The 72,089-nt window shown below is 47.7% G+C and overlaps 1 protein-coding gene across 1 annotated transcript; it reads left to right on the top strand.

The window, feature by feature from the left end:
- Positions 1-15,310: 15,310 nt before the first annotated feature.
- On the top strand, positions 15,311-60,960 carry LOC135913890 (uncharacterized). The gene is made up of 3 exons (XM_065446570.1): positions 15,311-15,440; positions 47,041-47,118; positions 60,580-60,960. Exons 2-3 carry the CDS (start codon positions 47,073-47,075, stop codon positions 60,852-60,854), a joined length of 321 nt encoding a protein of 106 aa, XP_065302642.1. The 5' UTR covers positions 15,311-15,440; positions 47,041-47,072; the 3' UTR covers positions 60,855-60,960.
- The last annotated feature ends 11,129 nt before the right edge of the window (positions 60,961-72,089 follow it).

Raw genomic sequence — 72,089 nt, 5'->3', positions numbered from 1 at the left:
AGGCATGAACTTATTTTCATGTATGAGGTGCACAATGGAGTTAATTTTTGACAGACCCGACTACTGCTGCAGTTTGAAATCTAGCATTTTAGAGTCTTGAAGGCATGTAAAAGTTGCAGTTAAACCGCAGTTATCAGTTAATTACACCAACCTATTCTGTGTACGACAGTCTGGTAACACGGAATTAAAGCAACATTTTGTTTTGATATTTTATTTCTCTACTAAAAATATACAAGCGATAAACACATTTTGATCTGCCATGCAATAGCAAAATGCACACATTACGCTTGTAACCCCCAAAGGAAGGCTGATTTAGCTGTTCATATCACATAACTCTGACACGCCAACTCATATGAGCAAATGCACAGGCATGTCCAAAACAATAAGCGTATGCAAAGCGCCCTTGCAATTGTAATTCCACACAGCAGCCGTTATATTCGATGCCGATGCATAACTAGCTGCTGGACAATTCACCGAGTTCGTAGACATAAGCATCCTTTCAGTTTCGCACCGTGCACGAAAACCGCAACAGGAGACAAAGCCAGACCTACCTATAATCACACCATTTCAATACATGAGCAAAAACAGTTCGGTCTTAGGGATAAACACTGTGAGAGCGATTTAGTGCGCGACGGCGACGAGCGACGGCTTCGAGCGACAAAACGGTCTGTCGCTTGAACAGATGGCTCGGTTCTGGAAATCTAGAAATCGTCGCTCGTCGCCCGAAAGTGCTATGAGCGACTAGCCAATAGCGCGAAGCCGGAACTGGATGTACATCGCTCAAGTACTACCGATTGTAGCGCGGAACGAGCAAATGATTCAATTTTCACACGTGCAAGGATAACAACCTACGGCAAGACCTTAGGAAATATTTTATGCCACTTTTTTAGTAAAATACATCAACGTAAATTACTAAAGCACGCGTCACGCGTGATCGCAGCCCTCATGCCGGCAACACCGGGGAGGCGTCGCTCAATATCGTCGCTCGCACGGAGTACGACTTGTAGGCGACGAGCGAACGCGACAGCCATCTCCATCGCGTCGCTTGTAGCTGCCGCGCGCATGATCGCTTATGTGGGGTTTTTAGCATAAAACATGGATTCCTCATGAGTTTTCAGTAAGTTCAAGATAACGCGCCCAACTGACCTCTTGCAGCATGCAGCTGAATGCCTGCGGCAAAGTTTCTAACTAGCACTGGTGCTGCACGTAACTTCAGTGGTCGCAGATTCCCCCTGCGCGAGACACCGTCAAGCGCACGGTTTATTTACAAAAAAAGCATGCTGCCAGCAAAATGACGCCTTCTGTTATGTGATTCCTTAGTTCAACAGCGTTCCGTACACAGTAGACTGCCAAACTGAATAGATTCAAACACACAAAACGCACGTTAATCATGCTCCGCATAGGCTCGGAATCACGGGCTGGTGAACGAACCGTCTTAAGCGTCCTCTCGCCTGGCGTCTTATTGAACATACCATAGTTCTGGCAGCGTTTGCGATCTTTAAAGCTCTTACGGACACCGGCAAAGTGATAAAATCGCATGCAGTTATCGCGACGACTGGCGTTTTCGATTGACATCAAGAGACACAGCGCGTATGCCTAGTCCTTTGTCAATCGCGTCGGCTAAGCGCAGCGACGACTTCCTGGCGATAGCAGCACATATACGAAGAATGTGCACCTAAGTTAGAATTCACTTACCGTGGAGGATTTGCTGTCATATCCAAGGCATGACGAACGACTGTCGTGTTTTCGTGGCGACGCGAGATGGCTGACATACGATCTCCCTTGGCTGGCCTTCACGGCTGCTGTGCTGCTCGCTGTACGGATCACCTTTCTCCGGTGCTGTGTTGTTCCGCGATCTTGAGCGCGTGCGCGCGTTGGAGCAACTCGAGTGAAAAAGTAGAGCTCTCGCTACGCGTTCCTTTGAACTGCGGCTGCCTGTTCTCTTACAAGCAAAACGATGTGTTATTTGCTCAGCGTGCATGAATGATACATTGCCATGTTCGGGGCCAGCCACCTACAGTTGAAGCAGAAGATAACGCTACGTTTTGTTCTCTATTGCCGCAAGAGTAGAACGGGCATTCTACTCTCTCTCTGAAGGGGAGAGTGAAAAGCACATTTCACTATCTCGTTCGTGACAGAGTGAACAATGCATTTCACTCTCCTCGACATTTTGCGAGAGTAAAACGACGCTTTGAAGAGTGAACCGGCCGCTTCACTCCTGCGATACCCTTCCTAGTTTTTAGAGTGTGGCGGAAGAAGCCGCGAAGAGCCAAGACCTCTTTGCTTGCTTCTAATCGCGGAGGTCCTGGCCCCCGTCACCAAGGCCTGTGTGCCGGGCACGGGAAGTAGGGGCCTCCTAATCCAGCGGTACAATAAAGTTGCTATCATCATCATCATAGACCAGTTGAGCGGATGATACGGAACACAGTATGAGGGGCTTGCGCGCCACGTGTTGCGTGAGGGTAGATGGCATCGCCGCGACGCCACGTCACCCTTGGAAGCCTGGGTTGACCGCGCGTCCCTGGGCCACGCAAGCTCCCTCTTGCGCTCTAATTTCGCCTCGGTAGTCGCTATAAGAAAAATGTTTAAAAAGTACCGATTAAATTCGGATGCAGAAACGTTGGCGCTTGTGAGTTTCGAGTGTACGACCCGGCGCTCAGAAGCCAAGTGTCGCATGCACTGGGCTAAACCACGGCATCTAGATAGCAGGCCTGTGCAATGTTCTTGATGACATCATGCTACTTGGACCGAAATTTCAACTGCGGAGCCAGGCGTGACGAAAGTGGTAAGATTAAAATCAGCACGGCTTACTCGGGAGCATCGCCATTAGATTTGATAGTAGTCGGGCAAGATAGCATGACGTCACTGATCCAAGTGCACCGGGTTCGAGCTATGTAGGATACGTTAGCCAAGCGTCTCAACGCGCTGGCTTGCCCGCGAGGAGTTCATTACTCGAAGGACCACTCAGCAGCGTTCAGTTGGGCATTAACGACTCATCAGTGCTTTGCTGTCAATTTTTCAGGAAATTATAACCAGATAGGCACATACAACGGCAGGAGTTTCCAAAAACAAAGCGAATATAAACACGATATGGAATTACGAGAGGGTTATTAAAAAAGTTCTTGTTAGGTTCAAACAGAAGAATTAGATACACAATCACAAATTCAAGATGTGGGGACGACTTACCGTTTGCTAGCTAGAATTTGATGCTGTAAAATTTAAAAGAAGCCAAATCAAGATAAACATCATCAGCGTATGTGATAAACAAAATGCATAACAAATATGATAAACAGAATGCAATCATGCAAGTGATGTTTTATAAAAAAACTTCATTGTCAGTAGAAAAGCACCTGTACAAAGAATGAGTATACTACTTAATTATTAGAACATCCAGAGAAAAATTATTAGGCAGCCAATAAAGCATACAATATTATAGAAAATTACGTTACGGTGTTAAGGAGTGGCGATACTAAAACCGTTGATTGCACAGGGCAAAGCTAAAAAGAAAAAAAGGAGCTGACTAACAAAGCAGAGAATTAAAGCAAATCAGAGCTGCAAGGTGAGTAGATTTATTTTTATAGAACCAGCAGTAATGAGCAGCTGCTTCCAATGAACTCGCTCACGTTGTTTCACCCTCCTCTTAAAGCAAAGAATGAACATTTAAAGCGGTCGGTATGAAACCGGTATTCTTTGAGCGCTTCGTTGTGTTTACGGCGCGTCAGCCTAGTTTCAGTTGTGAAGCTGTATCTGGAGAAAGCAATGTTAATCTGGTTGTGTAGACATTGGTGAAAATCTTATAACAGGCTAGTATATTGCTCGCTTTCGTTCTGTTGTAATTGCGGTTTTGTTAGGTAGTTCGGTGGGCTAGACGTTTTGTTCTGCTGATTGTATATATACCTGATCGCTTTCTTTTGTACACCATCTACTATGTTCCTTAATCGACAAGTGTACGGAAATCAAGCAACATTCACGTACTCAAGGACTGACTTGGCAAAAGTGTTGTTAGCTAGAATCTTTTGTATCGGGTAGTGCTAGTAGGAGATGTCTCCGAAAAAAGAAAAGGCACTTCATCGCAGTGGGTCTTACGTTAGTAATATGGGAGTTCCGTCTTAATGCATGCGTTAATCTTAATCTGAAGGACATGTGTTCTTGACCTCAATTGCTAAACATACGATATTCTGGACAAAGTGGTAGTTCTTGCAGGTCTAATTTCAGAACTGGGGTGGGCAATGGAAAATTTCTTGTTATATGGTTTACCAGCCTTAATAAGTAATTTTCCCGAAGTAACATTTCATTACAATTAGGTAGACAAAGCCAATAGCATGTTTATGGCTAAGGGCGAGTTCATAACAAATAGGCTATCAAAACATATCAAAAGGCCTCATTCATATAACGCGGCATTTAGAGTACCACTTCATTTATCGCGCGAAACCAAAACCCAGAGCGTCAAAAGCCTGTGGCAGGAGCAAAACAACAGCCTGGCTATTATTTATCGGTGATATTAGGATGGTACAGTATGTACCGGTGTTACGAAACCATTGAACCACCTCCATATATTCAGCCGAAGCAATTACATAGGCCGTATACAATAGCTTACTTAGAAAAATCTAATTCTGGAGGTTTTTGTGCAGGAAGCACGATATCAATGATAAGGCCTGATGTATATTGGGGATCTTGGGAATGATTCTGACCACCTACCATCCTCGAACGCGCAACTAAATATACGTGCACGAATGTTTTTGTATTTCGCCCCTATGAGCCCCCACGGCCGGGGTCCAACCAGTGACCTCGAACTCAGAAGTGCAAGGTCTCACCCGCTCGGATACCAGGGCACAAAACTTGGCGCGCTTTGGGTATGGCTTAAACTAAGAGACTTGGAGAGCTGACAGAGCCACTAACAGCTACCTTAGAAAAAGAAAACGTAACGTACCAGCATGCAAAGCATACGCTAGGTTCCAATTCACATGAAATAACAAAATGAGCAAATTGCTTGTCGGCTTCATTGCTCGCCAGGAAAATGATATCAAGGGGAGATATGCGCCTTAGCCCATCCTTAGCGCGCAGTGAAAGAAGAAAAAAACGCTACATCTGTTCACAATGCTCTGCTTGACAAAATCTCATCGCGGGCGCCTTCAGCTTCGCGACATTTCCCGCAGCGGTGACCGTTTGCTGCCTGACTCACCGTCATCGGCCCAGTGTGCCAAGCAGGCAAAACATCATAGCCACCTTCAGATGATACGAGTGTGACACCGTCACTCAAACGTTTGATTCAACCGCTTTCACTTGTACCACAGAAACATCTCTAATTTTATTTAAGTGGTTCGAGAGAAAAACAACAAACGAAACAGACCCTTCACATAGGCGGTACCAACCAAAAACTGCTAAGTGCAGGCCGAAATGATGATTCCGCATGAGGCACTGAGTTGTATGGAGATGACGTACAGACGTCATCGCTCGGAGTGGCTATTGCTACCGCAACCAGGCGCTTTCAACACTCCTCTTCCTTTCGCCCTGGAATCGCAACCACCATATCGAGAAGTCGTGCCTTTTTACGTTGAATAAAGGATTTGCACATCATCATGGTCGCCATCGTCTAACCAAGCCAGAGTTGGACGGGCTATGTTCACTGCTTTTTATTTCGCACAATGAAACAGCACCCCCGACTTTTTTAGAGATCACTAACTACCACCTTCTATGAATCAACATTTAAAACAAAAAATCAGCGACGAGTGCGATACTCCTTACTGTAAAATTTGAGCGCAGCTCTATACGTCTTTTCATCTCTCCTTTCACTATTGTCGTTTTCTGCTTATATAGCTACACTGTTTATGCTAGGAAGCGAAAGCTGTGATAGCGTAGCTGGCGCGGACAATCTCTCTCTTTCTTTAATTTTGGGATTTTACGTGCCAAAGCCATTTTCTGATTATGAGGCAAGCCATAGAGGCGGATTCCGTAAATTTGGACCACCTGGCGCTCTTTAACGTGCACCTAAATCTAAGCCCACGGGGGTTTTCGCATTTCGACCCCTAAGAAATGGGGACGCCATGACCGGGATTAAATCCCGCGACCTCGTGCTCAGCAGCCCAACACCATAGCCACTACGCAATCACGTCGGGTCCAATCTGGCTCACGCGACACATTGAAAACGCAGCGAAGTGTGGCGCGACTACCTCGTTAATCGGTGCTAATCGGGAGATCGCAAGAGGCAGCTCGTGGGTAACGCGTGGATGAAGCGTGAGTGCCATTCACAGCAGCCGCCGCAGACAGACCTCCGCTCATGCAGAGCTTTGATTCCATACAGATGACGCGCGCTACTTCGCACCATATCGTAGCCATCGTCTCCTCACCGTCCATCTTGCGCGGAACTAAGCTTTTCTTCGGACTCTTTCGTTCCACCAGCGACGACAGCGGGCCCTTCGTCGCGAGGAAAGCGTAGCGTGCCACCAGTGTCAGCGGCGGCAACACCCAAGAGAGCGCCACATGGAGCCTTACTCGTAGCCGCTCATCTCGCCCCTTTCAGGGGGCCTCTTCGATTTTGCACTTTTGGCTACCCGAGGGCTGCCCGAGCCAGCCAGAGCGTCTTCGTTTTTCTCGGGTTGCTATGCCCACCGCGCCACGTACTTCCTCCGGGTGTTCGTTTTGCTCGGGCTGGATGGTTCTGGCTACCCGCAGGCTGCCAGAACCAGCCAGGACGATTTTGGCCTGGCTGCTCTCAGGAAGTTCTCTTGCTAGCAGACGACCAAAAGAGGCGATCGGCGCCAGCCGCCATCTTTGTGGAGCCTAGACAGATTGCAACGCGGGCGCTTGAGGACTTAAATTTACATCGCTCATCCAACTGTCTACGGTCCATCTTCAGATTTCCTTACTTCTACCGTCGTCTTAGGTGCTAACGCACCATTCCGCATTTCAAGGCGGTGCGATAAGAGTGGCGCTGAACCAAGGTCGATCCAAATAGGTCGCGAAGCTTCGGGCGAAAAGAGGTTCGAACAGATTGTCACCGGCATCAGCAAGGGGGGTTATGGGAGCAGCGATTGAAGCGTGACTATGTTTGGAGGGAACAAACATTGGGAAAGAAAAAGCATTTTTTAATTCAAGCGAGACACAGTTAGATTCAGTCAACAAAAATAAAATTCCTGGTCAATTTTATATATTCGTGACGAATTAAGAAAATACAAGTTTATTCTATTTTATTATTATTAATAAATGCATTTATTTTCGGCGCCCATCGTTACAGGGGGCCTTGACGCCATTATCACTTGCAATGCAATGCACGTCTTGAAAAGTGCAGAAAGGCGCACTCGTAAAGTTCACCTGTTGAAATACACCCCCCTCACAGTTTGTGCTTTCTTGCTTGTCGAAGTTTGTCTTAATTTGGTGACGCGGGTAGCTTAATCGCTTCTTAATCCGTTCAGTCAAAAGTAGTGAGTTACGACCGCCAGATAATTGTGTAGTTGTTTTCGTGCGACTGCGCCGGCCGATTAGCTTGGCTTCCGACGATAGGATCAGCACTCTACACCTAAAGCTTTCGTCGGCCTCCAAAGAAAGTATGTTCTGTGGAGGGGTGCGATTTCGACAACCGTATGGCCGGCCTTTTCCTGCATCGCTTTCCGCGCTGAAAGCTCGAAACGCCCATCAAGTCAAATGGCGGGGCATTTGAGTATATAGCTCCAAAAGCAGGCCAACAAAACAAATTTCGCACCTTCGAAAACAAAATGATGTCACTTCTGCTTTCAACGGACATGTCGCCACATTATTTGTTCTTCCGCCGGAAGTGTTCCCACCACATACAGATGGCGCTAAGCCCCATGAACCAAAGCGGTGCGATTTATAATAGGGCGCTATTCTGGGGCCGAATCTTATAACGGTTCGGTTGGGGAACCGTTCCTTTGGCCTCACCTGATTGGCCAAAATTTCGATTACGTCACAGGTCATCAGAGGCAGCGGGGCGGTATCGCAATTTTCGAATACGTCACGCATCTGTCAATCATCTTCAAAGCGGACCGGTTGTAGGAACCGGCGACGGGGTAGTCCGCTTTGGGTTCCGTTGCTGTGGCTTGGCTGTTGGCTTGTGACCCTGGCCGCGCGCGCCGGTCGCGCGTCCCCGGAGACACGCGGGCGTCGTGCGCGCGTGCGTTGGTTGCTTTGGAGGCTATTACTTGCCTTCGTCGTCTGCTTGGCGTTGCTCTTTCGGTGTCGACCACGGCTGGAAATGCGATACGCTTTCGAAGAAGTGACGGATAATGAGTTGCACCGCCCTTGCTGGCTTTCTATGTAGACCTGTTGCAGGCTACGCGATCAAATGGAGCGGAATCGGGTGCAAGCGTACCAGTGGTAATTCCACGCAGAGGAAGGAATATTGCGCGCTGCAGTTCATCGCCACCGGCCTGCAGCTCCCAGAGCTCAGTCGGATGCGAAGCATTCATCGGAATTGCCCAGATCTCTGCTGCCGGCATTGTCCACAAAGTTGCTCTCGCAATTACTGTGTTGGCCGGTTGAAGGGCTGGGTCAGCTTTGCCGTGACCGCAGTTTCAAAGTCAATGCTAAGGAGATATTTGCATGGTGAGATCGAATTCCCAGTGCTATCGCCAGTGTGTATAGCTCACAGATCGCCGTTCAGCAATCAGAAGGGTTCAACCTAGGCTGGTTCAGCGGTTCCTTCGTTCGGCTGATAAAACAATACAGTCAGGACGGGAAGGTATTGTGGAGCTCTCTTATTTGGCTGCCCTTTTTTCTCTAGTTCGGTAGTGCCATACTTTGTCTCTCAATTTCACGGCACAGCGCGCACCGTCAGCACCACACTCTTTGATTTGACTTCGCGCAGGCAATGCAGGGCCCGTATGTTCGATTTAAGTTCCACTGCTTCTGTCACGGGACGCGCCGTGGGGCAGATCGCAGGGATAGCGGCAGCGCGGCGGCGAGCGAGTCATGTCCGAGCCGATGACGAAGGGCGAAAAAAGAAGGAAAATTGATATAGTCGGCTAGTAAAGGTGTCCCTAAGAACCAGTTAACGGTTTTGTCGCGCTAGCTACTTGAGAAGTGCTGGCAGTGCGTTCCTGTTGCATGCATCGTGCGAGCTCCTGGTAGCAGACGACATAGCGCTGCGCTCTGCCAACTCCGTGGCCAACTCATCTACGCTTACGATACCGCCTGTGGGCTGAGAATGAAAAAGAATGACATTAATAAATTACTTCTGCATTGCGTAAACGCCCGGCACCACAAGTTTATACTTCAATACTTGGCGTATAATATTTAATTTATATTTTACATTTGTTTAGCAAGCAGAAACATTCTGCAATTCCTCGATTAGCTCGTCATTATAGTGACGTATACTTCAGAGGTGGCACCCTCTCATCTATTGGTCGCGTCCTCCCCTTCTTGCACCGCCGGCTTGGGAGGGGCACATGAAGTGACGTAAGTGGCGAAGCGAACGGTTCGTATTCCGAACCGCTATAAGATTCGGCCCCTGGACATTCCGCCATTTTCTTCGATGCGTGACGTAGGCGCGACGCAAACAAAATGGCGCTGGTGGCCCCGTTTTGCTTACGTAACGTGACGCCAACTTGATGTTTCGCCTAAGAAATTGAAATGAAGGCACTGAATGTAGCGTTATCGGTAAAGCAAAACAGTTTTCCTCCGCAGTAAAAATAAAGCAGCTATCTCAAAGCGTATGATTATTCCGTCGAAAACGCTTCTCGCTTCCGTCGTCTGCTGCGTACAAGCCATCGTCTGCTTCAATAGCTAGGATGCGTGTCCCCGGAAAATGGAATGAGCCATCACATGTTCGCGCCAACGCGCTTGTTTTCTTGCTTGAGACAACATACGCGACCAACCAGTGGTGATGCGCGCACGTTCTAGGCCACGTTATCGCTATCTCGTGAAACGCAAGTGACTCAGTCCGACTCGGCTGGCAGAGAAACGGCCGAATATCACCGATAGCGTTGCGCGCACCAGAGATATCCACTAGAGCGACGCAAGCGCCGGCGCTGCCATCTCTTGTTCATTTCGCTGGTTACTCGCACCGAGGGAGGAAACTTAATTCAAGGCGCCGCCTTGCGTACATTTCTTTTTATAAACTAGAAAGAGGCCGTTGTCATAACGTTTCATTGTGCGAAAAGGCATTAATCTTGATTACAATACAAATGCAGCAGTGAAAAGTGGACAACATTGCCGAAAGTTTGCTATGTGCAACCAATATTATTTCGTATAAACGCGTTCTTTTAAAAAATGATGGCCCCAACCACAAATGCCAACACCACCCGAGAGCGATGCAACTACTATGAGCACGCGTTATGAACAAAAGATTTTCGTGGTGCCAAACGACGGGGAAAATGTGGCGATACGCATTCATCTCGGCAGCCATTGCATATGGCTGCTCATTAGCATAATTCGCGCGGCTCGTCGCAGCAAAAATTGTGGCGGAAAATCTCAGCAATAGCGGCCCAGCGCAACGTCACGCATCGTCAAAATGACGTTTACGAAACAGCCCTTCCTGTGACGCTCCTCACGAGATATTCCTTCAGCCAATCAGCAAGCTGGCATGGCGCATATCTTGGATCACCACCACATATTCGCGCAATTGCAGATGCATTGCACTGGCTTCTGCGCGCTACCGCTCACATTCTTTTTTGAAGCGCTAACATCACAATATATCTGCCAAGGACCAAAAAAAATATGTATTAGTCCATAACATTTGCAGCTCCACGTCACGTTTCGTCATCGTGATGAAAACGCAAAATGACATTTCGCAAAACTTCCGTTTCCCTGCACACATTTCAAGGCACGTGAGCTCTCCACAACCAATCAGAGAATCAACATGGCGGATAATGGCGGCCGTGCAGCCGCCATGCGTGTCGAGAATAGCACCCATATTCAAGGTAGCTGGATGGATGGATGGATGTTATGAGCGTCCCCTTTGGAACGGGGCGGTGGGTTACGCCACCACGCTCTTGATACTATACTACCTAATATTCTACCTAGGTTGAAAAATTCTATTCTACCTACAATGAAAAAAGAGACCAAAAAACACTATGAACTACCACGCCCAAATTTTCTGATCCCCTATTGCGAACTTTGCTTTTGTACGCCTCCGTCTTTTGTCGTTTCCCTACTTTTCTTCCACCAATCCTCCAGTCGCTTCTTAGTAATGTCTATTGCGACATCTGCCGCGCGCGCCACCTAAGAAGTTCCTGTAGCAGACGGCGCCCACGCTAATCTGCGGCGCCGCGGCATTCCTGAGGTGAAAAAAATATCTGCATACGCGCGGAAATAAAACCTACTGGTGCCTGACTGTGGTGAAAAACTAAAGAAGGGCCCGAACAGCTTAATCTAGTCCTTTAATTTCGAATGAGCGCTGAAAGAAAAACGCTCAAGAGAGCGGAATGAGGGCTTGATCGCCTCGATTCCGCATGTTTACATTTCGATCGTTTGCGTTCAATCACCGCGTGAGCCTTGGTGATTGCTTGCGCTTAATCCCATTTGCTCTGTCAATTATTTTGCTTGTAAGTGTGCTGCGTACACGTAGCGGTTACATTGAACGAAGAATTCGTGTAACAAAGAAGGCTGACAGTCGCTTGGACCGAAAAACTTTCGACATAACGTCGCTGAAACGTGCGACCCTCACGGTTACTAAACATCTTGTGCATGTGTGTGTGTGTGGAAACGAGTGCGCCAACAGTATTCTTGACGCTGAGTGTGTGTGTCCTGTAGCGATTACACGACGGCTGTTGTGTCTTGCAGTTCAATGCTACCAGGCAGTGCAACTGTCGTGAAATTCTGAAGTGGTGATATCGGGTCACCGAGTCTCCTCTATCGTGTTCGGGCTGCCAGAGCGATCTAATCTCGCGGCACACCAACATCGAGCGTAGTGTGTGCGCGTGTGTGAATGTGGTTGACTGTTCTCGTGGATCGTGCGACGTCGCCACGTAAACTTGAATCATGACGCGCATTGTTGTGTTTATGCCTTTTCGCCTCCGTGCACCGCTAAAGCTCCGTAAGAGTGAGAGGGCCCTTATGCGAAACTCACACGGATTAGCCTAGCTATTACTCCACTGTGTTTTGCTGGCAATCCGTGTATCGGTTCTGGCGTTTTTCTTATGTTAATTTGCAACTGTGTGTTTTTCATCAGTAGAATGGCTTCGCTGATTATTGAAACATCTTCGAGTGTAAGGGAAACTTGGAAGGAACGAGCTCGCAGCTGTATGTAATCTACTTTGATATATTGTATTACACTTTATTATTTGATGCCCGCTAGCAGTGGCTATGCAGAATTTGTTTTCAAAAGCAGAGTAATGCAGGCACTTAAGAATATATTTATTCACATATGCAATGCACCAAATACGATTAGGATATGTAGAGTTGGATGACTTTTTGGACATAATGTGAAGCGCAGTTAATAACGCGCGCACAAACACAGGAAAATATAAAAATAGAATTCGCTGGAATTGCGCACGTAACGCAATGCGGATATATGTCAGCGAGTTAATGCGCTTTTGTCACACTATTTACTTGCATGCTAGGTCATGCTGCACTTGCTAAGTCAACGGGCTAATAATGCACTAAAATCAATAATCTCCACAAACTTCGGCCGTCAACATTCATGCGCGCGAATGAAATACTATCGCAGCTCTGCACACACACGTGTATAGTTTCTCTCGCACCTTCGTATCGCTCTACATTACTTTCATAGCATAATCGTGCATTGACCGACAGTTCAGTGTTTCCGTCCAATTCTATGCGACCACATTTATCTTCTGGTTAGGTTTTGTTTGCCGCGCGGGATGCAAAATAACTTCTTGCCGTCCTCCATCTGATCTCGGCACCCATCCGCACAGCAACAAGGCATTTCGCTCCTTCGCATCCTTGTTCATAGTGAGCTATTCAGCAGGCTCATAACGTTCTAAAGTGAATATTCACCACAAACTTCGGCCATCCACATTCATGCACGCGAGTGAAATACTATCACAGCTCGACACACGCACGTGTATACTTTCTATCGCACCTTCGTATCGATCTACGTTACTTGCCTCGCATAGTCGTGCAGTTAGCGATGGTTTAAAGTCCTTCCGTTAAATTATCTGCAACCATACTTTTCTTCTGGTTAGGTTCTGGTTGCCGCGCGGGATGCAAAATAACTTCTTGCCATCTTCGTCCGGTTTCGGCACCCAACCGCACAGCAACAAGGCATTACGGCCCTCCTGGAACGAAATTATCGCAGCGATGTGCATAGCACAACAGGCGAAACCAGCGCACTTCGCCTGGCGTGCAGGAACTTTCATGGCGGCAAAGGGGCGGAACAAGGTCACATGTCACCGTTCAGCCTATCACTGGCGTCGTCGGCTGGATCGAAGCCTGTCGATACTTTGAAATTATTGAGGGATTTTAGGTGCGATGAGAGTGGAGCTGAACCGTTTGAAGCTTTTGTGTGTGCATGTGTGCCTGTCCCATGAAGGCTTCATCCCGGCGGTGATCAGCGCGCCGCGCTCTCATGCAAGCATGTTATCTGCATCGTGTTCCGCGCAAGTTGTAGACGCTCATTCACACACATTGCAGTACATTATCGGTTCGTCTTTCTCTGGTGGTGTTCCTTTTCCCATATCTAGCGTATGTATGCAGCGATATCTCTTTTTCTTGCAGTCAGCGAATGCGTTGCAGCTAGCCCGTGTTCACTCCGTCTCTCCGTCGTATGCTTGGGTGGCTGCTTGAAACCGATACGTATTCTAACTGCAGGCTGTTGACGCTAAGAATGCACTGGTTGAGTAATAGGCGCATGTACATTAGCTGATTGCTCCTATGATGGCGACCAATACTGTTTTTCGTGTGAAAGTTTTTCCTGGTCACAGGCGGATGGCATTTTCATGCATCAGCCGCACCTACGGCTCCTTAGGGTCAAAATCAGAAGCACCATCAGCCGAAAAAACTTTCTGAAATCGAAGCCTAAGCAGGTCACCGCGAAAGTTTATGCGCATAAGACGTGCCCGATATCCTGCTTTTTCCTGTCTTGTCAAATGATGCACCAGGCCAGCTCATCAATGTCTCCGGTGGGCGACATGATCGCTGCGAACTGAGATCCTTGAGCGATCGCTTTCGGGGATACACTCACGCGCGATTTCGCGTCTTGGCATCGGACGCGTCGGAGACCGTCTGTTACGCTGTGCAAGCTGAGGTTGGCCCAGTGCGTGTCCTGTGCCGAGTCACGTGAAATCTCGCGAAAGTGATCGTATCCCTCAATGCAACTATATATCTTTTCAAGCTGGCAACGCCTAAATGGGCCGACTACGCCTATATAGCGCGCGCCAGCCTCGCCGGGCGCTCCAATGCTGGTAGCATGTTTACATTTGGCGAGCTGTCCGAGCGTTCGATTTTGCAAACTTCGGGTAGCCTCGGGTTGTCTTGGAATCACAGCCCACGTCACTTCCTATGAGGACCTGAACTAGCTAGCTGCCATGTGGCTGCCAGAACTTTAAGAATCGCAGAGGCCCAAAAAGAGTTATTCCCGTCAGACACGCTGGCACTGCGGGCTTACCTCGAAAGCTGACGCTGCGGACGAGCGTAGCTCGCCCCACCTCACGCCAGCATGTCACCCCCCCTCCTTTGGACGCGCAGATGAGATTGCCCACGCGGCTGCGGTAGCCGTGGCCGCTAGGAACTCACCGCATGCGCAGGCCATTTTCCGCCTCCGCTTTCCGCCTAATGCTTTCATTTTAGCCTCCCCTCTACTTTCCTCCTCACGCTCCCATCTTTCATCTCCCGCGTTCGCTTTCATCTTTCACATTGCTCGATCGCTCGGGTATAAGGTAGGACTCAGAGGCACGCCGACGCTCAACCTAGGAGCAGGCGCCTAAGAGCTGCGCTTTAATATCGCCGCGAGTCTATTGCCTCTCCACTGCTAAAGCTGGGGCAGACGTGTACATCCCGCTCTAAGTTTAGCTAACCCAAAATATTATCTACAGATCGCTCACATCGCTTCACGTTGCGGACCAAAATTTGAGAAAGTAATGATGACAACGTAACACATTCACATTGATAACAAAGCACGCGCCAAACCGAAACGCCCGCAAACTCTGGGAGACCTACTTCAGTGCCAGGATTCGTCCTTTGCTGGTGCGTGTATCTTGCTATTCAACCAAATAAAGAAGAATAGCCAGCTAGTTCATGTGTGTTGTTCATTATCTCAGGAATATCGCATATGAGCAGTGGAGTAGTCTGTTACATTGTTTATATACTCGCAAAAAAAAAAAATCTCGCCGCGCATTGAGAGCACTTCCGGCCACCCAAGTTTCCAGCTCCGCATGCTGTAGACGAAACGACGAAGAAGAGCAAGATCTCCGGGTTGCAGGCGACTCGGCAACAACACTCGGTCGTGATTCACGTTTGGACGCACGTCGTGGCTGCAACCACCCGGGACGAGGCATCTTCACGAAAGGAAGGCACTCACGGTTCTGGTAGGGCAGTTGGCGTGAGTAGCGCTGCCTTTATAGCTTGCCCGAAACGCCAGTGATGACAATAAGCTATGTATTTCTGGTATAAATCTGTAATCGATAGTATTTATCGACACATTCGGGGGCTACTTTATGTAGAAATATTGGCGCCATCTACACCAGATATTATCTTGAGTAACTTGTCTGTTTTAATTAAGCGCACTAGAGCCTTTCCGTCGAATACCCCAAGTGATTCGAAACAATCAAACAAAAGCGAACTACGTCTACAATTTCTTATATGGAAATTGGCGTAGTCGATGTGTTCATTGTTTCAAACCATGCCGAAAGGTTAAACCTGCAGCTGGATAAGTGTCTTAACTTGGTACGACGTTATGACGGAAGGACAGCGCAAAAAAGGACAAGATAGGTCAGGGACTTTTCTTGTCCACGCGTTCCATTTTCGCGGTGTTTCCGTAATATTAGCGATATAATGCTGGATCGTAAAAAAGTGTCCAAGACGTTTCGTTTAGCCACCCGAGATTTAAATGAAATGAAAAATTATGGCGTCGGGGGAGGAAGAAGAAGACGCCGGAGTGTGCGGACGAATTCAATTCGGCTCTTGTTTCTATACCACACTGTAAACGAAAATAAACCCAGCTGAGAGTTTTTAAGAGGTGATGTGCCCTAAAACCTCCCCTCCTCAAATATTTACTCCGATGTATGGGAGCAAAACTGCGCCATTCCCTCGTTTCACTCCGCTGGCTAGCTGCCGGAGTATTAAGGCGACATGACGCGATTTTACTCCGCTTAAAAATTTTGTTCTCCCGTTAAACTCCGACAGGGAGTTTTGAAAAACTCCCCTCCGCCGATACAGGTTAGTCACGTGGCGCTTCCCATGAGGCTGTGCGCCTCGCCAGCGACCGGGCGCGTTCGGCGGAGCGGGCAGTGCTCATGGCTGACGGTTTGTTTACGTCTGTGAAGTGTCGTTACGTGACAGCGTTTCGTCAATTTGTTTCCCGTATCTCCTTCCAGAAAGTGTTATAGGCATGCCTGAAGCTCACTGTATCTCAGCTTCAAGTACATTAGCTGTGATCACTTTGCTGACAACGATGATTGCAAGAACCACGTTTTCAAGTGCGGAAAAAGGCTTAGGTATACCTCGAAGCTGCTCGCTGGCTCGTGATGTCGGCTCACGTTCTGGCTGTGTTTCCGTGCTGCGTCACCCTGTCTTGTGTTCTTCAGTAGGTGAAATGCCACTTCTATGTCCTTTTGAGTACATGCTGACAACGTCCGGTGTAATGTTTGTAAGGACCGCGTAGCAATGGCAACGGCAGCCACTGTTCGAGCGACGACATCCGTGCTAGTCGCGCATGAATGGCGTAACCCAAGTTCGTTGCGGTGCTGTGTTGCCAGTGAGAAAGACCGGAGTGCAAGCAACTGTTTTTATTTATCTGTGAACGGATATCCTCGCCCGAAGAAAAACGGTAGGACATAAGTATATATGTGTGCTTAAAATAAAGCTTCTTATTGAGCGATGTGAATCGAATTGTTATCGCGCATATAGGTTTTGGTCACGTCGTTGCTTGCGATATTGCATTAACATTACGCTCTATCCGAGACACTGATTTAGACGCATGCCTGCTGGCTACGAGTTTAGGGGTTCACTCGACAGATCAGCGATGTAGCTCCTTTTCGCAACCGAGACAGATTGCTTGTACTCAGAGCAAGTAGTGCGGTGTATAAAATGTATGTCTGCGCGTTTTTCGGTGTTACGTCGGCTGCTGCGGGTCATGCTCACACGTAATAATTTCTTGCTACGCTACCACTATATCGAAAAAATGAAATTTTGCTATGCAGCACATGCACTTACACTTTTCTAGCTTACTGTAACTAACGCACTACTTTTTGGCCGCGAACGCCGGCAGTGTGCGAAGTCGCTTCAGCACTCACAGAATGGCATAGTTTTGAAAAATAACGCCATTACCTTTTTTTCTCTCACTATTTTGAATTAACAGTTTTGTGTTGATTAAGGTATTCTGTTAGTTTCAAAGAGGCAGATCTCGTATGAACAAGCATGTGAGTCGTAATTCTGAAAACAGCACAGCTGCTCCCTTGGCGGTTTCGAGGCACACAGTATCGTGGCTATATATACTGGCACCGTTGCATCTTGAGTATCGCGTGTACGTGGGATGTCTTTCAAATTTCTGCATTGGGCGTTTCTGGAATGTTTATGTATGTCATGATATATGTGCTTTCATTGACTTGTTTCATCGAATTTGACGCGGTCTCGTGTGCATATTTCGAAATTTGACCAGCAGCCTCTGCATGTAAACATGTTGGCGCAAACTGACGCGATGCCTCTTTTTATACTCCCATTGCACCTCGAAAAAACTCCGTCAATTGCAAAGCAAAAAATAAAAAAAGACAGAAAAAACCTCCCATAATTGCACGCAATAATTCCGCTCGTACGGAGTAAAAATTCTACTCCGATCATACGGAGCATAATAAACTCCGAACCGGGGGGTCGCTAGAGGACAAGCAGTATACTCCCACCTCGGAGTTATTTCCGTTTACAGTGCAATGTTTTCGCGGCGATCTTTCACGATTTCAAGGAAATATTTGTGCAAGATGGCTTTGTGAAGTTGCACAGACCCTGTGGACACTTTCCTGGACACTGTGAGTGTTTATCTCTACCGTCTACAGTGGTTTTGCCATCGTCACCCGGCCGCCGCCTCGCTAGTCCTAACGAGGGGAGCTTCTAATCCGACGTGTCGAGCGCGGCGCCGCTTCTGGCGCCTTGCTCTCTCTTCCACGTCGTCACCGCCGCTGCATGGGCTATAATTCTTGTGCTCAGACATGGAATACCAAGTGGCTGGGGAGGACATTGCCGAGGGGGAAATCACCCCGGATCAAGGCTGGCAGACTGCCACGTCTCGCCGCGCCGCAGCCAAACGTGAGAGCGCTAACCATACTCCGCCATATGGCGTGTTGAAACGTGGAAGAACTGAGACTTGCGGCCGTGAAAACGTTAAAAACACCATCATCTGCGCGAGCAGAATGCCGCCATTGCCAAAATATGACATCCGTATTATTATAAGGCCTCGTGCACGGGGGACTTAACATAGCAAACGTTGGCACTGCGGTGGTTGCCGACGCCATTGGCGCCTCGGCTGGCCTCGGCCCGGCACAACAACAATCGGACACGCTTTGTCCCAACAACAAACAGAATATCTTAGAGGCAAGTACTCCGCTCAGAGAAAATGCTAACCGCTACGTGCGAGTAAAGCAAATTGGCATCCAAGGCGTCACCCACGAGATCAGCGCCTACGAAGCGGCACCACAGTCCACTTGCAAGGGAGTCATCCGCGGGTCCCCGTGAAAGACGGGCCGACGGACAATGACTCGAAAATCGTCAATGACAAAAATCCACTGGCATTGGCCGCCAAGCGCATAGGCACTGCCACCGCAGTAATCGTGGCATTCGACGGCCATCGCGTGCCCAATTTCGTGCGCTATGGCTCGGCCCTCATGCACTGCAGGCTGTACCGCAGGCAGGTCGGCATATGCTACGCCTGTGGTCGGCTCGGCCACCGTGCGGACGTGTGCCCAAACCCTGGGGAAGTTATTTGCCGGGGCTGTGGTGCCCCAAACCCCACTCGGAAGCACCACTGTGCACCCAAATGTAAGTTATGCGGTGGCCCCCATCTCACCGCTGACAAAGCCTGCAAGGAACGCTACCACATACCATACGTGGTCCGTCGACGGCGATGGGAGAGAGCACGCTCGACGAGGAACGGTGACGACTGCACTGCAATGCCCAAGTCCGCCATCGCTACCACCGAAGACGCCTACCCGCAAATCCTTGGAGGTGCCCGGGCCGCTGACAACAACCGATCCCAGTCCAGATCCAGGGGCCGATCTCGGAGCCGCTCCAGGCGGGCATCGACATCCCGGAGCCGACTACGGGCCCGCTCCCATGGTGCGCCGCGCGGCGCATCTCGGGACCGCTCCATTTCTCGCTCCAAGTCCGGGCCCGGGTCCCGTTCCGGCTCCCGTTCTGGATCCCGCTCCGGGCCCTCTTGTCAACGATTGCGAAGCTCACCGGCACCACCAACAAGCAACAAGAAACGAGGCGCCCTCACCTGGACAGATGTCGTCCGGGGAAGAAGAAACGACACCACATCACAGGTAGGGTCGGGCTCACTCCCAGAGCACATTACAGACACTAACACATCCGAGATAGCGTTACTCAAACACGAAAACGCCGCTATGAAAGAGACAATCCTCAAACTCACGGCCGCAGTTGCCGAACTACAGAACGACAGGAGCGCGCGCGCAGCCAATATGCCCGCCGCCGAAAACGCCGCCAAGGCAATAGCCCCGTCACCACCGCCACAACCTGTTAGCGCTGATAGCGCCGACGGCGAGAGCGCGCCCAAGAAACGCGCCGTCGCTCGCGCCCTACCAGAACTGAAACCCGAGTAAGAAGAGATTAAAAGTACGCTGTCGGCAATTAAAGAGAGCCTCCGCTTTCTCCGAGAGAATATGGCCCGCGTACAGTCAACCCTCGCGGCCCACGGTAATCGGTTAGGGACAGTCGAACATTATTTTGAAAACGTCGTAGCCCCCGCCATTGCCGCTGCTAAGCCGGTCTCGCCACAACAACCCACGCCAAATCCACCCGCACACGCGGCCCCCTTCCAACCGTCAAGCGCTCGGGCCGACCCCTACAAGCATCAAGATGGCCAGGCGAGATGAAGCATTCCGCATCTGGGAGTGGAACTGCAGGAGTTTCACTAAGCGGAAAGCCTCCCTGCAGCAATACCTACGCAGCCACGACGCCAAGCCCCACGTAATCCTACTGCAAGAAACTCTAACACACACCGCTACGTTCACCGGTTACCAGTGGTTACCAGGCCTTGCGGGTGGACGTGGTACCGCCACGCCTGTCTCTAAAAAGCTCACCTGCCTCGCGCATGAACCAGGCACGTCCGAGGTGGACAACGCCATGACGGAGATTCTCCCAAGCGACGTGTCCCGACAAAGTGTGTACATACTCAACGTGTACAGCAGCCCCAGACAAACGAGTCACCGTTTCCGACACCTCTTCCAGAGAGCCATTCGTCTTGCTGGCTCGAACCCGCTCGTGATAGCTGTCGACTTCAACGCTGCCCATGGCACCTGGGGTTACGTATATGACACCCCAAAGGGCACCGCGCTGTGGCAGCATGCGAACGAGCTCAATCTCACCCTAGTGGCAGACAAGTCGTTCCCTACCCGTATCGGCACATCCACGCACAGAGCCACCACTCCAGATCTCTGCTTCGTAAAGAACACAGCCGATGCCCGCTGGTCCAATCTTGCGGAGGATCTTGGCAGCGACCATCCCATACTGGTCGTGCAGTTACCCAGCATCGTCAGGAAGCCCAAGTCGTACACGTGGGTCGACTGGGACCTCTTTCGCAAGAATCGCGCCTCACGACTCCCTCCAGACACTGCCCCGAACCTCGAGACGTGGACGGCTGAACTCAAGGCCGATGTCGTTAATGCCACAAGAACATTTAGCACGGATATGCCAACCCACAAGATGGCCAGCCGCCTCGCCCATTTGCTCGAAGCCAAACAGTCTCTACTGACACGATGGAAGAGCCAGCGTCTCAACCGCAGGCTCCGCAAACGCATTGCAGAACTGAACCAGACCATAATGGAACACTGCACCACCCTATCCAAACAGCAATGGGACGAGGTGTGTAATTCCGTCGACGGACAGGTCCGCGACGGGAAGACGTGGAACCTCCTCCAACACCTGCTTGATGACACCAACACCCGCATGAACCAGCGCCACTCGCTCACCAAAGTCCTTCACCAGGCCAAAGGCACCGCTTCGCCGGATGACATCGTCAAGACGCTTGTGCATAAGTGCCTGCCGATACCCACAGGCCCGCCGACCCTACATCCCGATTACACAGGTACCGACAACAGCCTCCTAGACGCCGAATTTCCCGTCGAAGAGATAAGCCGGGCTCTCCACGAACTAAACGGCCGTTCCGCCCCGGGCTCCGATGGCTTAACCAACAAGCTTCTGCGGAACTTGGACGACCCCTCGGTCGTGTACCTGACGGGCGCCATCAATGACATGTGGGAGCGGGCGAGTAACCTGATGCTTGGAAACTCGCCCAGACGATCCTCATTCCGAAACCGGGCACGGCGCCTGGCGTCGATAACCTTCGCCCCATCTCGCTCACGTCGTGAGTGGGTAAGGTGGCCGAGGATGTCGTACTCAACAGAGTTGGCCGGTATCTCGAAGACCAGGACTGGTACACACACCACATGATCCGCTTCCGACCCGGGCTCTCGACTCAGGATACGATGCTTCTCCTGAAGCACCAGATCATAGACGCCGGGGCTACTTGGGGCACCCACGCCATATTCGGCCTTGACCTGGTGAAGGCTTTCGATAACATCCAGCACTCGGCAATACTAAAGGCGATCACGGCCTTAGGGCTCGGCCGCCACTTCTACGAGTTCGTCCGCTCCTTTCTAACCCGTCGCAAGGCCGTGCTCCGTGCCGGAGACCTCACGTCGAAAGAAGTCGAGCTCGGACAACGTGGCACCCCCCAAGGCTCCATCCTCTCGCCGACGCTGTTCAACCTGGTGATGACTGGGCTCTCAGAACGCCTGTCGAAGATACAAGGCCTCAACCATACGGTATACGCGGTCGACATCACCATTTGGTGCTCCGCGGGGTCGGACGGCTTTATCGAATCCGCTCTGCAGGAGGAGTCGAAACTGCCGAATCCTATCTCGTCCACACGGGCCTCAAGTGCTCCTCCGCCAAATCGGGGCTGTTATCGTACAGCCTAAAACGACAAGGCAAAAGGCCTAAGGGATGGAAACCACCGACCGAGCGCAACATCACTGTCCGCACCAGAGACGGTCGCCCAATCCCCAGGGTCGACTCCATCCGAGTACTGGGAATGATTATCGAGGCGGGCGGATCAAACATCCAAACTGTCCACAAGCTGACGACAAAGACGGACAACGCAATACGACTTGTACGCAGGGTGGCCAACTGTCACCACGGCCTCAAAGAAGACAATCTGCTGTGTCTCGTGCACGCGTTGAGTCCTATGTCACTTCACCTACGTCGCAGCAATGCATAAGTGGAAACAATCGGAGCGTGACAAGCTCAATACACTCATCCGAAAGGTAGTGAAGCGGGCCCTTGGGCTCCCGATCACGACGCCAGCGTATCGACTCCTCGAGCTTGGGGTGCACAATACCCTCGAAGAGATCGCTGAGGCTCAGGAGAGAGCGCAGATGATACGACTGACGATGACGAAGACCGGCCGTCACATCTTGCGCAAGCTCGGCTACTTCCCACCGAACACCCAGGATCCACCGGAGCTTACGCCGGTTCCCCGCGAGCTCCGCGACCTGATCACGATTGCACCCATTCCGCGAAACGTCCATCCGGAAGACAATCGAGGCAGGCGCCTAGCCCGGGCCACCGCGTTCCTCAAACGAATAAACAAGAAAGCGGACGACGTCGCTTTCGTGGACGCCGCCGCCTACCGATGCAACCGAGCCTTCGCCGCGGTAGTGGTCCCGTCCTCGCAACGGACTTTACACGCCGTCACGGTACGCACACGTGATTCCGAGGTGGTGGAGCAAGTGGCCATAGCCCTGGCAGGGCTCGACGATAAGCGAACGACAATATTCTGCGACTCGAGACCGGCTATCAAAGCGTTCGAGAGAGGAGTCGTCTCCGTCAAGGCGTTACGCGTCCTCCGCTGCGCTGATCCAAGCACCCTAACACACCACACCGTCATCTGGTTTCCTGCCCACCTGGGTCGCATCCCGGGCGCCCCGCCCAACCTCAACGAGACAGCCCACGACGCTGCGCGCGCGCTTCGACCGCGCCGTCACCCCCGGGCAACCACGCCTCGATGAGTTGGAAGCGAACAGGGACGCCCCAGTAACCTATAATAAAATAACCAAACACTTTTACTTCGGACGACGTCTCTTTCCACCCCCGCACCCCAAACTAAACAGGCCGCAGGCACTGACGCTACGCTTATTACAGACAGATACCCGCAGATACTCGCAGATACCCGCAGATACAGACAGATACAGACAGATACCAAACCCCGGCACCCTACACATCATCTACCCCGACGTGTACCCCGTCGATGCGTGCCCCTCATGCGGGGTCACGGCGACACTCGCACACGTGCTCTGGGAATGCAGAAACTCTCCGCCCGACTCTACCTCCGACAAGTGGGAGAAGACCATACGAAGCCCGCTCCTACAAGACCAGCAATGGGCCATCCAGCAGGCTCGCGCAGCGGCCGCCAGGTACTCCCTGTCGGTCCCTGCGTGGGAGACGCTCACTGCGCGCTGACGTGCGTCCTGCAGGACTTTGATTAAAGTTTTTCCAATCCAATCCAATCATGGCGTTACGAAGGTATTACAAGAGCGCCTTATGAGTTTATTTTTCGTGGTCAAGGTTTGGGTTGCTGTCTCATCATTTCATCACGAGCGCAATGATTAACGTTAGAGCACTCGCCAGAGCCGCTTCGACACTAACCTCATTTTGATAATTGCAAAAACCTTTTCTGCCCTCATGGATTATATCATTGATGACTTGATTTATTGATTGATTCAATAATTCATGACGTGTAACGTCCCAAAGCAACACTGGCGTTACGAGAGACGCTGTAGTGGAGAACAAGAAATTAATTTTGACCCGATGAGGTTCCTTAATGTGCGCCTAAATCTGCGTTCCGTTTGCGTTCCGTTTCTATCGAAATGTGGCCGTCAAGACCGGGAATCTAACTGGTGAAATCGCGGCCTTCCTTCACCTTCACATCAAAGCATGCTGGTGATCATGTGTTTGCGCTTGTATTGTTGATAGTCGCATAAGCAGCTATGTAAAGTTGTGGTCGCGCACAATGGTCAATAATGTGGCATTTCAGCTCTGAGAGCGCTCACATGATGCCCCTTAGCCGTATTGAAACAAGATTTTAAAATTCTACATGCGATACCGCAGCCGATTAAAACTCTCACCGGCCCCAGAAATTTTCATTTGCACCCTAAATGCTCGTTCGCACTGAGACACTCCGCGTCTAGACCAGCGCGAAATCCAATTCGGTGGCGGCGAATTCCGCCTAAAAGGCTGTCTCTACGCCGATAATTTACACGCCGATTCCTGTTGATGCAACCGCCAGAATTCCATAACGAGGACTGGGTCATCCTTCGTGGCAAATCGCACTGACCCTGTTCGCCTCGAAAGGCTGTGTCGAATGCTTATTTCTCGAGTACGGAGATGTTACACACACTGTGAGAAAGGACTGTTCTGGACGACAAGCGGCATACCAAGTAGAAGTATAAAGTCCTGATGTGAGAACTGACCCGAAACATAAAACACGCACACTCGGCGCAAGCAGAGAAAGCCTCATAAATAGTGGGGGAGGGAATACCCCGCGCGAGCGTCTAAGCTACCCGGCAGATCAGGCTAGTACTAACATGCACCACACGCTCCAAGTTTTTGCAGTGATCCGAGAGCTGGCAGTAGCTCTGCTGGTGCATATGTCGAGGAATATGAACGACGTTGCTTTTCGGTGGCAAGAGATTCTGCGCCACTCTAGACGCCGAATGCCGCAGTGTGAGCGAACCAGAGCAATGCGCAATCGGTAGGCGTGCGCGTGGCCGCCACCATGCTATGTAGCGAAAGCCGAGGCACATAACTGTGCCAAACTTGGCTCAAAAGCCAACTCCACAAATTATCATTGTCGCAAAAATTAAAACTGAACAAATTTACCTACACTTGGTGTCCTGGTATCATGCACCGTTCCAAAAAAAAAGTTAAACCTTCCATGCGAATGAAACCAACTGTCTCATGTTAGAAGAGACCCGAAAAAGCGACCAGTATTCTTTGTGTTGTTCAACAATTATTAGTTTGTACTAAGTAATTTAATAACGTTTCAAATACTGTACTTATGCCACACATTCAACAGTGCAGGTTTTAGAACGCATTTGGGGTGGGCGCAGGGAGGGGGAAGGGTGGCGCTGCAAGTGCTCGTTCTGTTCGGACATGTTCTTGCGTCTCTTTTTCCCCCCTTCCTTCGACTTTTCCAATGCTGCTGTTGCTGATACTGTCGCTGTCTTGCACGTCGCGTCGGGAGGTAGTTCAGAGCGTGCGTATACATGGCAGGAGCGTTGCAGAGAGGAAAGGCGATGCGACAAACTTCTTTGTACATTTACATCCCACCACCACATTGCGCATTGGCACAGTACTCTCTTGAAAACTAATTTTCTGTGCCCCCCCCCTCCTCACAAAAGCGACTAACTACATTCTACTAAAGTGCAACAGTCCAGAGGCGAGATAGATCGAATGGTAAGACATAGGGAGATGAGGAAGAGAATAGCGGCAGTTACGGCAGCCACGAGAGGAGTGAATGACAGCCTTGCAATTTTCCCTCGTAGTTCCCATGGGGAGTGCAGCAGATGTAAAAGGCGACGTGAGAAGGCGAGGAAACGCCACTACTACACGCATACCGTGTACCTAGCCGCGTTCATGGCACCAAGCGTACGTGAGATACCGGAACCACGATGTTAGGACGATTCAGAAATGACACTACATTGTGCCACCTATAGGAAAATCCGCCAATGGCGGATAAATCAAGAGATATTTCAGGCATGTAACGCCCTCTGGGCTGGACTTCTCTGCGATAAGGTAGCCTCGCCACCCACAGGATTATCTGACGGAACTACGTCGGTTGCTCGGTTGCCATAGTCAGAGGTTCGAATCCTCGAATGACAAAAGTTCTTTTTTTTTAAATCGAGGGTGGTAAACTCGAATTCCACCTCCTCCAGTGAACTACATCTCCAGCTTTGGAGTAATGCCTGACACCAGAAAAAGATGCCCAGAGCGGGTGGGGCTATGCTAATACTGGCAAAACCAAATTGGGAAGACCCACTAAGCATCAGCAGAAGAGCCCCCCCCCGCCCCCCCCACACACACACCAGAACAGGAATTGGCCTCCCTGGTGCAGTATTCGGCCAATCCCTCCCAAATAACTAATTCGATCAGGCAATGGCCATCAGTCCCCAGCAGCTACAGAGCATCTGACCAAGGCGGCGGTCACACCTGTAACGCAGCGGAGGGGGCTAAGAATCTCTGGACCCGGACAGGCAGCCAATGGAATCTGACCCTGGCAACCTTTAACACCCAAACTCTATCCAGTGAGGCTATCTTAGCAGGACTCTTTGAGGAACTATCACGCATTGTTTGGGATATCATTAGCTTTAGTGAGATTAGAACTGGTGAGGCTTATAGAGTGCTGACGAACGGCCATGTGCTCTGCTATAGAGGTCTCCCAGATAAAAAACAATACGGGGTAGGACTGCTAATCCATAAAGACATAACGGGCAATATTGACGAATTCTACAGCAATAATGAGACGGCAGCAGTAGTTGTAATCAAACTTAATAAGAGGTATAGACTAAAGGTAGTACAAGCCTATGCTTCAACATGGAGTCATGATGATGATGAAGTAGATCAGTTTTATGAATATGTTGAATGAGCGATGAGAAAAGTGCAAACTTAGTATACTGTAGTAATGGGTGATTTCAATGCGAAATTGGGGGGGGGGGGGGAAAGCAGGCTGGTGAACAAGCAATTGGCAACTACGGCGTCGATTCTAGGAACGATAGAGGGGATATGCTTGTAGAATTGAGGGAAAGAAAGAAGCTCTGAATAATGAGCACCTTCTTCAGGAAGCGTAGCAACAGAAAGTGGACTTGGACATGCCCTAATGGTGAAACAAGAAATGAAATAGATTTCATGCTTTCTGCCGACGCCAGCTGAGTGAAGGATGTAGAAGTGATAGGTAGGGTAAAGTGCAGTGATCATAGGTTGGTGAGGTGTAGGATTCAGCTCAGTTTGAAGAAAAAAAGAGTAAAATTGCTCAGGAGGAAACAGGCCAACCTAGATGCAGTAAGGGTAGAGGCAGTCCAATTTAGGCTGCTACTTGCAAACAAATATGCAGCTTTATGACAGAGAGATGACCCCGCAGGGGCCTCTGCGTAAGCAGGCGTTTGGTGTGTTGCGACACCACGTACCCGAGCACATGATGGTTGGACCCTCCCGCGTCTAACCGTGCGCGGCTTAGCCGTGTCCGGGGAAAAGGGGATCTTGGGGGTATAGCCGATGCCGGGTGTTCAGACCTTTAAGGCGCCCCGGCGGAGGCAACACACCTAAAATTTGGCCTCTGCTTCACGTAGACGGCACCCCGGGACTGACCCATCCGGGGGAAATCGGTAGTTGCCTTTTCCTGTCTCTCTCTCTCTCTCCCTCTGGCCTTCGTATTTCTCTCACTTTTCATCTTTCCTGTCTTCTCCTAGCTTCCGCTTACTTCCAATTTTTCCAGGCAGCAAGGGTTAACCTTGTGTGAATAGCCAACCTAGGTTATATCATATTTGGTTATAGTGGTAATGTACAGCTGGCGTTTGCAGGCCGTGTTTCACAGGCCCTGCAACGTCCCCTTGTAGGACTCCACGGTGGGTGGCTGGCGTTACTGCCGAAATTACAATCTCTTATGGCTTCTTCCTTCCCCCCATTACCTGATCGCTCCCTCAAGAGGTGGCGCACCGATGATGTCTTCGAATTTTTTGCCCGTCAAAAAGAAACTTTTCCTCGTTTCCATGTAGTGCACTCCGAAACACCAGACAAACCCGTGCGAACAATCTCAGCATTCCTCATGTCCACGACTCTCACCCAAGGTTATAAAGGTACAGGTTATAAAGCATCCAGGATGGCAAGCGGCGATCTGCTCTTGGAGCTCTGCAACCAGAAACAATATGAAAAGCTACCCAATCTAGTTTCATTTGGTGACGCCAAAGTAGCAGTAACTCCTCATCGTACCATGAATACCACCAGTGGCATAGTCTCCCATGGTGATCTCTTGGCGCTGACTGAGGCTGATCTCTTGGAGGGCTTCAGTGAGCAGAACGTCATAAACGTTGGGCGAATTAAGATGAGGCGTGATAATAAGGAAATACAGACCAAACATCTGATACTTACTTTTGGCACAAGTGTTCTGCCCGAGTCCATTGAGGCCGGGTATATCAAGCTCCGTGTTCGCCCATATGTTCCCAATCCCCTGCGTTGTTTTAAATGCCAGCGTTTCGGTCACAGTTCACAGAGATGCCGAGGCCGCGAAACCTGCGCGAAATGCAGTGCTCATGAGCACACCTCTGAATCTTGTGAAAACTCTCTCCATTGTGTAAACTGTGAAGGTGAGCACGCCGCGTACTCGCGGTCGTGCCCGTCCTGGAAAAAAGAAAAAGAAATTGTGACGATAAAAGTAAAAGAAAACATAACGTTCGAGGAGGCACGCAGGCGGGTATCTTACCTGCCCAAGAACACATTTGCCGAAATGGCGCGTCAGGGGGCAGCGCCACAACGGTCTCCGGCGGCTGTCCGTCCCACACCCAGTGAGCCGGCAGTGACGCATAACACGTACTTATCAATAGACTTATGTATAGTATCGAGTACACTGATTCTGTATATTGAGTGGAGTGTTCCGAAGAACTGCTTTGGGAGCGACCACTCTCCAATTATTTTAAACCTAACCAAACAGGATGGATGCTCGCCACATTTTCCGCAATGGAACATGAACTCAGCCAACTGGGAACTGTTCCAAGAGCTGACGTATTTAGGCGCAGATAACATCGCTGGTTTTAATATAGACGACGCTGTGGCATATCTAACAGGTTTTATTATTGACGCTGTAACTAAATGTATCAAGCAAACTAACGGTTTGGCAAGTAAACGTCGCATCCCATGGTGGAACGACGAATTTCGGAAAGCACGACAAAATCAAAATAAGGCCTGGAGATTGCTTCGGTTTTGTCCAACCGCCGAAAACCTTATTAATTTCAAACAAGTCAAGTCAGAAGGCCGGAGAACACGTCGACGAGCAAAGAGAGAAAGCTGGGATAGGTACATCTCCAGTATAAATTCATACACTGATGAAACCAGAGTATGGAATAGGGCAAATAAGTTAATAGGCCGGGAGTCACATCCCCTACCGTTAGTAAGTAGCCAAGGTGACAGCCTGGAAAATCAGGCGGATTGTCTAGGCGACCACTTTCAATATATCTCCAGTGCATCGCACTATACAGAAACATTTCTAAGACACAAAGAACGCGAGGAGCGGCATCCCCTAAACCGCAAAGGCTCATCGAGTGATGCTTATAATTGTCCGTTTACCTTGGCAGAACTTAAGGCGTCTCTGGCTTCTTGCAACCACTCGGCGCCAGGTGGCGATCGTATCATGTACGAAATGATTAGGCACCTACACCCTGAAGCACTGGAATCACTTCTATCTCTTTTCAATACCATGTGGGCGGCGGGGTACATTCCATCGTCCTGGAAAGAAGCTATAGTTATTCCCATACTTAAACAAGGGCAAGATCCGGCCTTAGCCAGCAGATACAGGCCAATAGCGCTAACAACCTGTCTGTGCAAAGCTTTTGACAAAATGGTCAACCGGAGCTTAATCAGCTTCCTAGAGAGCAACAATAAACTATACCCCCTTCAATGGGGTTTCCGAGAGGGAAGGACGGCAATAGACCACGTTGTCCGCATTGAGGCAAACATTAGAGATGCGTTCATTCATAAACAGTTTTTACTTTCAGTGTTTCTTGACTTAGAGAAAGCGTACGACATGACGAGGCGATATGGGATCCTCCGCGATCTTTCCACGATGGGCGTCTGTGGGAACATGTTAAACACAATTGAAAGCTATCTGTATAACCGCACTTTTCGCGTAAAGATTGGTAATGTCGTATCTAAATCATTCACCCAAGAAACTGGTGTTCGCAAGGGGGCGTACTTAGTTGCACACTGTTCATTGTTAAAATGAACAGCCTACATACAGTCGTTCCACGGGCAATGTTTTATTCCATTTAGGTTGACGATGTACAAGTAAGTTTCAAATCTTGCAATATTGCTGTCTGCGAACGACAAGTGCAGCTTGGGATAAACAAATTGTCTAAATGGGCGGATGAGAACGGCTTCAAAATAAACACCCCAAAAAGTACCTGCGTACTCTTCTCAAACAAGAGGGGGGTAGCACCACTGCCTAGTATTACGATCAAGGGAGACCACCTCTCTGTGAGCAGCCAACATAAATTCCTGGGAATCACTTTAGATTCAAAGCTCACGTTTATTCCCCATATTCAAAATCTGAAAATAATATGTGTGAAAACAATGAAGCTTCTCAAGCTTCTGTCACGCACTACATGAGGCAGTGATCGAAAGTGTCTTTTGAACTTATACAACAGTCTTGTCCACTCCCGCCTTGATTACGGAGCAATAATTTATAATTCTGCAACACCAAGTGCAATAAAAATCCTAGACCCCGTCCACCATCTGGGTATCCGTCTCGGGACGGGCGCTTTCAGAACAAGTCCAATCCAGAGCCACTACGTAGAGTCAAATCAGTGGTCAATTGATCTACAACGGTCATATAGCAGTTTCACATACTTCCTGAGAGTACAAGCGAACATTGAACATCCTTGTTATTCAACCACAAACGATATCGCCGCTGCTACGTTCTTCCTTAACCGGCCTGCAATAAGAAGCCGTTTGCTTTGCGTGTGAGGAACCTAATTGAGGAAATAGGTGTTCCCCTCCTTGAACATTGTTCTATGACTCAAGCGAAACTGTTACCGCCATGGCAGTGGCAGATCATACACTGTGAGATGTCGTTTGTAGATGTCGGGAAACATCCGCCAGAGACACATATTAAAATGCATTTTTTAGAACTCCAGTATAAGTACTCTTGCACTGAGTTTTACACGGACGCTTCCAAGCCGGATGCAGGGGTTTCTTACGCAGCCACCCGCCCATCTTTTTCAGAATCCGGCGCGCTGCACCCTGAAACTAGTATATTTACGGCAGAAGCCCGTGCAATATTGTCGACAGTGAAGCATATAATGAAATCAAAACTTCGAAAAACAGTCATATATACAGACTCTCTAAGCGTCGTAAAAGCCCTGAATTCACTCTCTAAACACAAGAACCCTGTACTTGTTGAGCTCTACGCCGTTCTCTGTAGAGCATACATATCTAACCAGCATATTATTATATGTTGGGTACCTGGCCATAGAGGTATTGAGGGAAATGTTCTAGCAGACCAAATGGCCAGATCAATTACATCGCAAGCTACTCTTACCGCTGCGGTCGCTGCTACTGATCTGAAGCCTCTATTACGAAGAAAACTACAGAACCACTGGCAACGCCTGTGGGACGCGGAAACAGATAGTAAGCTCCACGTGATAAAACCACAGTTAGGATTCTGGCCCTCTGTAGCAAAATCACGCCGAACAGATGTCCTATTCTGTCATCTCAGAATAGGACACACCTTTGGCACCCATAATTTTCTACTCACAGTAAGTGACCCTCCAACCCGTGGTAGATGCGGGGAGAGGCTTACCGTCCTCCACGTCCTCCTGGAGTGCCGGAAAGCCGAAGTGGAGAAAAAGAAACATTTTCCTCTTGCATATATACCGTTACTACATTCCTCTTCACCCAGTTATGTTTCTTGGCAGAGAACCCCTTTTTATTATCAAGGCAGTCCTCAATTTCTTAAATGATGTTGTCCTACATGTTATAAGCCCATTACATTCGTAGAGCATCCTCGTTCCAGGGGATGCCGCTGCGATAATTGTGTTGCATAGCACATGCCTCCAGACCCTTGCGTTTCAAGGGCTTTAAAGAGGCAGTAGTGCTCTAGCCAATCTTATAACCCTATATATTTTTACACATCGTATTATTCTTTTTGAATACATCTTAATGTTCATAGCACACGTCATACGCCATCGCCATAATCTTATTCAGATTTTACGTACTTTAGAGCGACTACTTTTTAAGGCCCCTTTACAGCCACATCGCCGCAACTTCATAGAACTCATCAAGTATATTGCGAACCCATTACCATGGACATGGCGCTCTTTGGCCATACATGGCCCTTGCACCATTAAAAATCAAACATTCATTCATTCTATCATTCAGAGAGGTGAAGATGAAATTGGGTTAATGAATGAACCCGTAACTAGGCTGGCTTCAGATGCAGCAGTTGAAGTGAGAGGTAAGGCACCAAGGCAACCAGTAGGCAAGCTCTTCCAAGTAACAAAAGACCTAATAAAACAACGAAAGAGAATGAAAGTGTCCAATTCAAGAGATCAGATAGAATTCGCGGAAAGGTCAAAAGTGAGCAACAAGGAGAAAATAAGGGATATTCGAAATAATTAGGTCAAAAAGACTATGAAAGTCGTAAAAAATGAACGCAGCATGGTATAAGTGAGCTGGAAACTTGGTACGGGACAAACCAAGATGGATGCACTAAAAGATGAGCAGGATAATATCATCAGCAATATGATATGTATAGTAAAAGCAGCGGAAGAATTCTTTGCTGGCCTATACAGTACCACGGCACCTCCATTAGAAGCAGTAAAGAACAGGCTGCAGAGACTCCGTCTCTAACTAGCTATGAGGTTAAAAGGGCCTTTCAAGACATGAAACTGGGAAAAATGGCAGGAGAAGATGGAACAGTAGTCAATTTAATCAAATATAGAGGAAGCCTAATGCTTGGAAAACTGGCGGATGTATAAATGTCTATTGACCACAAAGGTCCCACAGAACTGGAAGAATGCAAACAATATACTAATCCACAAAAAGGGAGACATTAAAGAATTGAAAAATTATGGACCCATTAATTTACTCCCAGTATTAGATAAAATATTCACCAAGATAATTTTCAATAAGGCCAATACTGGACTTTCGTCAACCAAGGGAACAAGCTGGCTTCAGGAAGGGATACTCTAGAATGTATCACATCCATGTCATCAATCAGGTAATCGAGAAATTCGTATAGTACAATCAGCCTCTCTATATAGCTTTCATATATTAAGAAAAGGCATTTGATTCAGTAGAGATAGGAGCAGTCATAGAGGCATTACGTAATCAAGGAATACAGGACGCTTGCGTAAATATGCTTACGTAAGAAGACGCAGATGAAAAGCTATATACAGGTATATTTACGACGTAATACGTCGCACTTGGACAAGAGGCAGCAGCCCGCGCTAGCCTCCAATCGTCGTCGTCGTCTTCCTACTGCTCGCCTCTTCGTCATTGGAAATACTATTCCGTAGCAATAAATTAGAAACTATCTATAGAGATTCCACAGTTACCTTAATTCTCCGCAAGAAAAGTACGAAGATACCTATAAAAAACGGGGCAGACAAGGAGACACAATCTCTCCAATGCTATTCACAGCGTACTTAGAAGTATTCAAGCTATTCAACGGGGAAGGCTTAGGAGTGAGGATCAACGGCGAATATCTTAGGAACCTTCGGTTTGCAGATGACATTGTCCTGTTCAGCAACACTGCAGACGAGTTACAACAGAGGACCTTAATAGAATGTAATAGTGGGGTTGAAGATTAATATGCAGAAAACAAAGATAATGACCAATAGCCAGGCAAGGGAACAAAAGTTCAGTATCGCCAGTCAGCCTCTAGAGTCTGTGAAGGAGTACGTTTACCTAGGCCAAAAAATCGCAGGGAATACTGATCATGAGAAGGGAATACGCAGAAGAATAAAAATGGGTTAGAGCGCATACGGCAGACAATGTCAGCTTCTGACTGGAAGCGTACCATCTTCATTGAAAAGGAAAGTATACAATCAGTGCATTTTACGGGTGCTGACATATGGCGCAGAGATTTGGAGACTGACTAAGAAGCTTGAGAACAACTTAAGGACCGTGCAAAGAGTGATGGAACGAAGAATGCTAAGTATAACTTTAAGAGACAGAAAGAGAGCAGTTTGGACAAGAGAGCAAACGGGTATAGATGATATTCTAATAGACATTAACAGAAAAAATTGGAGCTCGGCAGGTCACATAATGCACAGGGGAGATAACTGGTGGACCATTAGGGCTACAGAATGGGTGCCAAGAGAAGGGAAGTGCAGTAGAGGACGGCAGAAGACTAGATGCAGCGATACAATTAGAAGATTCGCTGGCGCTAGCTGGAAGCGGTTGGCGCAGGGAAGGGGTAATTGGAGATTGCAGGGAGAGGCCTTCATCATGCAGTGGACCTAAAATAGGCCACTGCTGCTGATGATCATGATGAGACAGGACAGTGGTTGCGGAAAAATTGGATAAATTTAACTTCAAGGTATGGTACAGTACCGTTCTACAATTTCTGGAAAATAGACCATGCAAATTTGTCCAGCAGATGACTGACGCTTGGCGTGCAGACGAAAAGCCGAGTTGAAACATCGTACCATCTAGGCGGCACTACGGAACCGATTGCCCGTCAAATCAGCACTTCTGCAGCCGACGGGGTAGCGCTGCGGCTATAACATTACTTGAGGCCACGGGTTTGATCGCGCCCACGGCAGCCGCAATCCGACGGGGGCAAAATACAAAAACGCTTGCCTACTTAGATTTAGATGCTCGCTGGAGAACCTTAGGGGGTCAAAGTTGATTCGTTGTCCACCACTACGGTGTGCCTTGGCACGTGCAACTCCATAAGTCAACTAAAGCATAATTCTTGTGCCACGATGCGATGTGCCGTGTGAGGCAGTGACAAAGCTAACCTTCTAGGAGGTTATGAACAATGATGCACAACAACGCCTCAAGCAAACAGCTCCAGATGTGTGTCCTGCAGCGTCCCGCTCGTTTTCTTGTGTGCCTTCGCTAATGCCACCGCGGCACTCACCGCATCGGCGTGGCGCATCCAAGTTGTTGACCGCTGTTTCGAGGCTGCGGAGCCTCGCTGATGCAACCGTTATTCGTGCCGAGAACCTGTCCTTCTCGTGGATGAGTGCAATGTGCCAAGACGGGATCGTGAGGATTGGTACCCCCATTATGGAGCACAGCAGCCCTGGAGATGCCCACCTCGGCCAAGAGAACGATGGAGGTTAGGCCCATGAGATTGAAATACTGCTCCAGCGGCACTAAAAAGGCCTCACCCATCACAGGGGCTGCCCACATAGTCGACGCTAACGTGTACTCAGTCGCCAATGACAACGTGGGACAAAGCCATTCTCAAGCTTCATTCTAGCTACGACCTGTCCATCCTGCCCAACCCTACGTGTCATCCAAGCTGCCATGGACGCCTGCATAGAAACTTGTCCATTTCTAGGGTTTCCCTCTGCACAAACCTATCAATACCATCACAGTAAGGGTGATTGCTATGGCACAAGTTACTAAGCTGAAAAACTGCAAAAGATACATGTTGCAAAAGAATGTGTCGTCCCGGTGCAGGCGTGCCTCACCACTGGTACTGATATATTGTATTTATTTATTTTTATTCATTGGATACCTGCATCGCCTTGGAAGGCATTACAGCAGGGAGGGACATACATATCTGCATAAACTGCCACTCATGTCAACACACAAAGCGTGGTAAAAGTTTTTGTTACATTGTATACCTACAATATTTGACGGCAGAGCATTCCACTCCCTCCTGATCCTATAAAAAAATTCATAACGCAAGGTGTAACCCTTAAAAAGAAATTCATGAAGTTTCAAGGCATGGCCCCTTCTACGCGAGATATACGACGGTAATGTAATATATTTGTTCCTCTGAATACCTATTTTACAATGGTAAACACTGAGAAATTTTGAGTCTGGGGCCCTTTCTTATGTCCTTTAGATCCTACCAATGAAGTCTGCGCTTGCTTTCGGTGACACTGAGGTTTTTTTTCGTAACTAACTATCTTTTTTTATCTAACTCACTCTGAAGTGCTTAAAGATTACAATCACTATCAATAACCCTATACACTGCGCAGTCGTATGCAAAGATTATGAAAGATGACGTAATACCTCTAGTGATATCATTTAGATATAATAACAGTAAGAGAGGCCGTAAAACAGAGCCTTGGGGCACTCCGGAGGTCACTGCAGCATGATGAGAGGAGATGCCATTGAGAACCACAGAGTGTTGTCTATGTGAAAGATATTCAAATACCCATGCAATTACTTTTCGTCCAACCTTTAGGCGTGTAATTTGCTAATAAGTAGGTAATGAGCCACAATGTCAAACGCTTTACGAAATTCTAGAAACATGCAATCTATTATCCGCCTTTTGTGTATTGCTAGGGCCAAATCGTGAATGAATTCTACAAGCTGCATAGTACAAGAAACACCCTTCCGAAATCCATGTTGGTTTGCTTTTAACAGATTGTGTTTAACTAGATGTGACATAATACAACTATATATAACATGTTCCATTATTTTACATGTAATACTAGTCAAGGACACTGGCCTGTAGTTCTCAACACCGTTTCCAGTCGGTAGGTACGGCACGCATGTCTAAACACTTTTGCAAAAGACGGCATAAATACAGACATAACAATTCACAGCTACTAAGCACTGCTGCTGTTATATCGTCTGGCCTATTTACCTTTCTGCAAGAAACATTTGCTAACAGCTTATGTACACCTTCCAAAGCAAACTCAACTTTGGGCATTTCTTCATTGCATAGCGAAAAATTCAAATTTACAATCCGAAATTGGCGATTACTAAATACGGAAGAAAAATAGCTACTAAACACTTCAACTTTGCGCTTGTCATCATTGAGTACCGTGCCTAAGTATTCAAGAGAAGAGAGAGAACTTTCGTTCTGTCCATTACGCCGACTATACTTCCAAAATGTTTTGGGAACTTCTACCAACCGTTCCCCAAGACGAGCAAAATAAGATTGCTTAGCCGATTTGGTTGAATTCTCAAAATCAAACATCAGCCTCTTTAGTTTGGTTAAGTGTATTAAGTGACCTGTGTTTTTTTATATTTTAAGTATACCCTCCGCACCCTGCGCAGAAAGAGACGCTGTTCCTGATGAAACCACCATTTATCTTTATCACGCTTAGATGAAAGCCTCCGCGTCGGAACGAATTTATCTCGAAGATAGAAGAGCTTTCCTTTAAGGATTTCCCAGAAATTTTCAACGCTCAAATCATCCGCTAATGTGTCAAACGTTGGGAAGTACGAATCTAGTGACTGATTTATAGAACAGTAATCAGCCTTACAATACAAGATCACTTTTCTGGGCGGTTTCTTCACCATGGCTAGATTTGTAACACTAACGTCTGCAATAAAAATGTTATGGTCGCTCAATCCAGGTAGTGCATGAACGTCTGATACAATACCAGGCCTATTACAGAGCAGCAAGACCAAGACATGGCCAGTACCATCGTCACGCGACGCACTGAGGACATATTGTTCAAATGCATGAGTGTCCATTATATCAAAAAACGAGGAGTACGGACAACCACCAACAGAATTCCTGGGAACTGCACATGACCAGTCGATTTCCGGTAGGTTAAATTCACCTCCAATCAGAGCATGGTCACTTTTCAAACACTCCAGAAAGTCAGAAAGCTTGATGAACGGCTAATGCGACGCGCTTGGTGGACGATACTAGGAGACAAACACCATGCTTTTTCGGTTTGCCAGCCGAGTCCTACAAAAAACTGCCTCGACATCAAGTAGTGGGCTTGCCACGTGAACGCAAGGTGTACTATTATGTACAAGAATAAAGACAGCTCTACCGTGAGAATTGCCATCGCGCATAAAACAGTGGTAGCTTGCTGGGAAAATTTCAGAATCAGAAACAGAAGATCCTAACCATGACTCGGTGCCCAACACCACCGTGGGCTGAAGGGTGCGTAGCAGGCATTGAAATTTATTAATTTTATTCTTTATGCTCCTGCAATTTATCATTAGAACCCTGAGAGGCAATCGTGTTGTACGCTTATGCGAAGGTCAGTGGTGCACTACATCTCCCGTCGCACTAACAAGCCCAAAGCGCTTTTCCCACAGATGAAGCGTATCATACTTCAAAACAGCCTTGTCCACTTCCCGCTTGTTGAACTTCCCATAGTCCCATAGTTTATTTCTTTTGTCCCGGACAGATTGTGAAAAATTTTCAGATATGTTATAACTGGTGCCTTTGAGTTTGCAAGCGTTCAACAGCACCGATTGACCGGATTTATTGGAACAAAATTTTGGTATGACTGGACGTGGATTCCCTGCCGCAAATGTCCCCATACGACGCGCACGCTCAATGCTCAGGCCTCTGACACCAAGCCTGCTTCTGCAAATTCTTCAATAAGTTCTTCAAATGTGTACTTGAAGTGTTTCCGGACAAAAGTCAAGCAGTGATCAGTTCGAAGGGTGCACCAGGAACGCGTCGTCGGGAATGGATGATAGAGGCACCGCTGAAGAAATATCCCCCGGGGTCATCGGTTGCACACCGTCCCCCGAAGGGTTGCTGCAAGCATCGCTACCCAAAAAGTATCTACCCAGACAACCTGCATAAGCAGTAGGAAACTGGTACGCGCTTCGGCCATGCTGCCGGTTCCACGCTCCAGGCATGAAGCAGGCAAAGCACTATGTTATTTTAGACGTAGACCGAGATGAAGAACGTGAGAAACTTCTGCAGGATTGATCACGCCCCACGCACAAGGCCGTGGCCGCCTGCTAACTGGGCAGTGGTCGTGCGCGCCAATTCAGTCTTCAAGATCCTCATTCCCACATTCCCCCGTCTATTGAAGCCTGCCGCAGTGTACCGCTAATTTTACCTCAAACAGGGACACATCAAATCATTATGCCTTTACCAACTCAAGGACTACACCATGGAGCCTGAAGCATCAGCGTCATTTTCAATGCAGCGTATGCCGAACAAACAGTCTGGACAACACTGCCGCGTTGTGTCATACCAAGCTAGAAGCCATTAAGAAATTACATCAGCGCCGTTCTCGGCGACCAGCAAGTACTCCAGTGCACAACTCTTCGTACAGACTCGCATTTACAAACAAGACCCTGTGTACAACCGTTACGCCATTTTGGCCTCGCTAGGAGAGGAACCTATACAGGTAGCTACAACAACTACAACGAGAAGCGATTCTGCCCCACCTGCATATAGCTCGGTGGTTAGATCATGCACTTCCCGCCCACTACGGGCATCAAACTTCATAGAAATCGCGCCACTTCCATTGAGCAACCTTGGAAAGGAAATCCAGCGTCTCAAGGAACGCCGTATAGTGATCCAGCGCCGTCATGGTTGGATGTGGTTGCCTCCGTCATGGTCGCCTCCGCCGGCTGTGCCGAATGGTGGATAGAGAGCGATACAGGGTGGTATCAGAAAACACTTTTGCCAACTCCCAGCCGGATCTGTCTTAGTGCAGCACTAGTTGCAGCAAGTACGCGATGAAATAGGTACGTCGTGGTACGTACGTCATGGGCACGTACGTCGTGGATATGTATACGTCACGGATACGTACATCGTAGATACGTCATGGGTAAAGCATGCACGTCGTAGGTGAATCACAACCCGCTCGAGATTTGCAACTTCTGCATCTATGGGCTCCGTGCTGCAGAGCAGAACTTGCATCAGAACGTGACCCTAGATCAATTACCATTCGGTTGGAGGCTCAATGCTTTACTGCAGCAGCTCGACACTATGAACAACGCTTGCAACCTGGCCGCTCGAATGACTGGTGCTATTCGGTCGGCCCATGCATTATCGTTTGCTGCATCTATTTGGGGCACTCTCCGAGCAATGGAATGCGGTCGGTGGCATCCAGGCTCTGCAGCCTGCGCCCTCTTAGCATCTGGCCAGATACCAGCAGTATTTGCCGAGACTGTCACTCTCACTTTCTTTCCTGCTTTAGACAGGGCCCCGCCTCTTTTCATTTTTCAAGATTGCCTGCCAGGGGACACAGGAATGCTGCCTGCGCTCGCCGTCATTGAGAGTGTACAAGCTACCTTCACTATGGTGGAATTTGTAGCAGCGTTGGTAGCGAACAAGTATAGACGCCGTCTACTTGCACTTCAGCCTCTTCAGTTAATTTTGGACCAGCAGCCACTACATGAGGCTGCACCCATCCCTGTGCTTAGCCTTGAAATTGCTGCCTCCGGATCTGCGGCACCATGGGTCAACTGCGCAAAGCAACAGGCTGTAGAAACAATGCGTTTGATACATCGGATTGCGAAAAAATCTGGCGGCGCGAGCGCCAACTTGGCCCTCCTTCTGGTCCAGCCGGTACTGCAACCACGACTCATCTACCGGGCCCAGCTTCATCATCCCTTGCAGACCATAGGTGGCTCGCCTTGAGGCCCTTAATAACAAAGTCATGCGTACTACAACAGGGCTGCCACGTCTCACTCCAGTGCCAAACCTACAGGCCGAGTCCCAACTCAACACCACCGCCTAGTTGGCACATCGATGTTGGTGTGCCAACTGATGAGCTATTAACGTTTTGCTAGGCCGCTTGGTTTGCCCGGTACATGGGACATAAAATGTAAAAGCCAGCTTCAACGACACCCAATGCGGCTCCGTAGAATAGGGTACAACTATATGACAAAATCGTCCTCGTCTTCGTCTCTATGACCATGTTCCTAGCCAGGCGAATGCTCAATTTCGCGCCTTCGTCGCGCCAATCACCATCAAGACGATGCTACTGTCGTAGCGTACAGTGGTGCTAGTATTAACGGCACCATGACTCGCACAGCTCCCGTGTGCCCATCGATACCCGAATCAGGCCGCACGTGCTCGTACGCGACCGATACGGTTCCGCCTGGATCTCATGCCGTCATACGTGATGGCATGCTGCGTTGATACCTATTGTTCTAGCTGCTCCGTATTCAAGGCTCGTCATTCGCACAGACTAGACGCTAGCCCTCCCCGATATAAGTGGAGTAACTTGCTCCACTTTACTCTGACATATCATTCACCGCCTTGCTGGCACTACGACTATCGAGATACGCTTCCAGTGGGTGCCTCAGGCGGCCCTGCCGAGCCTCCTCGAGGCAGGTTTGGCACCTTACCCACCGTTAACAACGCACCCAAATCCACATTTCACGGAAGATGCCTACAGACACCAGCTCTGGGAAAAAGAAAGCCTCTGGCGTGCCACACAAGTCCTTATACCCCCAAATGAGCCAGACTTCCCTGGCCGTTTAAGCCGCCGAGAGGAGGTTACGCTACGGAGGCTGCGTGCGGGAGTTGCGCTCACCCCGTCTGTGAACACTCTCTGGCCACAACAGTAATGCGGTCCCTGTACCTCATCATGCCCGTTTTGGGACCCCACAATCTAGAATGTGACAGTGACACACTTACTGTGGACATGCCCAGGACTTCACTAAAATCGTCTTCGCCCCCAGCAGGCAGAGGCCTTCGGCCTGGCCGCCCAGCCGACTGTGAACGTTGAATTATTCGTGGGCCATTTTATCGTTCGCTTCTAGATTGTTAACATGAATCGAATTTCTTCGTGTATTTTATGCGAAGCATATTACGAGAGCTCAACCCAGCTCCTCAGGCGCGGCGGTGTCGCCTTGAAACCACGTGACACCGTGACGTCACGACAGAGGAGAAGTGGCTTTGGCTCAACTCTTGCAAGACGGGCTGGGTGGGAATCAAACCAGGGTCTCCGGAGTGTGGGACGGAGACGCTACCACTGAGCCACGAGTACGATGCTTCAAAGCGGTACAAAAGCGCCTCTAGTGAATGAGGTGTTGCCTTAGAAACGAGCTGTTTCTAAGGCGTGCGTCTCTTGCTCAGGCGCACATTTCGTTGCCGCGCCGAACGCTGCTTTGCTCGACGCTCACCGCGTCCAATGCGGGGCGCGTAGTCGCTGCCCTGTAGCCCATTGTCTTACACCCCTTGGCGGGTCGACGGGAACGCTGTCGCGTTCCACTCTTGAAGGCGAAGCAGTAATGCATGAGTTGTTTCTTCGTCTAGCCGAACCAAATATAGCCAAGCAACAGCAGTTCACCAGGCTAAACAGTGGTTCAACAACTAAAATAAAGGCTAGTGTGCTTCGCATCCTGGGCTTAACCTTACCTAAGCCACAGCCATTTTTTTGGTATGCCTTTGGGTATTGTGCCCAAAGACAAGCTTTCGAGATAACAAAAAAAGAAGGAAAAACAGAGCACATTTCAAAACTTCGCTATTAGCAGCTGGTGTCGCGTAGTCACCCCCCCCCCCCCTGCCTGTCTCTTTTTACTACTTCTAAGAGAAACAACGCGCCACCCTTGCAAATATAAAAAAATAAATAACGATCCGGCTGCACGCTTGCATGCCGCAGCAGTGTTGCCGTCAAACACGCGCAGCGAACCAGATAATTCCGCTCGTGTTATTGACATTTTTTGAGATACATTTGCATATATACTTTCTTTGGTATTGCTGCGGTAGTCATTAATAATTTAGTGGGCGCGACCTTAGCAAACATGTTAAATTTCTTCTAGGAGTGCTCCGACACCATAAAGTGCTTGAAAATATTACAATAAGTTAAACACATACACGCGAGCTGTTGCAGCTGATTGTTGAGCGGCACGCCCAAGCTGCATATAAAAACATTTTGTTTTATATATCAGTGTTTTCAAAACAATTTATCGCGTCCGCACCGTGCTGAGCGATTGAAACGCGTCGGTCGGAGCCCATGGCGTCTATTTGTGCCACCGCAGACCGCATTGACAACGCGTCACAAAGGTTCTCGTTTTCACCGTACGCATCAGCTCGGTGCCCCCCTGCAGCATCCACCGGTGGCGGAAAAGACGCCACAGTCACGCGCTCTGACTATAGCTTTTCAATCGCTCAGAACTATACGCACTCCGTTTGGCTCAAGGCGGCAACTCGATAGCATTCACGGCACTTTTTGGTAATTCGGCTTTGGGAGTTTGCTTATCACTGTAGAAAACATCGTTACAGGGGAACAAAGCAGAAACGTGAGGACGACGAAGAACTGCTCAACATACAGCTCTCTGTCTTTGTGTCACAGCTCGTCTTCGTGAGATTTCTGCGCTGTTGCCCTGCAATGATGAACAGCGAGCAAGCCCAATTGCTAACGCTGGCAAACACAGTAATGCGCGCATACCCGCGTCTCGCCGCTAGCAGGAAATTACGCAGCAATACCGAGATAAGCCTTGTATCAAAATGGTGTCACCTGCGGGTTAGGTATGGAGCGCCTTCAGTTCCTTCGCAGCACGTTTTAGGACAATGTGTAGCGCTGCTGAGACGCGCTGGTGAAACGCAGGTCTACTTTTTTCTTTATATTTAGCGGACTGTTTCGGCACGTACAAGAAAGAACCACGTAACATAACGACCAGAAATAATAGATATTTATATTTAGAATGTGTTCTAGTATCTGGTGTTGACATATCGACCGTAAATATAGCAGCATAAAAGCAGGTTAATTTTTCGTTAGAAACTAAAGAAATTGCGATACCATGAAAAACCATGGGATGCTTCTCTAGGAGAATGCTATCAACGTACGCGGGCGAATCAGAAAGTCCTTGCCCCTATCTTTATTATCTAAAATAACGTACATACTGTTAATTACAAATATACGCAGTATTATACGTACCTTACACTATTTTTCCGCATAGCTCTCACACCGGTTCAGACATATGTCCCATGGCAGCATGAAATGTGCGATGCCCCTGTCATCAGTCAGTGACGCACGCGGCCTCACCGAACGCTCACTGTCATCCAAGTCTTCACGGCGTTTTGTGAACTCACAACACTACCACCTCACATTTGCTTAAGCGAGACACCTCTACCCATACGTGGGCTGCATTTCCCTGTGAATTTCGATAGGCCTTCGTCCCTTACTCAATAGAAAACGAATACCACTTCGCTCGTACGCCGTGAACGTGTGAAGCAGAACCACCATCTTCAACAACTGACAGCAGTGCCGTTCCAAGGAGCTTCCGGCAGATAAGGCTAGGTCGGTACAAAAAAGGTCCGCTGCTGAAAATGTATATGTTAACTTGGCATTCACAGCCATAATTTGGCTAAAAAAAAAAGAGGGCCGGAGACTTCTGAATTCGACCTCGTACAATTGCTTTCATCGGCACAGTAGAAATCGCTTATTTTTTAAAACTGTAGGTGCATGATCTATAAGAGTCATGGAGTTGTACGACGTTTTGATAGCGTATCCGCTTCCTTGGCTACTGTTAGAACGTTTTGGCGCCATTTGTATGTGACACGTGTTCAAGCATTTGTTACCATCGGCTACACGCAGTGGTCAAACACTACCAGCGTGGGCGCGTTTGACGAATTCCTAAAGTACGTCGCAGCTGTCGGCTCCTTGCCTTCGAAGCGTAAAAGTTCTCACTTCTAGTTGGCTTACCGAAATATGAAAGTTGCAGTGTGGCGTGCTTCACACGGCACTACTGAAGACAGGAATATACGAGACTGTGGCGAGCAGCCACAGTGGAATGCCCTCCTGTAGAAGAAAGGCAACGTGTCATTAAAGGAGCGTTCACGTTTCACGATATCTTCAGACGCAGCACGCAGAGAGGAACTGCAGACAATGAGCGTTTTTTTTTAAAACGAGGAATGCTGTATTTTAGCCTACACGACATGCCTATCTAATGAAACAGGGTGCAACTTGATAGCACTGACGTCTCTCTGATAACACGCGCAATAAATTTATCCTGTATGGAAATTCCAGTCATTTATTTACGGACATTTCACTCAATTTATGTTGTCGATTGGGACACACACGTCTGCAGTACAAAATTTGAGCAGATCCAACACATTTTGGAATCTATGGGGAATTTTCGTCAATCGGTCAATCAGATGCTCTAAATCTGCCCATTTCATTCCAGCGTCCTTGCGGCGAAAGAAACTTGCGCATGCGCTCTCGTGTACGTCTCCTCGCAATGTGGCAGACGCGGCAATCACCTCAGAGAGATAGTTGGCGTTGGCACTATGAAAACATGCCTGCTATTGTGATTGAATAATTAAAAGCACCGGTCTGCTCTGCTGGGGGTATCGAGAATCAATCCCGCAGTCGGGGATGTAAATTGCTTTTTATGTGCAACCTACTCGGCAAGGCAGCAGGAGCAGCCAGATCAGGAAAGCGCGGGATGGTTTCGCAAAGAAACTACCCTGCTACGGCATTGCTGTGAGACCACCGCATTCAAAGCCCCCGACGTAACATCATTCTTTTTAACAAAATTATTCTCTGAAAAAGGTTGTGACAGCAAATGAAACGCGATAATTTCTAAAGAGAACGGTTAGATGTACGAGCTGAAAATTCATACTACGGGACAATTATGGGGCCCTTATATTTAAACAAAGTTTGAGGGCGCAAGGTCTTTGTCCAAGAAAACTGGTTACTTCTTCATTGTCTGGAAAGAGAAAATATAAAAAAAATATGTCGCTGACTGTATCAAAGTTAACATTGCTGAATTTCTGCAACCACGACAGCACTTCCTGAAGAGGGGCGTGAAATTCACATTGGTTCGCAAAATCTGTTCTGGAATCGATCTCAAAAGCGGTGCAACCAGTTTGTGGATTGGGTGTACTGAAATTTTTCACCTCAGTCCGACAGGAATTATACGAGCAGCTCTTAAAGCGGCCTTGAAACAGTTTTGTGTTAAAAAAACTAAGAATAACCTGTAGTGAGGTCGATACTCTTCAACAAATACATTGCCATATTATTTCTTAGCAAGACCTATTAATAACGGAGATGAAAGAGCTCGATGTTTACTATGCCCATTCCTCCTCAGCACGACGTTTCCTCTCATGTGGGACGGTGCTGATAGCGGTGCCCTGCCTATTGCTCTTTTCCTTTTTTTTCCTGGTTCGGCGGTGCACTGAAGTTAACCCTTCAACGTTGGCGTCTGACGAAGGTGCACACGAATGAGCATGGAGCAGTGACACGACGCGTTGCTGGCTGCCGCGTCCTTGTTTCGCTATAGAAAGGGTGCTCACACGTGTGCGAACTTTCTCTCCGGAATTAAAGCATCATAAAGAACAATTGACCAATGGCGGGCGTCTATGGGTGGTCGGGTTAGCCTATGGTGTCATAGGCGTGATGTAATAAGAGACCCGAAAAGTTGCAGTAAAGAGTAGGCGGCCTTTTATACGAGATTGCAGGCTCTATGCATCCACAGATGCATCATAGCGCAATTATATTTTGCTAGAATATTCACGCCACATTGTCTAAAGCTTACCGAACGTATTTTTAGCGTTCTAACAGTGTACCAATGCCGAATTACAATGTCGTTTATATACGAAGTGTTGGGCGGCCTTCGATTTGCATTTCACGTCGGCGAACCATCGTATTATTTTACAATGATGACTATTCTCGTTCATGAAGCATTTTCGTAAATGAAAGTTTACAACCAGCAGGCCTGAACTCAAGGGTGCGCGTCAGCGCGTGCGCCCATGCTTGTGGCTGCGATGACGAAAAAGAAACGCTTTTTTATCCGCATAAACTTATCTACACAACTGTTATGCGGCAAGTTGAACAGACAAGACGTCACCTTCATCAATGATGAAATCCAGTTCAGAGTGCGTAAAGCGGGTACAGAAACAGTGAACTTGAGTTGCGCGGAAGCAGAAAACATCCAAATTCCCGCAATGAAATGGCGCTCATGAGACTTGGGGGCCAAATTCACCAAATTCGCAAATCTTTTGGTTCGGAAGTGCTCTTCGGCATAGACCGACAGCCTTCGATAATATTATGTATGACTCCACGACTGACGATTCTCCCCAAATAGCCTCACAAGCGTGATACCTCGCAGGAGCCTTCTTTGAACCTGGCAGTGGCTCCTCGATGGATCCTGCCGACAACGAAAACCTGAGGCAAGCCAAGAAAAAAGGTAATAGCAATTTGACATACTTGATTGACTTACTCATACCTCTGTATCCAATAGGCACGAGATGAGTTTGTATAGGTGGCATCTTCATATGGCGGTGCCTCGAACAGCATTTGACAGCGGGTGCAAGCAGGCGCAGCCACCAGTTGAGTTTGTTATGTTCGGTCGCTTCTTCATTTTGGCATTTGCCGAAATTTCACGTGGAACCGAATCCGAACAAACATGTTGCTCCTTCGCGTGCACGGACAGTTCACCAAGCATGACTGAAGCTGGTCAGGCCGTTCAGTTCCATCGCGGCATGGAACAGCGGAAACTTGGATATCCGCAGTCCATAGGCAACGGTACGCTTTGCTTTTGTCTAGTCTTTCTAACGTAGATAAAGGAGCAGTTCATTTCCAAGTGGTTTGAGTTCAATGCAAATCGTCTACACCTCCGCGGATGTAACAGCTACGGAGTCTGGGCACTGATGGTGAACAGACAGATTTGTAGTTGTCATTTTGCCGTCCTCACAGTGGCTCGTTCTTTATCTTTAGGGTACATTTTTCTTCCTCGTGCTTTTCAGCTCTGGCAGCGTCTGCTAGAGGACTATGTGCACTCTGCATTGAAGGCGAACGCGAATGCAGCGGCGTGTTCTTACTCGCCCTCAACAGCGGCCTTAGTCATGCACCGGCCGTCACTGGCGGTTCTCGTACAGCGAAACTGTGTGAACTAGACCAAGACTGATCATTCGGCTAGGTTTTTAGATTAGGATCGCCGAAGCATTGCAAGAAAAGTGTACCGTGAACGGGTATGTGCCGAAACATCAACTGTCGGCGAAGAAGCGCAAAAAACACAAAAATGGAGATGCACTTCTCCCTTTGGCCGTGATTTTGGTGCTGCTTCACCAATCCATATCAATAAATAGTAAAACAACTGAAAAATACCTGCTTGAGTTCCTACGTTTCAACTTGCAGCGTTTAGCTTTCTTTGCGGGGTTCATTTGCAGCCTAATTTGCATTCATCTTCTTCTTTATGTGCTACCTGAGGTCATGAATGTGACTGGCCTTGTACAAACGACATCATTTCTCAGGCAATCGCACGGAATCGCGTTTTGCAGTTCGCCGGGTCTTAAAACCCGCAATGTGATATCACTGCAAGCGCCGTGTGCGCCTTCGCCCCATTGTCAGCCAGTGCTCTCACTGCCGCACTTCGCGGCACGGTTCGCTAGCGCGCTGCCGGACAGGTCACTATGTCCACTGCACCACAGAGGACTCACCAAGCGACGTCCAAGTTCTCCTCTGTTAACGTACATATCAGGTGTTATATTTTACGCGGAAAAAATATTTTAAAGGAAACTGGCATCTGTAGGCCCGAGACGTTCTTGCAGATAGGCTATACGGGGCTAGGCACACACGAGCATACATGAAGAAAAATGTCGACAATAATTTTGTCAGTTAACTAAAATGCGCTGATATATAATTACTTCCTTGAGGGTGGACTTTACAGTAGTGAAATTGTAGTGGAGGATTCATGTGAGGGCAGCGATTACGTAGCGATGTCCTTCCGATGCTATTCTTTTTCGTGCTCCATCAGTGGTGAGAGCGATGATATGCCCACGTTATCAATGGAACCAGCCACCCATGGACGGTGAATGATAAGAGTGGCATAGAAACGAACTCTTGTAAGGGTAAAAGCAGCCGAGTTGAGGCTACTGCTCGCGAACATATATGCAGATTTTGAATAGGAAGATAAAGAAAACATAGAAGTTAGGAATGAAACCACAACTATGCTGACTTCAGAAGCAGCAATAGAAATGGGGCGTAAGGCGCCAAGGCAACCAGTAGGTAAGCTCTCCAATGTAAAAAACGACCTAATAAACAAACGACAAAGAATCAAAATGTCCAACTCAAGATATCAGACAGAATTCGCTGGACTGTTAAAGCTGATAACCAAGGAGAAAGCTTTATTCGAACTTGTAACGTCCGAAAGATAAGGAAGCAGTAAAAAATGGCCGTAGCATGAAATCAGTGTGAAGAAAACTTGGCATAGAACAAGCCGAGGTGTATACAGTGAAAGATGGGCAGGGTACTGTCAACAGCAATTTGGATGGTATAGGAAAAGCAACAGGATTCTATGCTCACCTGTACAGTACTGAAAGCAGCCATCCTACCTTTATTGAAAGTTGTGATGCACAGAATACAGAAGCTCCTTACATCACTATGGATAACTTTACAAGGACCTTTCAAGAAAATTCCGGGATAAGTGGCAGGGTGAGATGGAATAACAGTCAGTTCAATCAAAGGTAAAGGAGAGAACCAAGAGAACAGGCTGGCTGCAGGAAGGGTTGGGCACGATGAATCGCATCCATGTCATCAGTCAGGTAATTGAGAAATCTGCGGAGAACAATCAGCCTCCTTAATGGTTTTCATAGAATATGAAAAGGCAGTTGATTAAGCAGAGATACTAGCAGTCATCAAAGCATATCGTAATTAAAGAATAGATGAGGCATAAGTGAATACCTGTGTACATATCTAGAAAGACCCCATAGCTACCTTGGTTTTGCACAATAAAAGTAGGAAATTACATATCAAGAAATGGATCAGGTGAGGAGACACAATCTCCCCAATGCCATTCACTGTATGGTTAGACCTATTCAAGCTATTAGACTAGGACACCTTATGAGTGAAGATCAACGGTGAATATATCAACAACATTCGATTTATAGACGGCATTGTCCGGTTCAGCAACACTAGGGATGAATTGCAAGACGTAATTGAGGACCTTAATCGAGAAAGTACAAGAGTCAGGTTGAAGAATAATATGCAGAAGACAAAGGTAGTGTTCATTAGCTTGGCAAGGGAGCAAGAAATCGTGATCGCCAGTGAGCATCTAGAGTCTGTGCAGGAGTACCTTTATCTCGGTCAGTTACTCACAGGAGACCCTGATCAGAGAAGGAAATTTATAGAAGGATAAAAATGGGATGGGAGTGCATACTGCAGGCATTACCGAATCTTGACTAGAAAGTTACCACTGTCGTTGAAAATAAAATGTAAAATATTTGCATTCTGCCGGTGCTAAAATATTGGGCATCAACATGGAGGTTAGCAAGGAAACACGAGAACTAGTTAAGGACCACGCAAAGAGTAATGTAGCGAAAAATGTAAGATGTAACGATAAGAGACCGGAAGAGAACGGTGTGTATCAGAGACCAAACCAGTATAGCCGATATTCTAGTTCACATTGGGCCAATAAAATTGAGCTGGCCAGGCTAGGTAATGCGTAGAGTACTTAACCAATGGACTAATTAGAGGTACGTAATGTGTGCAAAGGGAAGGGAAGCGCAATCGAGGATGGCATAAAATAAGGTGGGGGGATGAAATTAGAAAATTTGCAGGTGCAAGTTAGAATGAGCTGGCGCCAGACGGGCGTATTGCAAGACCGCTGGGAGATGCTTTCGTCCTGCAGTGAACATACCACATGCTGTTGCTGCTGATGATGATAAACGAAAGCTACGAAATCGTGGCCCAGCTCCTGAAACCGCGCCGGGTGGCTATCTTACAGCAATGGCACGGATTGTCACACCAGTGAGAACGCTGCACACAGTAAAATAAGCAGATGCAGCGTTGCGACATCTCGTACAGCAGGGGAAAGCTCCGCCACATCCACTGTCGGGTAGGCGCAGGTGAATTCGGCAGGGGATCGGGAAACAGTTTTAGCACCAGTACAGTTCAAATATAGGTCTCAGAACATCTCCGCCCGGGGTTGGCGCTGCTGCCAAAGTGTGGTCGATAGCGCTCTACGTAGCTCGAACTTGACAAGAACCCAGGTGGCGCTCGTGTCAGCTCCTGATAGCGTGCTTGGCGGCTATCTTCCAGCGATGGCATGGGTTGTCGCAGCAGTGAGAATATTGCACATGGTAGAGTAAGCAGATCTAGCGTTCAAATCTTGTACAACAGGTGAAATTTCCGTAGGTGAAACGGTGAACTCGGGTAGGCCAAGGGAAAACAGTTGCAGTACGAGCAAACTTCAAATATATGTTACAGAACGTGATCCACCCGTCTGTCAGTGCTGCCAGTGTGTGATGGACAGTGGTCGAACACAGCTCGAACTTGACAGTCGTCCAAGTGGTGCTCGTGTCAGCTCTTCATAGCGTGCCGGGCCGCGAAGCAAGCAGCTAGCTAGTAGACGTCTATCATATAGCTTGACCTGGATCAGTTACCTTTCGTTTGTAATCCAGAGAAAAGACGGGGAATGCGGGAGATGGAAATTCAAGACGATGAGCAAAACGTGAACGAGGTGAATGCTGGAGCCAACGTTTCGACAAGTGGACTTGTCTTCTTCAAGGCGACGTATGCTTTCCTCGCCACAGTATATATAGGCGGGGTTCGTCTAAAGGGGAGAGGGTGTGAGGGGGGAGGATGCGGAAACGAGGGAAATGTGTTAGCGTGTCGAATTGAGAGTAAAGGAACGTTGTGTACAAGATCAAAGCCAGGGCACAACAACCCCCCCCCCCCCCCCCCGGTCTGTCAACGCACGCGCGTTAGCCGGCGTGTCAAGGGCGTCTGACACGCCGGCTGACAAAAAAAAAAGAGAAAGAAAGAAAGAAAGGTAAGGAAAGGAAAAAAAGAAAGGGGGGGGGATAGGCCAAGAAATCAAACTAAGTGTTGCTGCCTATAGCTTGAAGTTTAGCATAGCGAATAGATTCTAAAGCTCCCTTTGAAACGTTTATGCCTATTGGTTGCAGTGTCTTGAACTTATGGACCAGGTATGATTCTCTGTAGTTTCTTTGTCGTTCAGAACGGAAATTTGACTGTAAGATGTAGAGTTCATCAAAGTTATGACCTGGTTGATTGAAATGCTCGGCGACGACTTTGGGAAGCTTTTTAGCTGTGTCCGCGCAATGTCCGTTTAATCTGACGTTCATTGATTGTCCCGTTTCACCGATATATTGTTTCTTACAGAAGGAATATTCAAGCGTATAAATTACATCTGAACTGGTACAAGTGAAGCTAGATTTGACTTCATGTGTATAAGGATTTGCGGTGCTTTTAATTTTAATGTCACTTTGAAGGTGCCTGCAGGTTTTGCACCTAGGGCGACAACATGCTTTTATTACGGGGGAATGCTGTTGGCTGACTTTTGCGTGCACTAACATGTCTTTAAAGTTCTTGTTTCGGTGATAGGTAACCCTGGGTACATCCGGGAACGCTTTTCGCAGACGCTCGTTACTTGATAATATTGGGTGGTATTTTCTTAGAATGTTGTTTATGTTTGGGAGTGCGTTAGAATATTTTGTTATAAAGGCCGGCGGTCTGTCAGATTCTAATGTCGGCTGTCTCTTCGCCAATTCCGACTGTCTCTCCTATCTTGACGCGGCATCATAAGCTCTATTGAAAGCAACTTGGGGATAGTTCCTTTCTGCTAGCGTTGATTTAAGGACACACATTTCTTCATTCGCTGCGGGACTAATGACCTTAACCGCGACACCAGTGACAACACAGTCGAGGCCATGAAAACGCTCATAAACGATTTGCACACCAACAGACCAAACGCAGAAATCACCTTGACAACAATACTTCCCAGGATCTCAAACAAACACATGCCACTTATTCAACAATCAGCGACGCTCCTATCTCACGCACTAGGGACGCGTAAGCTCAATGATTTTCTTCTTGACATTGGAAACCAACATGAAAACGTCGATGTCATCCACCACGCTGAAATGCACCAGGACCCCGACATTCTGCTCGCCCGGGATGGACTTTACCCCAATTTTTTTGGCGTCAAGGTAATGGCTGACAACATCAAGTACATGCTCAGGAACCCTTTTAAATCGACGCAACCTACAACACCAATAAATTCTGCGTCCCAGTTAGCTTCAATACAGGAACACACACCTGAAATTTTCAACACCAGCTCAGACGCACGTTACACCGCAGCTAGGACCCATGAAGCATCTACACAGACGGCGGAGGCGGAACTAACACCACCTTTACAACATCCGCGCATACGGAAGCCCGCAACCACCCGCGAAGCCTTCACGCAAACAGCTACATACACTAATAAACAGACCGACACGCAGACAGAAATCGGTGCAGGCCTCGACAAGAAAATTAGGCATAAAAAGATACCACCTGAAGATATGCCGCCCCGGAGGTCTGCCCGAACCATACAGAAATGACTACCACGCACTAGGGATAGCACACGCAACAACAAATCTCGCCCTTTCCTCCAATCCCGCAAACTCGTCGCCAAACAATCAAATTACAGATTTCACCTAAAAACTTACACTAGCTCCATTAAACAGAGGAAAATCCCAAAAGGTCTCAGAATTAAGGTTAGATGCGCCCTCGGTTCTTTACACTCGAGGCTATTATTAATGTGGAATGCTGTCCTAGAAAATGCATCGCTCTCCCTTATTGATACTCTCGAAGAACACTGCAAAGAACTACTTATGATAATCTCTGATCAACTCGACAGCATAATGTTAGCTGAACCGGAAAGAAGAGAACTTAAACAATTCGTCCAAACTAAGGAGGAAAAAAACTACATAAATACCAGCGCAAAGATGTTAGAGCTGCAGATCCACCCAAAGAAACTAATGTAACCCCTTCAGCACGTAGCTCCACCGACAGTCCTACAGGCGAACATCCAGAGCACTGGAGCAATGTAGTAGACATATCCCATAGTCTAAGCCCCGAAAAAGTTTATTTCCTGAAACGTGGTCTAACGTTTTGTCCGACGAACAACGCAGTAAACGAATACGAACTCCAGAAAGACGTAACAGAGTTTTCACGACGCATGCGCATCAAGGAGTTCTTTTTTAGTAGACCAGATGTAGGAAAAGAAAATAGAAACTCTCTTAGACCACCTAGCACATGGACACCGGAAACCGAACAGTGCCCAGACCTCGATTTTCACTTAAAACTGATATCAAAGAAAATCCTAGAGTCAACGCGGCATTGCCAGAAACGCAAAAATTTGATCCCCGCTCAACACCAAATCCTTAAAGAACTTGCGAAAAGGAATGATATTGTAATAAAACCAGCAGACGAAGGCGGCAGTATCGTAATCTGGCCTATATAAAAGTATAAGAATGAGGCCTCTAAACAACTGAGCAACCACACCTATTATAGAAAACTCGACTTTAACCCAACTTCAGATTACAGCAATATTGTGATAAGCACAATAGCGGAGCTCCTGTCCAGGGAACTAATCACGCATTCTGATTATGGCTTCATGATGCCCAAGAACAAAGCAGCAGGCCGCTTTTATCTTCTTCCTAAAATACATAAAGTTCCGGTCAAAGAAATATTTACAGCAGAAATCCCAGGTCGGCCTATTGTGTCTAATAACAACACACCTACTGAGTCACTATCTAAGTTCTTAAATCACCACCTGTCAAACATACCCACCACCCTCCCATCTTTCGTTCAAGACACGCCGCACTTCCTTTGAATTATCTTCGGCATCAACGCCAACCAAATCCTTTCCGACCGCGCTATTCTAGACACTTTGGATGTTTCTGCCTTTTACACCAACATTCCCATGAGTGAAGGAATTGAAGCCGTTTCTAGATCCCTCGCAATGAATCCCCAAGCGCACTCTCCTGAAGTTAACTTATCGCTCCTTAAGTTAGTTCTCATGCTCAACTATTTCGAATTCAATTCTACACACTACCTGCAACTTTTATGCACTAGCATGGGTACGCCATTCGCTCCCACGTATGCGAACATCTTCATGGAACAGCTTGAAGCAGACCTGCTGAAATCCTACCCGTTAAAACCCCACACCTATCTTCGTTACATTGACGACGTATTTATAATATGGGAACACGGCACAAGCGCCTTAACCAATTTAATTAGCCATTTCAATCGCTTTCACCCGAGTATTAAATTTACTGCTCACCACTCTCCTAGTCAGATCAACTTCCTGGACATGACGGTCTACCTAGAAAACGGAAAACTGAGAACGACACTTTACCGGAAGCCTACAGATAGCCACACATTGATAATGTATGTTCCAAGCTAGCGTCAGCGTGTTATGGGCTCTTAAAGGCGAGGGCATGCTTCGATATTTCGGTACTAAAAATAATCTACTTTTCTCTCTTTCATGGTCATATGACATACTGTTGCGAATCATGGTCGTCCACATTTAAAACATATTTGGATCCAATTTTGCGCTTACAAAAGAGAGCAGTGCGGATAATGACGTTTTCTAGTCCATTCGAATCCAGCAGTCATTTATTTTGCAGGTTGAAGATACTTCCCTTTACCCTATCCTCCGAAATGAAAGTTGCTGTTTTAGTGAATAACATACTATGTCGCAATCACTTATTGTCGTTTAGTATATTTGTGATTCCTACACGAAATACTAGACACGCCACTAACATAAATTTCAATTTACCAGTTACCCGAAACACATACGGTCAAAGACTAATTCAGTATCATGGTACAAAGATATGGAACGCCTTACCAATAGAAGTGAAGAGTGCCAGTAACTTTTTATTTTCCATAAAAAGATTATATCTCTCAAAAATTAGTTAAGAATGTTGCTTTGTCTTTGTGGTGATATTTATTCTGTAATACCTTTCTATTGTTGCACTGATGTATGTTTTCTTTTTTCCCTCTTGTTTCTCATCCTGTACAATTATGTATAATTAATATAAATTTGTTCATCACTGTCCTGATCGCCGCAGCACAAACGCATGTATACCACATGGGCCCACACAAGCCTTGGCTATGGGCCCAACAGTTGTTTGCTTATGTTGATGTACAAATTCATGATGAATAAATAATGTCTAATAATGTCTAATAGCCAGCAATATTTAGATTACAACAGTCATCACCCACGACATTGCAAGCAAGGAATTTTTGTCAGGCAAGCGAAACGTATAAGAAGAATCTGCAGCGAAGACCATGATTATATCCACCACCTAAATGACCTTAAATCAACGCTAGAAGAAAGGAACTATCCCAACATTGCTCTCGATAGTGCTTATGATGCCGCGTCAAGATTGGAGAGACAGTCGGAATTGGCGAAGAGACAGCCCTCATTAGAATCTGACAGACCACCGGCCTTTATAACAAAATATTCTAATGCACTCCCAAACATAAACAACATTCTAAGAAAATACCACCCAATATTATCAAGTAACGAGCGTCTGCGAAAAGCGTTCCCGGATGTACCCAGGGTTACCTATCACCGAAACAAGAACTTTAAAGACATCTTAGTGCACGCAAAAGTCAGCCAACAGCATTCCCCCGTAATAAAAGCATGTTGTCGCCCTAGGTGCAAAACCTGCAGGCACCTTCAAAGTGACATTAAAATTACAAGCACCGCAAATAGTTATACACATGAAGTCAAATCTAGCTTCACTTGTACAAGTTCAGATGTAATTTATACGCTTGAATATTCCTTCTGTAAGAAACAATATATCGGTGAAACACGACAATCAATGAGCGTCAGATTAAACGGACATCGCGCGGACACAGCTAAAAAGCTTCCCAAAGTCGTCGCCGAGCATTTCAACCAACCAGGTCATAACGTTGATGAACTCTACATCTTACAGTCAAATTTCCGTTCTGAACGAGAAAGAAAATACAGAGAATCATACCTGATCCATAAGTTCAAGACATTGCAACCAATAGGCATAAACGTTTCAAAGGGAGCTTTAGAATCTATTCGCTAAGCTAAACTTCAAGCTATAGGCAACAACACCTAGTTTGATTTCTTGGCGTATCCCCCCTTTCTTTTTCCTTTCCTTTCTTTCTTTCTTTTTTTTATCAGCCGGCGTGTCAGACGCCCTTGACAGGCCGGCTAACGCGCGTGCGTTGACAGACCGGGGGGGGGGGGGAGGGTGTTGTGCCCTGGTTTTGACCTTGTACACAGCATTCCTCTACTATCAATTCGACAAGCTAACACATTTTCCCTCGTTTCCACATCCGCCCACCTCACCCCTTTTCCCTTTAGAAGAACCGCGCCTATATATAATGTGGCGAGGAAAGCATACGTCGCCTTGAAGAAGACATATCCACTTGTCGAATGGTTGGGTCTTGCATTCACCTTGTTCACGTTTTGCTCATCGTCTTTCGTTTGTAATAATAATAATATTTGGGGTTTTACGTGCCAAAACCACTTTCTGATTATGAGGCACGCCATAGTGGAGGACTCCGGAAATTTTGACCACCTGGGGTTCTTTAACGTGCACCTAAATCTAAGCACACGGGTGTTTTCGCATTTCGCCCCCATCGAAATGCGGCCGCCGTGGCCGGGATTCGATCCCGCGACCTCGTGCTCAGCAGCCCAACACCATAGCCACTGAGCTACCACGGCGGGTCTTTCGTTTGTAAGCTGCACTCAGGACATGTACCTTTACAAGCTAGATGGTAGCTCGGTTAATGCTCCATCCACTTATCGCTAGCAGCCACACTGCGAAGCACCGCGTTAGCTTCGGTGCAGAAATTCCATGTTCTGGCTTGTCGCAGCTTCGCAGGAGCTATAGATGGCTCTACTTACCATATTTACAATCCCGAAATGTCGAATTCTTATTTTACATGTCACTACGAAAGCACAAGGTAGGCAATGACCACAGTAAGGAAACTGTGGTGAGTGTCTTTCTTGTGCCTAGTTGATTTCTATCCAGATAAGCTTTTGACAAGCACTTGATATCATAACACTAATATTGCACCCATAGCAAAGTGATAATCGTTTGAAGAAGTAATCAATACAATGTAGCTTTATATTTTTGTCAATACGTTGCACCAGTACCGGAATAGTTGTCCCAATGTTCACAAAGAAATGTATTTATGCTCTACATATTGTTCTCCCACATCTTCGTTTTACACTGCGAGACTGTTTCTGCATAAGCTCATGCAAGTATAAGCATTTCTAGCAATCAAATGGCATCTGCACTCACCAGCTTTAATGTGTGCCAGAGTTGGTATTAAAACATTATTGGAGGTTTTGATACAAAATCTGACGTCTGCTATGCATGTGGGGCAGAAGCAGCAAGTGTTCATAATGACCCTTTATTCTTAAGAATTTAAGATTTAATTTAATTTAATTTAAGAATTAAGCTAAAAGAAGTATTGCAGCTCAGCATAATTATAATCTGAGTCACATAATACATCGCAGCCTACTGGTCATGTTCAGCCATTCTCCGCGTTCGAGCACCATGCCTGTAAATTATTATTCACTTTCTGAATCTGAAAATAACTTTTGTCTTATGACACCAGTGGATCAGTATTAGCACGCTATACCACCCATTTTCGGCTCTAGCAGTGCACGTAATAAGCATGCCTGTCTGAAATAGTGCAGTAAATGCACAATTATATTTCCCTCTTTTCTGAGGTCATGAGTAGAGTGATCTGCTTGTGCATCTTATGAGCCAGTAGATTTGCACTGATATGAACATGCATGCATTAATATGCAAAAGCCGCATATACTATTTCCATGACCGAATACAGCCTTTAAATACCACTATCACCTCAGGTGAGCTGCACTCTAAGCGGTTGCATGTAGTATTAATGGCAGCAGAACTGAGTGGAAGTGTGTGGAGATTGCATATTAAGCAATACAAAATGGCATACGGGAACGCTGTTTCCTGTCTCTACACAGACACAACCTTGCCTCGCTGTTCGTAGATGCTTAAGGGAGCAGCAAAAATTGTTGTTTGTTTCATAAATACCATTGTGATTTTGTACGGTTGCTATGAATATGACTAAAGAGCGGCTCCTTAGTAAATGCAACTTATTTTCAGATGATTTAGGAATATTAGTTATTAATGCAGCGGAAGAAAATTGGCCCGTTAAAATTGTAATTCAACTGTTTATAAAACGTGCACAGGGACCAATAAGCTTCGTTTGAGAGCATCGCTAAATGTAGCAGAACATATTTTCAAATAAGGCAAACAGTGCAGAGAAAGAACAGGCTAAGACTTGCACACACACACACACAAACACACACACACACACACACACACACACACACACACGCACACACACACGCGCGCGCACACACACATACGCACACACACACACACACACACACACACACACACAAAACTGATTTGTTGTGCTTTGAAAAGTTACCAATTGCAATTTCAACTGAACTGTGGCTGGCCTATCATGAAGAGCTCCTAGTGGACCCTGGAGCAATGTTTTGGAGCATTGTTTTGTGGTACATTGGGACCACCACATCTGAGTTTTGGTGACATGAATAGACTTCTGTTTCACATCTGAAGCCGCACTACTATTGGCGCGTGGTTTGAGCTGTCACACTAAAAGGTAATGTATTAATTATTATTTATGTATTATTAAACAAGGAATTGAGGCTCCATAGCCTAATTACTGAGTTGAGACCTATCCATTAATGGTATACAAACAAGATAAACATTTTGTGGTGCACTCCTAAAAACCTAATTACCCTCTTGCCAGCACAAATGAAAAACAACACCTTTATTGTTTTGATTCGAAATTCACATAGAATATGGTAAATTTCAAAAGCGAAAGGCCACTTTCATTACTGATAAGAAGCACAACACTAATTTCCTTCTTTTGAAGCTGGCAGTATGTAAATATTGCAATTTGGCAAGGTAGAGTTCAGACTTATATTAATAACTTAATTAAAAAGCTAAAAGATTCTCCACCAATAAATGCAAGTACAGCTCATTTTCATATATGTCAGGAAACACGGTAACCAAGTTTTTCAACTGCCCTCATATAGTACCCATGACGTAGATTAAGAAAAGACGCACCTTTACCTACTCGCCTATCTCGTGGCAGTTGTCAATGAAAACGGGGCCGCAGGCCGTGTATTTCGCGGCATTGTGGGACACGTGGGTCGCTGCGTGGGGGATATTCACGTCCTGCCAGGTAGCACGCATTGCCTATGCTACCAAAGGGGAGCACAACAGTGAGTGTTACACGCTCGTTGCCGTAAAGATGAAATGACACAAAGCTTCTCCGAAGGAAGCTGAACCCGAAAAGGGACCGAATTCACGAACCTTTTTGCTCGCAACTGCTATATTCCATTGACAAGCCACCTGCGGTATTATTATGTTCCGTATTTGGATTGGCTGAAATAGGCTCTTACGAATGATTCCTGCGTAAGAGCTTCATGTGAATAAAGACCTGTCCACTCGCACAAGCTTGGAAATAAAATTGCACTTGTCCAGTGTTTCCTCGCATAGAATTTATTTCAGATATCGTGCTGAACGTTCAACTAAGGTTTAGCAACCTTAGTTGAACATTGATTGTCAATAAGTGCGCTTTATTTGCACTGTAAAATTATTTACGCGTTTAAAAGTGAATGAGGGTGTAAATGTGTCTGTGACTCGCACCCATACATCCTTTCTGGGTGCGAGATAGAGACCAATTTACACGGTCGTTCACTTTGAAGGGCGTTAATCATTGTACTGTGTGCCGTAATACTTACCTACTGGTTGATCAAGAGTACCAAAGTGTTGCGCACTTCTTTCGACAGTATTCACTGGTGGCGGCGGCACGCCCTCCTTGGCGGATCTGCTGCCCTTTTCGAGCAGCCCCGGCGACAAGGAGGAGCGGCGCACCACACTCGTGTTCCTGCTCGTGTTCGCCACCATGTTCGCCGCCTCTGCGGGCGGCATGCTGCTCGTTCTGGTCTTGGTGCGTCTGCTGAGCGACAAGGAGCACAGCACCGGAGCCAACTACAGCGTCTACGAAATAGCGAGCCCCGTGATCGCCAACGGTAGCAGCACATCCACAAATGGAGGGTCATGAGGCTCTCGACGCACCTCCTTCTGCCGACAAGAGACCACTTCGGCAGCTGTCGATCCACTTTTATTGTTCGCCAATCTATAATTTTCAAAAATATTTATGTGTACAGTTCTTGTCGCGGTTGAAAGATTGAAAGTGAATAAAAAAAGTACTTCTCAGATGCACAGCTAATTTATGCCCCGGTTATGCGGACAACCAATCGGCCCGAGGTCCGTATGCGTGCAAAACATTGGTGCCCACTGGTCGGCAGTGCGCTTGAGCTTTCGCGACGGTGAACGATTGTAGTGCAAAGCATTCGATGACCCCCATTCTCGAGCAGAATTTACAATTTAATCGTGCTTAGTATCGCCACATCTAGAGGTTGGTTGTTGCTTAGTAAAGATATATTTTGAATTATGGGGCTTATAAATGCTAGGGTCCGAGCCAGATCACCCCCGACCGCTGTGCTGCCCCTACCCGACGTCATTGCCCATTTGGGCTGGGGGCCAGCGTTCGAAACCGACCACCGAAGATTTCATTGTGATAACAATTATGTGGACACTCCAAACTAATTTCCGCCGCCGTCATCACCGTGAGGTTCCGCATAAAGTCCAAGCGCGATAACATCGCGGCCGCGCGCCGTACTCGGTCGGTGCGCGGCGAAGCTTTCGAGAGCGATCCGAGAAGGGGGTTCGCTTGATGAGGCCGCGTCTTCTCGCACGCACAAGGGGGCACCTAAATTAGGGAGTGGAAGAGAAAGGAATGAGACAGCGAGAGAAATCGTATTCATCAGGGCTCCCACAAAAATGCTTATTTGTTGAAACGTTGGCTCCACATTGTGGCTCCCCTTGCTGACCGGTTATACTCCTTGCAACCTCTGTGCTTTGTTTGAATGCAGAAACCGCGATCTTTTTCAACATTGAACCGGAAATTGTGTTTTTCATGTGCCTGCGAGCAACGTTTGGGCTTGCTAATATGTTTATTTTAGCGTCCTTGTTCATTCATACAGTCTTTGCAGAACTGGGGCGCTTTAACGTAAAACCATTGCAAACTTTTCTATTCCCATTTTGCAGTCAGCCCTCCATGATTGGTGAAAAAATTTGCGGGCCACTACCCACTTCCCTAGTCTCTTACGCGACGTCATTAAAACCGCGAAAACACCCTATCTGAGATATGTGCACACAGGTTATGCGTAAATAGACAGAACGACAGAAAAATATTTATTTATCATTCGATGCCCTTTTCGCCCTAATAGTTTGCCGTAGATCAAACGTTTTCGGGCTGCACCAACTTCGCCTGTCTGTCACGCGACGTCGCAAAACTGCGAAAACACGTAGCGTCAAAGTGACATGGGGCGGTATAACGTAAAGCTGTTTTACACTTTTCTATTCCAATCCTGCAATCGGCCCTCCACGATTGCTCAAAACATTTTCAAGTCACCACCTACTGCGCCTGTATGTCATGCGACGTCACGAAAACTGCAAAAACGCCCCGTATAATATGAGATGTACACACTGATTATGCATGAGTAGACCGAATGAAAGGAAAATAATAATTTTTGATTAGATACCGTTTTCGTTATTAGCGAAAAAGGTGTTTGACCAATTGCTATTGGTGAAACATTTTTTGGCTACACGCACTTTACCTGTCTGTCACGCGACGTCACAAAACCGCGAATACTCACCACGTCAAAGTGACGTGTAAGCATTAAATACTCATTATTATGCCGAAAAAAACTGAAAGTTTTTCTGAATAGCCGGAGACTGCCCCGTTCCAAAAGGAATAGAAGACGGCTGCCGCCAATCACTGTGGCACTGGCTACACGGAGCTGCCGGGGAGCATGGATTCATTTGCGTACAATATATGATTTTGCGTGGCCATATAACGTTCTCGAGACCTTTCGGCACGTATATGACATCGCTTTGCCAACTCTACTTTGCTGAGAATCCGTTTTAACGGAATTTTCAACCTTCTGTTGCACGCCGCCGCGGTTTTCGATCAGCCACCGCAAGCTAAGTAAGGGGAAGCATGCCAATCGCAGACGCCGGCACCACACTCTCCATCCGGCGATAGACTTTCACTGTGCCCCATCGAAACTCTCTCCATTTGAGTGAGCTCCCCGCTTCTTTTGAGCCAATTAGATAAAATAATTGCTCAATGTAGGCAATGCTATTCGCTTTGAAAGCAAAAGAAACCGACATCTTATAAACGAGAAGCTCGTTTGATTGGGCTTTTCAAACAACGCTGCGGGTTATCGCCCGATGCTTGCATGGGTGCTTACTTAAATTGGGCGTCAGAGAATTGGAATAAAGACGTATTGGAATAGTTTTACATTATAGGGCCCCAACTTTGTATTTCGGATACAAATCAAGTTCGACAAATCTATTGGAAGGATAATTTTACTTTCTGGAGACAAGGTTTTGAAATGTGGATATCTACGCAGATGTCAAGGGGGATTTCACTTTCTTACATCCAATAATCGTTATGAGCCGTTTTATTATAACGAAGTTTCATTGTAACATGTATTTGTTAATATCTTTTCTTACGTTCTAATTGCAGGTGCCAAATCTCAGCTCAAGCAACATTAGGAACAAGCTACATTACATGCGGCTGCATCGGCCCGTGCAACTGTCTATGCCAGCTCCAGGAATCATTGAGTGAAACAGTGCGTGATTACAGACAGTAACAAAGCAAATCTCTATTAGCTACATTAGAAATATTTTGCTTATGTAGTGGTGTTATTGATTTATTAAATATTATTTGCAACCTTTGGCCACATTAGCGCTTCATGTTTGTGATTAATCATGCTTTATGTTAAGCATGGCTTTAACAACTGTTATCACTTTTGTCGCCTTGCCAATATTTCTGGTGCTATGGTGGGTTGTAGGAAATGCGCCATAGTCATTGGTGCTGTCGCTACAGTCATAGTTTTTTAACATTGCGAGTATTAGGAACATTCCGATTCATTTGTCCCTTTAGCAAGTATTGGAAGACATTCAATTCCTTTATAAGTAATGTCATAGAGGAAGGGTGCACTGCGTTCCTAAATTAATGAGTGTGCCGAAAATCGATGCAAGCAAAACTTCCGCGATAGTGTTGCTGGAGTCCTTGATATTATTCCATCCGCGAATCCCGAACAATGTTGACAAGGTAAGGAAAATGAACTTGCGTCTTCCTAGAACAGCGCATATACGCAGTGTATGCCGTTTCTAGCTAGATCACTGAAGCTTAGCAACATTTCTTTGCACAGCTGATCTAGAAGGAGACACAATCTGGATTACAATGTTATGACTGAGTTTTAGTGCGTAGAAACTACTTAAACTGTTCTCTTGTGCTAGCGCTTCCCTGACTATAGTGTTCGCGCTGCAAATCGACAGGTTTGGTAGCTCTTGTTGTCATTTTTGCAACTACTGCCTAGCCCTCTCAACAAGTGGTGCTTTTTGATACAGTTTTAATATGCTGACGCTTGCAGTGAATGTTAAACATTCCAGACTAGAAGTACCGCCACATTTAAAGAGCTTTGAATGGTTTGTACGTAGGTCACCTTAGGGCTCTAATGACCTGTCACTCATTAAATTTACAAATCTCAAAAAATTGCTTTAATAAATTTTAGGGCTACGTTACACATATACTGACTAGCCTTAGGCATGCATAACACGATCGAGGAGCTCTTAGACGCATAGAGTTTCCTACGAAAATTACTAGAGGGAGCTCTGGCGCTAGTGTCTAAGGGAGCTGCAATGGAAGCGGTTGTCCCAGCATGGGAAGTACATGGATTTGCCTAAACTTCGTACTTTTGGCTTCAAAAGGCTTTTTGACTTTGTAAACTCGTCATTTTCAACAGTGTATAGCCGAATAAATAATTAAATAAACATCATTATAATTGCCCGAAGGCAGGTTTCGAACACAGGGACTCTAGCAAAAAAGCCTGATATTGAAATCATTAAGCTACGGACGCATGTATCGACAAGCGAATGAAACGCACTTATGAATTTATCGCGGGCATGCCAGTGCCTTGAGACGCTTGGGCTACGTTGACAATTTTCGATTGCGGCAGATTACAACATTGGATCACCGTATATTTACCATCCACGGGTTCCCTTCAACGCCTGGCATCGCCTGGTACCACCTGTGAACCTGTGAGTGCTATATTCTCGGCGGTAAAGACTGTGTGACTTCTCAGCACCACGCGAAGAGCACTAACCCCAACGGCCGAGTGGTTTGGGTGCCTCACCGCAGCAGAGATGCGGGTGCGCCCGCGGATGCGCGGCATGGCGTTCGCGCAACGCTGGGTCTAACGACGTTCGCCGGCGAGTGCTCCCGCTTCACTCATGACTACCGTGACTACTATGAATTCCCTAAGAGGCTACGACCCGACGGAGATGGACTTCAGCCATGTACCAACATCCCAGCAGCAGCTGATGCCCCTGCAGGATCTCCCGAAGGAAGACAACAGCCATGGCTGGAACATATGGTCCCGGCGCAACAACGAAAGAGCGGCGCAAGCTAAATCGACAGCTCCCAAGCAAGAGCCGGAGCAGAAAGAACGCCGAGAGCGTCCCGCACCGAGACCTCCGCCTCTACCGAGTTCAAAGAATTTTCCATACAAGGTCATCATCCGACCTAAAACCACGGTGGATCTGCAATCTGTGGCTCCACGCTCCTTCGATCTCGAATTAGGGATACAAGCGGCCCTTGACACATCGCTACAAGAAAAGCCAACTCTGCGCGTTGTTAGCCAGCAGAACATTATAATGATATGTACTCACTGTGAGGAAGATGCGTTCCGCCTCGCCAAGCTTAATAGTCTGCACCTCGACGGCAAGAGTATAACAGTCACCGCCTACGTTGCCTTGCCAGAGGAGGTTTGCAGGGGTGTAATACATAATATCAAGCTTGAAGTGGGTGATGACTTTATCTTCCAAGACGTCTCCTCACCCAGCCATACAATCCTGGGAGCGCGCCGTCTGGGCAAGACTACGTCGGCAGTCATCGTCTTCGCCGGCCAGAAAGTTCCATTCACGGTCAACTACGGGTGGTCAGAGCGCCGCCGCTACATCTACCGGAAAACGAGGGCGGCTTGCATCAACTGTGGAATGCCAGGTCACCGAGCAGACATCTGCCCGAAACCCAAGGGGGCTGCTTGCCAGAACTGTGGAACGCCGAGTCCAGATGAGACGCACGAGTGCGCACCCGTTTGCGCGCTGTGCAAGGGTCCGCACAAGACGTATTCAAGGGACTGCAAGGAGAAATGCCACAGACCGCTGAACAAGAACGCTAGTGCCACGTCATCAAACGCGGCATCAACAACGGAACTTGAAGAAGGTAGGAGCAGGCCGAGGCAGAAGAAGCAGCCTGAACAGCGATGGCGAGGAGCGTCGTCATCAGTCACCCACTCTCGTTCCACCTCTCGCGGCCGTTCGAGCTCGAGACGCCGGGCAACCGGCTCCAACCAGAACGCCAGTCACGTGGAGGCGGGTAAAGAACAAGGGAAGGAGAACCACACGAAGATTACCGGGGCGCTGAAGAAGACGTCCTCGGGTCAGCTCTCAGATTCGAAGGTGAGCTTTGCAGAGTGGCCTCCCCTCCCCTCGTCCTACCCGCATAATAACACGCAGTTGGCAGCACTGAAAAAAGAGATGGAAAGTCTTAAAAAACAAGTCAGCGCTTTAACAATCCAATACGCGTACTAACTACGGACGTCAGGATATAAACTATCAAATACCTAGGCTACTAAACATTGTTGAGCAAAAAATTGATTTCTGTGCGCCTAACTTTAAGCAATATATAAAAAACCTACTCATACACTATCAAATTAATTACACATAAATTGCTCTCGCACTAATTTTTTTTATGCACTATATATGTATTCCTTAATCTGCGCGGTAATGTGATTGCACAAACCAAAACTGAAGCATAAAAGTCTTTTACACATAGTCATTGTATAATGTACACATTATCTTGTTTATTTTTCTTTTGTACATCGTACTTGCTTGTTTCCTATTATATTTGCTTTTTTTCGTACATCGGTTCATCATGTAAGCCGAACGCACTTAGGAGCAAGAGCCCCTGTCAGGCCAAATGGCCCTTAGCTCTTGTTTCCTGTTTCTGTATTGAAGAAAGGAAATAAACTTCAAACTTCAAACTTCAAAACCAAGAGCTTAAGTGAGCCACTACTAAGGCAATAAAGCCGGTAACTCAGCCGACTCCTCAAAGCCAAACACAGCAGGCACCTAGCTCCCAGCCTGCTTTAGGCGAGGTCTACCAACAAATTATCCAAGAACTCCGATCCTTCAAGGAGGAGTTTCGAGCCTTTCCAATTTACGTGAACGCCCAATTCCAAGAAATTCGAGAGCAGATTGCAAACAGACGATACACGGAGACAGCAATTTCTGCACTTCGGAAGGAACATGCGGATAAAAGACATAAGTCCAAATTCACTTGTACAATGCAAGTGGGCGAGCCCTACGATACGGACTCGCCATGCCAGCCAAACCTAGAATAACGATCTGGCAGTGGAACTGCCGGGGCTACAGGAGAAAGCAGGCGGCTCTTAGTCTCTTACTATCTTAGGAATCTGACCCACCGGCAGCTATCCTAATTCAAGAACCCCACCTAATACCTATCAAACTCCAAGACTATGTCACTTATCAGCAAGACCAGTTAACTGCCACGTTAGTGCACAAACTATACACTGCCATACTGCACAATCCTTTCGAGCCAGATATTGCGCACTGCTACATTACTATTCTTCCTCTCCAAAGAGGAGCGACAAGCACGTATGTATTGAATGTTTACAGCCCTCCCAAAGACAGGCACGCAAGATTGGGTTCGCTCATAAAGAAATTTGTGAGCTTAGCGGGCCATGCCCCCTGCGTGATTGGGGGTGACTTCAACGCACCGCACCCTTCATGGGGCTACCCGGCGGCGACACCAAAAGGCAGAAAACTGGAAGTAGTGGTGACGCAAGAAGGGCTATCGATCCTCACCGATCCCACTTACCCTACGAGGCTGGGAAACATTGTTAGTAGAGACACGTGTCCGGACCTGACGTCACCAAGAATATAAACAGCGCGATTTGGAAGAATACCGAACAGCACCTGGGAAGCGATCACTTCATCCTCTCTCTGGAGATAAGCACAAACGCGTGCAAACGCAAAATAGGTATCGCAAGAATTACGAACTGGGACAGGTGGAGACAGGCCCGGGCATCTACTGCAAACTCTATTACAAACCTAGAGGAATGGGTTAAGGGTGAGGTGCAAGCTTTGAAAGCCTTTACGAAAGAGGTCTGCACGACAGAAGATTGCCCAGCGGTCGATCCGCACCTTCTACATTTATGGGAAGCAAGACACTCATTGACAAAGAGATGGCGAAGACAGCGGCTTAACCGCAATCTCAGGAAAAAAATAGACGAGATAAACAGAAAGGCAGAATTCTACGCCATATCCTTGGCTAGACAGAACTGGAGTACCCTCTGCGATGGTATTCAGGGGAAGCTAGGTGTGTCAAAGACTTGGAAGCTCCTGCGTGTTTTAATCGACCCCAGCAGCAGCAAGTCGGCCACTAAAGACAGGCTCACGAAGATTGTACACACCATCCCGGGTACGGACACAGAGTTGATGGAAAAGCTCAAGACCAGGTATCTGTGCACGGACCCAGTCGTGGAACAACCGGAGTATTCTGGGCTGCCGAATGCGAAGCTGGACATCCCACTCACAAAAGAAGAGATCAAAGCAGAAATAGCGGCCATGAGAAAAAATGCAGCTCCAGGTCCAGATCAAATAACAGCTAAGCTCTTATTTAACCTCAGCGATGACACCATCACCTCGCTGGTGGAATGCTTCAACGAGCAGCATTGGGCTACAGGAACGCTACCAATATACTGGAAGACGGCCGAGGTTCGGTTTATTCCAAAGCCGAACAAACCCCTTAAACTGGATAATCTAAGACCGATATCGCTGACCTCGTCTTTGGGCAAGCTCATAGAGAGGGTCATCAACACGAGACTCAGTAGATACTTAGAAGAAAACAACCTCCTACCTAACACTCAATTCGGCTTTCGTCCTCACCTATCGACCCAGGACGCCCTCTTGTACCTGTACAAGGATCTCCTTGAGACTCCCCCCAAGTCACAGACAAGGGCCATCCTGGCACTTGATTTGAAAGGAGCGTTTCACAACGTTCTGCATAAAAATATTCTTCACAGCCTCGCCGACACCAACTGTGGCGCCAGAACCTACAACTATGTCAAAAACTTCTTATCAGCAAGGCAAGCCACAATAAACTTCTGTGCAATAAAATCAGATCCCATCACTCTCAATCCCTCAATCCCTCAATAAGTTGCAAGAGAACACTCTTAGGAGGCTACAAACTAATACATACCCAACGCCAGCTAAGTTACACCAGTGGTACCCTACACTATACTCCCCGCAATGCCCACTCTGTGGAGCGGTAGCTAACCTCCACCACATGGTGTGGGCTTGCCAGTTTAATCCCATAGTTGACCCCATCCCAAATCCCTCAAAAGAGCAGTGGGAGGCTATTTTGCTCAGCGATGATCCTGACCGTCAGCACTGGCGGGTGGGGAGGGCTAGCGCGGCAGCAGTAACCAGTGGGCTACCGGAATAGGCGGCCCACCCACGAGTTCTACGAATATCCTGCAAATAAAGATGTTTTCAATCAATCAATCAATTTGGCCACCTGGACAAGCTCAATCGTTGCGATTAATAGCAATTTTACGCGTTCCCGGCGTCCTCTGCACTTCGAAGAATATAGATTGCGTTCAAATATACGACAATAAGATTTATATAGCGTAATATACGAAGCCCCAAGAACGTCTGAATCCACAAGCACGAAGATCAGACAAATCCATGTACTTCCCATCATTCCCATGGTAGGGCAATGACTGCAGCACCAGAGTTCCCTCTAGTAATTTTGTTGGAAACTCTATGCTTAGACGCTCACCACACAGCCCAAGTCCGTCGTCTCTCGCTAAGCCCGGCCGGCCGCGCAGTTCTTCGGAAGCTCAGTCTCGAGGCTATCGCCGAGGTTACAGAGTACATGGCGGTATTCCCCCTGACCTTTCGCGGTCAGGGGGCATACGTATGCCCCACCTCTACCCCGCAACATAGACCCCGAGTTCCATCAGGTACGTCGGCAGGCCCGTAGTAAGTTATTTGGCAACGCTACGGCTCCCAAGATGGAGTGGTCTACACAGACGCAGCCAGACACCCTCGCGGCGACCTCATGACCGTGGTGGTAGCGGATCACAACGGAGGATTGACAGAGCATACAACAATCACGGCTGGCGGAGTGGTGGAAGCGGAGGAAACCGCGATTGCCATGGCCATGCATGCGGAAGGGAATACCGTCATCAGCGACAGCAAGCAGGCCATCGGCAGATTCGTCCGTGGTAGAATTTCCAAACAGGCGTACCATATCCTCACACGACGCCCCCTAAGCGGCTTGAAAACCCTCGTGTGGACCCCCGCTCACAGGGCTGTGCCCGGCAACGCGTCGGCTCGCAGTTTGGCTCGAGATCTCGCGCGCCGAGCCTCGTCCGCGGATGCGCATGGCGTGAATGAGGAGGAGAGACACGAGGAACCCTGCGAGACTTATTATGAGATAGCCCATCGGTATCGCTTGAGGCGTCGCGCGCTCACACCACTGGCCAAGCAACTCGATCGACAAAACGCAAGCGGTCGCGTTTCGGTCACTTCAGACAAACACATACCCACATCCAAAATACATTAACAAAATCACAGGGGGCAAGGAAAGCGACCAATGTAGGCTCTGTTCAGAAACAGGAACACTCACACACATATTGTGGGAATAAAGCTCGCTCCCGTTCTCTCATCCCCCCGTCAGCAGCGAGACTGACTGGACAGCCTGGCTCAGTTCCGGGGACGTCGACCGACAGCTTGAACTGGTGAACTGGGCGGAAAGGTCAAGCAGGCCCAGGGCTTTACTTGAGCCCAAACCCTCAGCCACGTCCCTGTTTACCCTTCCCCCTTTCAATGAAGTTTATCACCACCAGAAGGTATCGCACCTTGCTCTTCAAAAATCTGTTTAAGCTGTTGGGAAAATTTTCTAAGGCGGCTACAAAACGTCTCGCAAAGTTTCTTACAGCCATTTTTAAAACGGCTATAAGATGTTTTGCGTGACATCTCATAGCCATTTCTAAAACGGCTGCAGAACGTCTCGCAAAACGCAGTCGTTTTTATAACGCCTACAACATATCCTGCAAAACGTCTTATATCCCTTATTTGGCGGTGAATTATATGGTATTCACGACGACTACAAGACGTTTTAAGACATCGCACGAAGTTTTCTTACGTCTTCAAGAAGTCTTAAATATCTTGCCAATACGTCTTGAATATATTTTGTAAACGTTCACAATGGTTGTCAAGACGTGTTGCTGACCTTCCCAAGACGTCTTGTAGACGGCTAGTAGGCCAATTTGTGTTCAGTGGGCAAGAATCCTCGAGTTTGGTTTATGCAAGCAGAGGTCCGTTTTCAACTCCGCCGCGTCACTTCACAGACGGCAACGTACCTGCACGTCGTGGCGGCGCTACCCTCCGACATCGCAGTTGTCATAGACGACTTGCTAGTGGGTACGACATCGGCCACAGCATACGACGACCTGAAACGCAAGGGTCCTGCTGCGCCTCGAGCCATTGCAACAGAATACGCTCCAACAGCTCCTCTCCGAGAAACTCGGCGACCAACGACCGCCAGAACTCCTGCAGTGGTTGCGTCAGTTGCTGGGAGGCCACTTCGCGAACGAGAGCCAGCTTCCAATATTCCATGAGCTGCTGCTCTTGCAACGCCTCCCAAAATCTGCACGCATAGTGATGGCTGGTTCCGACGAGACGAGTCTCGATCGGCTAGTTGCACTCGCTGACCACATATGCGACTGCTTGCCTGCGGCACAGCTACCTGTTGCCGCTGCGAGAGTCTCAGAGCTAGGAGACCGACTCTCGCGCCTTGACGGTAACAGTCGACTGCCTTAGCAGTAGACTGGAGAAGCTGACGACAGGTGGCAACATTGGGGACCAACTTCGGCGCCACCATTCGCCATCACAGTCTCGCAGCGCACCTAGAGACACGCCGCGGCAGTTGTGTGGCTATCACCGTCACAATAGCGAATGAGCAAATCCCTACACCGAACCCTGTTTGGGGGCGGCGAACGCACCGGCCAGTCGCTAGCGGTGGCGTGCGACATCGGCCCTCGCATAATCCGCCTATTACTCGTAG

The sequence above is a fragment of the Dermacentor albipictus genome, unplaced genomic scaffold (genome assembly GCF_038994185.2).
Source record: "Dermacentor albipictus isolate Rhodes 1998 colony unplaced genomic scaffold, USDA_Dalb.pri_finalv2 scaffold_28, whole genome shotgun sequence".
NCBI lineage: Eukaryota > Metazoa > Arthropoda > Arachnida > Ixodida > Ixodidae > Dermacentor > Dermacentor albipictus.
Note: the sequence above shows the minus strand (reverse complement) of the source record. Positions and strands in the feature narration are given on the sequence as shown.

Excerpts from the sequence above, each read along its gene's own strand:
- LOC135913890 (XM_065446570.1), top strand. The coding sequence starts at position 47,073 with ATGGATCCTGCCGACAACGAAAACCTGAGGCAAGCCAAGAAAAAAG. Across the intron at positions 47,119-60,579 it reads GAGGCAAGCCAAGAAAAAAG|TATTCACTGGTGGCGGCGGC; the intron begins GTAATAGCAATT and ends TTCTTTCGACAG.